This window comes from Lathyrus oleraceus, chromosome 6 (assembly GCF_024323335.1).
Source record: "Lathyrus oleraceus cultivar Zhongwan6 chromosome 6, CAAS_Psat_ZW6_1.0, whole genome shotgun sequence".
NCBI classification, from domain to species: Eukaryota; Viridiplantae; Streptophyta; class Magnoliopsida; order Fabales; family Fabaceae; genus Lathyrus; species Lathyrus oleraceus.
The window spans coordinates 119,546,888-119,618,976 of NC_066584.1; the positions used below are offsets into that span (position 1 = coordinate 119,546,888).

General features: G+C 36.8%; 1 protein-coding gene across 1 annotated transcript; it reads left to right on the forward strand.

Annotated features, from left to right (window-relative positions):
• The first annotated feature begins 4,795 nt into the window (after nt 1–4,795).
• LOC127091348 (increased DNA methylation 1) lies at nt 4,796–14,267 on the forward strand. The gene is made up of 20 exons (XM_051029965.1): nt 4,796–5,750; nt 6,481–6,558; nt 6,694–6,898; nt 7,081–7,189; nt 7,592–7,684; nt 7,798–7,890; nt 8,011–8,109; nt 8,220–8,301; nt 8,378–8,437; nt 8,531–8,583; nt 8,714–8,880; nt 9,736–9,946; nt 10,110–10,167; nt 10,830–10,886; nt 10,973–11,218; nt 11,854–11,918; nt 12,011–12,067; nt 12,153–12,246; nt 12,743–12,883; nt 13,847–14,267. The coding sequence occupies exons 1-20, from the start codon at nt 5,328–5,330 to the stop codon at nt 13,949–13,951; spliced, it is 2,496 nt and encodes an 831-aa protein (XP_050885922.1). The 5' UTR covers nt 4,796–5,327; the 3' UTR covers nt 13,952–14,267.
• The last annotated feature ends 57,822 nt before the right edge of the window (nt 14,268–72,089 follow it).

The window sequence follows — 72,089 nt, forward strand, 5'->3', positions numbered from 1 at the left end:
AAAAATAGATTTTATATGTGTTAGAGATAAGACACAAATATATGTAAAAATAACACTTTGATTCGAGTCAAAGGAAAAAAGGATGATTCAAATCTAGTGAAAGAATGGATTGAGTCAAGAGAAGAAAAATCAAATTTTAGCATGCTTGATTCGATTCATGTCTCTTCATGACTCAAGTCAAGTTATTCAAGTCAAATAGATGCTTGATTCGAGTTACACTTATATAAAGCAAATCAAAACTGAAAAACTAGTCCATGATTCGAGTCAAACATGTCATGATTTGAGTCAAACACCTTATGATTCAACTCGAAGAAGGGTGTGACAGAGTCATGCATCCATATCCAAAATCCAAATTTTAAAACTTGATCATGATTCGAGTCATGGCTTTTCTTGACTCGAGTTATGACTCAAAAATTAGATTTCTAGAAAGTAAAAACTTCATGATTCAAGTTATAGATTTTCACGATTCAAATCATGTTTGCATGAGTTTCTTGATTCAAATAAAAAACTTGTGATTCAATCCATTTGCATTGACTTTGGTCAAATATTCAATTTTAAATCATGATAAGAGATTTCAAGCTATGATAGAATGATTGAATGTGAGACTCAAAATATGATAAACTAAAATGCGCTAAAACATCAAAATAGTTGAGAGATTATTCTTGTCTATAGGAATGTGCTTTGAAGAGTTATTTTCAAGACTGTTTTGAGTTCAAGTCTGTAAATAACACTTTTAAGTCTTAATCTTTGGTACCTAAATTATTTTGGGTCCTCTAGTGTTAGTGTAAGACATGTTGTCTTTTGAAATCAATTTCCCCGTGACATTTGTTTCATGATCTTTTCTTATATATCATGAAGAAAGAAATATGTCCATATTTACCATAATAAAAACATTTAGGTGTGTTATGATTAGAGGTTCTATTTAGGCAACATAATTTTCTTAAATATTTAGCATTAGTTTTTGGTTGATATCCTAAATTGGCTTTATTATAAGTACCTTTTCGATGACTTAAAATGATGTTCAAGTTTTCTCTCCCTTTTGTAAATTTACCAAAAGCGTTATGCAAGTCTTCATTTTCATTTTATAAGACTTTGAATTCCTCACACTAGATAAGTTTTTCTTTAAAATTTTCTGAGAGTAGAATGACAGTCTTCACTTAATAAAGTTTATCTCACTCTAATAGGTTATATCTCTTTGATTAGATTTTCATTTTCTTTTAAGAGAGGAAATAGATTTGTTAGAGATTGAAACACAATTTCTTAATTTAATTTAGTCATCATATAAGTCTCTACAAAATGGAGAAAAACTCATTATAGATAAATTGAGTTTCAAAGTCATTTACGTCATTTCTTCATGGTTTGTCACAATATATAGATTGTCGTCTTCCTTTTTTTTAGATTCATCAAATGAGTCCTTGTTTATGTCATCCCATTCACTATGAGATTTTTATATTATGATCGTCACCATCTTAAGTTTCACTTTCTTTGGTATTTTATTTCATGACAAGTCATTTCTTTATATTCTCCTTTTCTTCAAGTCCCATGACATAATTCAGCTTAGGCTCATATTCCTGCAATTTACTAAACAAAGTAGACAAACTCATACAAGAAGAATCCTTAAATTTTTAAATTACAATTGTTTTAGGTAGTTTAACATCTAAGAACTTTGTTAGGTAAATAATTATTTTTTAATTTCGTGCAAAGAGTTCTAAGATGATTAATTTTATGGTCAAACTATCTTTGAGAGTTTCCTTTGGATTTCTTCCTAGGTAACTCAAACTCATGAATTAGCGTGTTCATCATAGCCTTTTTGATACCAATAATACCTTCATGAATCATTTTAAAATTGTCCCACATTTCTTTTGAAGTGATATAATTTGATACATGAAAGAACTTTTGTGTATTCAATGCAATTGTTATTAAGTTATTGACTATCAATTGTAATATTTGAGATTGTTGAGTTAATCATAAATAAAATATTGACAAAATTATACCGGAGGTCCTTTAAATTATTTTTTATAACATGTTGGTTCTTTAAGTTTTTTTGTTCCTTTAAGTTATCAAACATGTGCATAATTATCCTTTTTTAAAAATTTTATTTCAAAAATGAATATGTGGCACTAACATGAGTGAGATGTCAGTAACAGTGTAGGAATGTATTTTTTTACGTTTAAATAATTATCCCAAAACCCTTTCTTCTTCGTTTAAACAAATTTTATAAATTGAATATGAAAACCCTAAAACCGACCTTATTCTCCCTTCAAATCCTTCTTCTCCCTTCTCCATCAATGACTTCATACGACACCAATGAATCAAATCCACAAAGTCAAAACTTGCAATCATTCATTTCAAGTGTAACACATGATGAAATCGCACCAAGATGTACTTATGGAGTTAAAACAATGATAAGAACCGTTAAGAAGAAATGTCGAAGCTCTGGGAAGCTCTTTTGGGGCTGCAAATACTTTGTATTACATTTATTACTATATTTTTCTCTGTCTTTTATGGTTTCACAAAAATTAATTGATGGGTTGTGAACGTTATATGTTAATAGAGTAAAGGTGCTAATTATGGATGCAATTAGTTTGAGTGATATAAAAAAGAATACAATGATGAAGTGCAGTCAGAAATACATCAGTCACAAATTTCTAAATGTTTAAAATGTGAGGATAAGGATGTAGAAATCAACACACTTAAAATAGCCATTAAAAAGTGATGGGTCATCATGAGAGGGAAACATTCATATTACGTCAAACACTCACCTAAAGGTCAAAGACTCGCCCAAACAGGTGAGAGACACCACATATTCACCCAAAACCTTAAGGTGATAAGTGTATGAGTCCTCTTACTTATAAAGTGTTCAACCTCCACTTTTCTAAGAAATGTGGGACCTAGAACTCACACTTATTTCTCAAGATAACTCACATTTGTTTCCTAATAATCCCCCTCTCAAATGTGACTCCATCCACTATGCTCTCCCTCAAGCGAAAGCTCTTTTATCCACATGCTTGTACCGCCATTGACAAACACTCTTACCCGTCATGGACACTTCAACGAAACGCGCTGCCTGACCACCATGTCAGGAAGATTTTCGACACAAGGAGTCTGTCCGTTACTTGAACTGAGCTCTGATACCATTGGCGGGTCATCATGAGGAGGAAACATTCACATTGGGTCAAACACTTACCTAAAGGTCAAAGACTCACCCAAATAAATGAGAGATACACCACATATTCACCCAAACCTTAAGATGATAGTTGTATGAGTTCTTTCACTTATAAAGTGCTAAATCTCCACTTTTCTAAGTAATGTGAGACTTAGAACTCACACTTGTTTCTCAATACAACTCACACTTGTTTCCCAATAAAAAAGATCCATGATGACAACTACACTAATGAGATCATGAAGAACATGTTGAATATGCTAGTGTTTTTAGTTTTGATTTTTGTAGTGTTGATGTGTTATAGATGTTGAAGATGCTAGTCTTTGTCATACATAGTTATGCTAATCTTTTTCATTATGGTTAATGTTAGTGTTGTAAGACGTTTGGTCATGAATAATTAATTGTACTTCATTAAGTTTTATGTTCTTAATGTGTACTTTTGCCTTTCTTTAATGTTGATGTTAAAATTATGTCCAATTTTATATTGCAATAAGCACTTTAAAAAAAAATCATGTCAACACCGTTACTGACACCCCACTCGCGTTAATGCCATATATTCACTTTTGAAATAGAATTTTTAAAAAAGGGTAATGGTGCATACATCGGGTAATTTAAAAGACCAAGTTGTTACAAAAAAACTTATAGGACTAACATGTTACAAACAAATAACTTAAATGACATCTGGTGTAATTTTCCAGAAATGTTTAAACCTAGAACCACATTTTCAAGATCATATCAAAGCTTAATGTCCCACAAAAATGAACCTCTGAAATGGCACTAACCGAAAATCTTTTTCGATCTCTAGAGCATAAACAAAACACTACCTGATCAAAGCTTCTCCCATAATCACATAACTAGAAACACCCAATTCGTTTGTACAAGGAATATCACCAACTAAACACACTAACCCTTTGATTATTCAACGAGCAATGCTAGATATGCAAGAGCATACCACTACTCAAAGGGAGTCATAGAAGTTACACGATATTTTTCTCGAAAACTAAACCATCAAAGGGAGTGACCATTGCCAAACTTCAATAGAGAGAGACACTCGTCTACTTACTACCATTGAGGGCGACCACATTGAAAAGGCACTAGAACAAACCACAACCCAACTTCAACAACCTTGTATGAGGGGCTACCGTCCTAGTATGGCTTATGACCTAACCTGTTTGACTCCAACAAGCATACAATATCCAATAACGGGCGTGCTAAACGGGCCGTCAAATCCATCCAACAATCCTAGAAGATAGTCTGAAACATCCACATCTTAGAAATGTTCCAGACTTGGAATCCATAGAATGATCACATCATAGTATCACGTCACATCGATTTCGACCAAGTTTCCAAGGACAATCAAATGAGACAAAAGCAAGGTCCATTGACGTCACTCTATTATATCAATGACGTCACTCTATTACATCAATCCATCATATCATGTATTCACAAAAAGATTCTAATACCACAAAATTTTAAGATGAACTTGTCATACAAATTTATCTGTTTAGATGTACCGGACGGAAGACCTTTAGATAGTTCTTGAAGAGATATATTAACAAATTTCCTCATAATCCGAATAGAAAAGGTAGACTTCCTATCCGTCTCAAATACAAAATTCTATCCTAAACACCTCACTTTTTAGGCCTCAACGACTCGAGCCTCATAATATTTGTTGGTACATCCTACACGGTCGAAAAATAATAAAAGAACTTACTCAAGTTCGCCACTAGATCTCCATTCACCTCCCAAATAATAAAAGAACTATTAACAATTCCACCACATAATCAACCATCATCTTTTCCGTCACACTTCATCAACTCCAACTCTTGATCTAGATCCACACTTACTAATTCACGTGCACAGGTCGTGTATCCAAATTTAGAGCCCAACGTCACGGCACACTCCCAATCCGCGCCTCCTCATATTTTCTGAGCTAGTCAGTTACAAGTGACTCACTGAGTCAAACTCGTGGACCCACCGTCTTCCCCAATCCCAATCCTTACTCAATCCAAATCTCTGAAACTCACTCTCTCCTCCAAAACCCTACTCTCTCCATTTCAATGTCACTTTCCAATTCCTCAACAATTCACCTCCCAATCACTCTCTCACCATCGTAATCACTCTCACTTTCTCTCCTCCTTCAGATTCACCGTCTGATTCGTCCATGGAAACGGTAACTGAGTGTCACGATTCAGAAAACGAAAATTGCAAGCTGCAGCGGCGGCGGCGAGGCGAGTTGGTCGTGAACGGTTACTTCGTTTACACACGACGCAAGAGGATCGAGCATCATTCCGACAACGAGATAGTTAAAAGACTCAGAACCGAAGAAAACGAACAAGTTAAAGCGGAAATTGACTCCGGTGTGGCGGAGAAGAACGCTGTCGTTTTATGGACTTCTAAACGGCAGCGGCGACCTTCGTTTAAGCTTAAGGCTGATTCACAAGAAGATGCTTCTGCTGATAAGGCCACTGCTGTTCTTAATACGAAAAGCGTCGTGGCTAACGAGAAGCTGATGACTGTGAAGGAGCTCTTCGATACTGGTTTGCTCGATGGTGTTCCAGTTGTTTACGTTGGTTGCAAGAAGGAGGTTAGTGTCTTCTTCATTCATACATTTCCTTTACCAATCATTTTCTTTTATTGCGAATGAATGACTTGTTCTACGCATCAGAACCATATGTTTAATTTGTACTTATTGACTGAGAAATTGAGTAATTCATTTAGATGTGATATGCTTTAATTAAAGTGAATAATATATTAGTTATGATTTAACGAAATTGTTTACATTGTCAAAAGTTCTTTATATTATCATATAATCTCCTAATTTGGTAGGAGTATTGTTAAGATATAGAGTAATAATAGATATTAGAGTAGTTAAATTAGTTATTAGTTTTTAGAAAAGTTAGTTAGTTGGTTACTTGGATTAGTTAGAGAATATGTATGTAAATAGGAGAACACAAAGGTTAAGGAATATCTTTGGGATATTGCAATTGTGAATAGAGTATTCTCTATTGTGAAAGAAAACCCTTGAGGAGAGATTCTCTCCTATTTAGAAGTGTTATTTCTTGAAATCCAATTTTTGAATTCCTAACAACTACTAACTATAATTTATAACTTATACTCCTATAGATTAGATAATTAAATTGTCTCATATGGTGTCCAGATTGAATGTGTGTCCAACACCGACATATTTAGTTACATTCGATTATTATTATTTTTTTCAAATTATTATTGGTTGTGAGTGTCGTGTTTGATGTTGGAGTCTTATTCAGTTCTTCATAATGCCCACTAAGTTTAATATTGATGCGATTTGATTGTAGGCTTCAGATTCGGGGTTGCAGGGTGTAATTGCTGGTGGAGGAATATTATGCTCGTGCTGTCTGTGCAATGGACGCAGAGTGAGTTGTCATTATCATTTTTTGTCTTTGGGTCATGGTTGCTTACTTGCTTACCCAGTACCCACTACCTACCCCAGTGGTTTCTTATTCCTTTGTTCAAGACTGCTCTTACATTTGTTCCTTCTGCCTGTGTAGATTATTCCTCCTTCCAAATTTGAGATTCATGCCTGCAAAATATATAAGAGAGCCACGCAGTATATTTGCTTTGAAAATGGGAAGAGTCTGCTTGAACTGTTGGGAGTATGCAGGACTGCTCCCTTACATACTTTGGAGGCCACCATTCAAAATTTTCTTTGTATACCGCCTGAAGAGAAGTATTTTACTTGCAGAAGCTGCAGAGGTAAGAGCTTTGTTTTGGTTTTTTGGAGTCAATTGTGTTTTATGTTTTCAAGTTTGTCATCATGATCACAGTTTTTGTGGTAGAGCTAAGAATCAAATTTAATATTACGGAATCTTTATTTCTTTGTTGTTTACCTTGGATGCTTATTGTTGTTATTATCATTATTATTATTATTCCCATAGGTTGTTTCCCTGTTTCAACTGTGAAAAGAGTGGGGCTTATATGCCATTCTTGCGTGGAAACAAGCAAGTCTGAAGATGGCTCTATTCGTGCAGTTGGCAAAAGAGTCAGGTATTTATTTGTTCTGCCGTTGGGTTTAATATCTATCTGTTGGGAGTTGAGTGAGTTTGGAGTCCCAAAGGTTGAGTGCACTGAAGATGATAGTACAAGAGAATAAACCTATTTATTCAATGTTATTAGGTTTTGGGTACTGGTGAGGTGCAATATTATATTCATTCTCTGTGGTCTGTTGTTTTGGCTCATAGTCGTGTATTGAATTACTTTGTTTTACTGGTTATTAATGTATTGAATTACATTGTTTTATGGGAAAGATTATTGTAAAATTAACATTTTTCCTATCGTTGAAAATATATTCATTTTCTTCAAACCATGTCGAAATTGCAATGAAAAGTGTTTAAGCCTGTTCCCTATTTCTGACTTTCTTTATGGCAATAATGTCTTACAATATTTCAGGACTCCTCGACCATATCTGTTCTCTAGTCCATCTAGTATTTCTGAAACGAGTATTTCTTCACAAACTAAGAGACAACAGAAGAAGAAAACAAAGTGGGTTTTGTTATCTATTTCATTTATCTTGTATATTATTCAAATTTGTTAATTTTTTGCGTTTACCAAATTCTCAAGAAGAGTGCTTACATGTTTTCAACTATGTTATTAAGGTCATCAAAACGGGTTAGCATGACAAAATCTTCTAAGAAGAGTGCTTCTATGCCTATTATCCAGAAGAAAAGTTTGTGCAGCATGGAAACAAAGTTTGTGCCTTGCTTTATTTTTTAGCACCCTTATATAGTTAGAATAACATACTTGTTTGTTAAATTGTTTACAGCCATGCCTCTTTTCCCCTCTTTATTGTAATCAGTTCTTATCACTAGGTCATCAAAACTGTTAGTCAAGTTTAAGATTGCTCCAATTACTTCAAATTCAAAATGTTCATCTCCCCAAAATAAGAGTCAGTGGAGGATCAATAAAAAGTTAGTTCTCTTTCTGCCAATTCTTTTGTGTATGTATATCTGTCTCTATTTTCTTTATCACTTTTCGTTAGCGATAGTAACTATTTGTCACCCAACATGTTCTTCTTAAGGCATCAGCGATTGCATAAATTAATTTTTGAAGAAGATGGATTGCCTGATGGAGCTGAAGTAGCTTATTATGCACGTGGACAGGTTGTTTATTTGTGTATTTAATTTAAAAGTTATTATATGTGTTTTATTCTGTTAACTGTTCTGTTCTAATTGACAGAAATTGCTTGAGGGTATCAAAAAGAAATCCGGAATTATTTGTCGATGCTGCAACACTGAGGTATTTATAATTATTTCCCTTGTATGTGAGTGGGCACACCTCAGGATTTTTTAAGCAGTAGAGGTAATGCTTTGAATTTTTTAAATTATGCAGATCAGCCCCGCACAGTTTGAAATTCATGCAGGGTGGGCTTCTCGCAGGAAGCCGTGAGTTTTCTATTTGTTCCCATGCCCTGGGATTGGGGGGGTCATGGCTTTCTTGGAGGAACTGAGAAGCTTTTTGAAAATGTTAATTGCTTATCTACGAATTTTCATGACATGAAATGATTTTGAGCAGTTATGCATACATCTACACGTCGAACGGGGTGTCTCTCCATGAGTTGGCATTATTCCTCTCGAAAGATCGCAAATGCACTGCAAAGTATAATGATGATGCATGCATTGTTTGTTGGGACGGTGGAAATCTGTTGCTCTGTGATGGATGCCCAAGGGCATTTCATAAAGGTAAGATTTAATTGACAACATTTCATTGGCAAAGTGTCTAGTTTCTATTGTGTGTGGAACCATCCTTTTCCCTATTTATTTGTAAGTTATTTCACCTGTATTTAGTCAAAGATATAAGATATGAGATGCAACAGTTTCTCATTTCTGTATCCCCTGGGTAGCATATAGGAGAAAGCTACTTTATGAATGTACTTCAAATTAAGGAAACTGGAGAAGGAATGAGATAAAAATGCCTGCTTATCTATTCTCTGCCTTCTTCAACATTTTTTACCTTTTTTTTTGTTGATTTCCTTATTAATTGTTATGGTCTACTTCTATGTTTCTTATCTAAATGCATACAAGTTAATCTTATTTGTCTAAGTCTAATATAATTGATCGGTTGGGTAACTTTGGTTATTCATCAAATGGAACTTGTAGTCTAACCATGCGTTTTGGCTGTTTGAAGATGAACTTTCTATAACAGTGTTAGTAAACCTTTTGCTGTCTAAAGCTATTAAGCTCCGCTTTCAAATGGAAATAATAAATTTTAAGGCTTTGACGCAATGACGTTAAATAGCCTCTATAGTGGTGCTATACTGCTATAGCGTATCGGAATTTAGACAAACCGCTATTGCTCTGCCAAATGCTATTTAGTACAGCATGTTGTTAAATGACTGCTATAGTAGCGCTATGACACTATTGCGTAGAGGAATTTTAACAATCTGCTACTTTCTGCTTTATGCAATTGACAACACTTGATGTCTATAATTTTATTCAATTGGAAGCAGCTGCAGGAATAATACTTGCTTTGTATGATAAGTTACAATTAGTCATCTTCTAGATGAGCTTAACTGTCTTCTGTTTGAAAATGTACAGAATGTGCATCTGTATCAAGTACTCCACGTCGTGGTCGGTACTGTCCAATCTGTCAACACATGTTCCTTGGAGAAGGATCTGCGGCTCTCAATCCTGATGCTGTGGCAGCTGGAAGGGTTGAAGGAGTTGATCCTATAGAACAGATTGCCAAGAGATGCATTCGGATAGTGAAAGATATTGAAGCTGAAATTGGTGGATGTGCTTTATGCAGGTGATAATTACATTGTATAGATTAGAACTCAGAAGCCAATGCATAGACTTGGATTTTCTCTAAAATGTATTTCTTGAAATTGTTAAGTGTTGCCACACTTTACTTCAGTATTCACGATATTTTAAATTGTCATATATTTTAAATAGAAAATTTGTTATCGTAGGGGTTCTGACTTCAGCAAATCAGGATTTGGTCCACGCACAATAATAATATGTGATCAGGTAATCGTTCTTTTTCAGGTATTACTTAATACATAGAAAGGCCCCAATTACATTTAGAATTGAAAGCGTGTTTATTTTGTGAAAATATTCTGTTTTAATTTCCTAATCATTTTAACTTGCTAATAAGATGAAAGATTTTTGAAGTGAGCCATTGTGATAAATAGAAGATAAAATGCTTGTTAGGGGTGACACGTTTCCAGAAATACTGAAAATAGTTCTTGTCATTTTTGTTGTTTCCGGAAATGTAAAACAAATGTTTATTTCAAGTGTCTCTTTTCTCCTAGTGAACGATTAAAACTAACACATTTTAGGAAATGAAGTTAGGAAAGATTTTTGAAGTGAGCCATTGTGATAAATAGAAGATAAAATGCTTGTTAGGGATGACGCGTTTCCAGAAATACTGAAAATAGTTCTTGTCATTTTTGTTGTTTCCGGAAATGTAAAACAAATGTTTATTTCAAGTGTCTCTTTTCTCCTAGTGAACGATTAAAACTAACACATTTTAGGAAATGAAGTTAGGAAATGTTTTCCTGAAGGACTCATGTTTCCTTATTTAGAAAAGGGTATAATCAGATTGACAGTGATTTACGGGATTGGCTCAGTTATGCTAAACAAACTTCACACAATTTCTCTAACCCTCTCACCCTCCTTTTTCATTGTAGTGTGAAAAGGAATATCACGTGGGCTGTTTGAGGGATCATAAAATGGCATATTTGAAGGTATAACTATCGTCTTTCTTCATATATTGACACCTAAGTTTGGACACTGACCTCATATTTGTCTATTGGACGTAATTGTATAACAGGAATTGCCGGAAGGGGACTGGCTTTGTTGCAATGATTGCACAAGAATGCATTCTATTTTAGGGAACCTTCTAGTTAGGGTGGCTGAGAGACTCCCTGAATCTCTTTTGGATGTTATAAAGAAAAAGCAAGAGGAAATATATTTGGAACCCCTTAATGAGATTGATATAAGATGGAGGCTTGTTAATGGCAAAGTTGCTTCTCCTGAAACCAGGCCGTTGCTTTTAGAGGCCTTGTCAATATTTAACGTAAGTTCTGCCGGTCCTTATATTTCTTCATTATTTTCACGATCACAACTTCTTTATGTGGGGTGGTTGAAATTGATAATCCTTGTTTGTCCCCAACAAATGGTAGAGATGCTTTGTTTTTTTGTTATTAATGGTGTTCTTTTTCTGAATTGATTCTTTTTCATTGTATGCCTTTGTATGATTGTATCTTTTGATTATCAGTCATTTAGAAAAAAGTAAAAATATCCAATTTTAGGAGAATATTGAAAAGCTTCGCTCAACAGAAATGCATGTTAACACATAATTTTCTGATTTACTTGTTCCTGCTAAAGTTTCTCATAGCTCAGATAAACTTTTGGTTTTAATGCTTTTTTCGGTTGCACTATTTATCTTTCTATCTATGCATGTGCCCACCCAGGCACTTCATTTATGTACACTGCATTTATATGAAGTGTTTGTGTATACTTGTGTACATTTTATAGTATTGCATGGGGGCATTTATGATGTTTTACGCAACTTATTTATTTTAATAACACGTTACAAACTTTCAATGAATATCTTTGCATAGTGCATTTCTATTTTTCTTTAGGAGACCCTTTTTTAAGTTTCCACAAGATCACTTTAAAACAATTGTTGGACTTTGGTGTTTGTTTCAGGAATGTTTTGATCCTATAGTTGATGTAGCTACTGAACGGGACCTTATTCCTTCTATGGTTTATGGGTAAGAAATTTCTATTAGAACATTTGTATGCTTTCATCCTTCTTTTCAATTTATCTTTTCCTTGTTTCATCTGACTTATCACTCAAATACAGACGGAGTTTGCAGACTCAGGATTTTGGAGGAATGTATTGTGCATTATTAATTGTCAAGTAAGAAGTGATTTCTCCATTGAACTTTTACTTTTCATATTTCGACTTATGGTATTGTTCACATTTTATTTTCCTGGCATTGAAGTTCATCTGTGGTATCTGCGGGCATGCTTCGGATATTTGGGAGAGATATTGCAGAGCTTCCTTTAATTGCTACAAGACACAAAAACCGTGGAAAGGTGAGGCCTGAAAACTGTACTACTAACTTGATTGGCCTTTCAATGGGTACCCATATGACTCACCTCACCTGCCCCTAACCAATTTCCCCAAGAGTTTTTTTTCTCTTCCTTTTTATGGGAATATACATTGGCTATGGTAAGTCTGGGGAAGGTACAGCAGATATAATAAGTTACACGGTCTGCATATGTTTAATTAGCTAGACTGATATTTAATGTTTCACAAAGTGGGTTGTTCTGAAGAGTCCCCTTAGGATGTGTTTATCGATGATAGTTTCTAGTTCTTTGATCTCTACCACTGTATTTTTTGCAACTTATTTTCTGGGTGTCTTGCATCTTAATTTTTTTTTTCTCTTGCTGATGATTTTGTTTTTGGAATTTTGATACATGGCTTGGTTATAATAACTTGCTTGTGATAAACTAGGTTATTGTTAGTTTTTGATCACTTATGCGCATGTGTCGGTAGTGAACTATATCTTTGTAATGATTGATTGAACAGGGCTACTTCCAAACACTGTTCTCGTGCATTGAAAGGCTGCTGGCCTTCTTGAATGTGAAGAACCTTGTGCTACCAGCTGCTGAAGAAGCAGAATCCATATGGATAAATAAATTTGGGTTTAGCAGGATGAAACTTGAGCAGGTATATTTTTTCTTGACTAACAATTATTAGGCTATGTTAGGATATTATAAAATGAACGGAGCCGAATTGAGTGGAGCGGAGTGGAATTGAGTTGAGCGGAATGGAGCGGAGTGGAATTGAGCTGAGCGGAATGGAGCGGAGTGAAATGATTATACCATTCCATTGTTTGGAAATTTTAGAACGGAACAAGGCAAGTTGTTCATTCCGCCCAAATTAGAGGGAAAAGAATATGGTGGTAAGTGATGGAATGGAATGAAATCCATACCACTCTACTCCGCTTTGCTCCATCCAATTTTAAATGATCCAAACAATGGAATATCATTCCATCCCATTCTGTTCTGCTACATCCGATTTCATCAATCCAAACAATATCATTCCATCCCATTCTGTTCTACTACATCCGATTTCATCAATCCAAACAAAGTCTAAGGTCAACAGTTTTGCAACTTTATTCTAGCATTTAGTCTTACATTTCTGTGGCTTCAAATCAAACCATGCATCCCTGTCCATTTTTTATTATTCTTCATTTTCCGAGTTACTATAGTTACGAGAATATAAGCATGATAGAGTGACATTATGTGAGGTTCAAATATCCTCTGCACTCAAATAATTCCAAAACTTTAGACCCGATTATTTGGTAAAAGCATTTTCTATTTTCTTATGTAAAATTTGCGTTAATTTTACTTGAAAAAACAAAACTGAAATTTTGAAATGAACAACTGCATGCATTTTCAAAAGATTGTTTTCATAATTTTCAAAAATATATCATCTCTAACTAGGATTTCATCTTTTCTTCATCACAATTGTTGAGTCTCGCATCTTATTTGTATGTTAAAATGAACATATTTAAAAAAAAAATATAAATAGAAAACGTTCCAAATGTAAACGGCGCCTAGTAATCGAGAGGATTAATTTCCATGCATCCCAACTCTATAAGTAATCGAGTTTACTGTTGTGCTGCAGCTTACCAACTATAGAAAGAACTGCCAACAGATGATGGCATTCAAAGGAACAGTTATGCTTCATAAAACAGTACCTCAATGTCGGGTAATCAATCGTGAGAAATGAGAAACCTATGTAAAAAGGAGGTTAATCATAAAAGGGAAAACCCCTAGCTTTATTGTATTCTTTTCCCCGTCTGCTAATATTTTTTTTAATTTGAAGCCATTTGACCTAACATTTATGGTGTCATTTTCCTTTTTTTATCCCAATATTGACATTTCCCTATTTTATGCTTTCACAACCCTGGCAAGCATATTCCAGTATTGGTGCTGGACCTATGCATGCTTTGTAGTCTAATATAGTGCTTTGTGACAACATAAACACTTCCTTTAGATAACTTACATAGAAGTTGTTTGTATAAAGTTTATGTGAAATTTACCTATGATAAGCATGTGTTGAATGAATAATTAAACGAGCTATTTCCCAAATGCTTAATTGGAAATGTCATCTTACTAAGACACGGATGGAGGCAATCTTCTAACCATAAATGCTTAAATGGAAATGTCATGTTACTATGATATGGATGCATACGGATGAGATATGGAGGCAATCTTCTAACCATAAGTAATTGAGTTAGACTCCAGTTAAAATTCTAAATGTATAAGGAACATTCTTCATATCTTTATTTTTTTTCACTTAAAGGACATTATTCAAAATTCAATTGCAAGTGGAATACTCAGGTTTTGAATAGCTCATATTATTTCTCTCTTGTCAAAATGCTCAAGTTGATGTATCTATTCCTATTGACTTGTGTCAATTAATATTACTCTTTCCGTTTTTTTTTAAGTGTTATTTTTTAACTTTTTACACATATTAAGAAAGTTAATCATTATTCTTATTTTTTCAACAATTCTCCTTTTATCTATAATATCCTTAACTATTTATTATATTTTTTAATATTTTTTTTTTCTCTAAAATAATTATCTAGGGGTAATTTTGATAAAATATAATTATTACGACTTTGAACTTTATAAATGACAATTAAAAAGGAACAAGATACACTTAAAAAAGAATGGAGGGAGTAACTCTTACTCTCTCTGTTTATTTTTAAGTGTCATTATAATTTTTTGTTCCTTTTTAATTGTCATTTGCAAAGTTTAAGGTAATATTAATTGTATTTTTGTCAAAATTATCTTTAAGTATTTATTATAGAGAGAAAAAGTAAAATGAATGTAATAAATAATCAAAGATATTATAGGTAAATGAGAATTATTGTTTGAAAAATAAAAATATTGATAAGTTTTATTAGTATTGTTTAAGAAATAGAAAATGACACTTAAAAAAGAAACACGAGAATAGCATTTTTCCAATGTAATATTTAATTAACTTTTTTTCAAATAGAAATTTCAGACTAAAAGAAACTTTTCGCATGGAAGAAATGTGACATTTTTGTATCCTTCGACAATGTTTGCCATTATTTTTCGGCCATTACAACCATTTTCTATCAAAATGTCACGTTAGAGACTTGATAATCATCATCCCTTATATCCTAGGAGATTTAATTAAAACATAAATTAAGACAAAATCCTTTAATTCCATTTTTTCCCATCTTTTTCAATGACCCTTTAATGCTAACCCTTGACCCGAGTGCGCCATGTGTCCAAAATCATTTGGAGGGAAAGTTGAAATGTTTTCTTCCTTTGGCTATTTAACGCTTGAGTGATGGTTATGAATGGATTCTAGGTGGTTGGTTTGAGTTGAAATGCTTTAGAACTTAGAAATGGAATTTTTGTTTTTGAAGGTTCGAGATGGTCCTGCAGCAGGGTGTTTTTGACTGATCAAGCTTTTTTTTTCCAAAGTGGAACACCTTCCCCTATTTATAGGGAAGGTGATAGAGTGATTTGGAGAGAGAATGAGAGTGGTTTGCTTTAAAAAGGGTGAGGCTCGAAATGAGACAAAATGTGAAACTTAGTGGGCAAAGGTGGTTGAGCTTGGCATGCTAATTCCTCTCCACTCGGTTTGTTCTGCACATTGCATCAATTAGGTGAGACACAAGTGGTCTCAAAGCAAGCTGATGTGGTTTTTGGTTATTGCCACTTTTGAAAAAGTTATTTTTTTTTGACTTTGGGATCAGTTTATCCATATTTGACCTTGATTACACTCCAAATTATTTACAACTATGTCATGCAATGTTTTGAAATATATTTGGGATCAGAAGGGACCAAAACAAACAAGTTTGATGGCTTAATGCATCCATATGCAAATTCTGACTGATATAGGTCTGGTTTGTGCATCATGATGATTTCTAATTTTTAAACTAGGGCCAAATGAAATTGGCTCGTGCATTTTGCATGAAACTCGTGTCAAATACTCTTTGCCATGTCCTTGCTCCAATGCAAAAGGAACTAGGTCAAAAGGAGTTGTGGTTTGGAAATGACAATGTGGTAAAGTGGTGGTCTTGGTCATGATTATAGGTCATGCTAGGCACTTGGACCAGCTTGGCCAATGCAAAAGTTGAGGTCATCGCTCAATGAATTATGTCTTAGACCTTGAAACAAAGTCGAAGAGGGACTCAGTTAGGAAATTTGGCTCAAAGAAGAGCTTGGAAAGCTTGTAAGTTGAAAACGTTATGGGCTTTGGACCAAATCATAGGTCATTCTTGCCAAAATGTGACCAACCAACATGACCTAGAAATGCCACTTTGTGATTTCTTATTTTTTAAGATACAATGATGGATATTTGGACCTTATATGATCATATCATGATGTAAAATGAGGCTTGAAGCTTTGTGGGGGTGATTTTAGGTCATGTCCATAGGTGAATTCAATGCCTTGAAACTTCAAAAACCATGACCAAACCAAGTACTTGTAATATGAATGAAATGAATGTTTGATTTGTGAATTATGGTTGAAATTTACTTTAATTGATGGAAAATGAATGATGGTATGATAGGATGATCAAATGAGCCAAGGCCATGGATCAAGGGATGTACAAACTAGGGTTTCTTGGACCACAAGTTTCATCAAGAACCATGGTTAGTGTCATACCCTAATTTTTAACCCTAAGATCCCACATATCATTTTAATTTTTGCATACAAACAAGGTCACATTTTGGTCCATCCCTTTATCCATCTTTGGGTTTATTTTTGCAGGGATCACCAAACACCTCTTTGATGGTGTTTCACCTTTGTGTTTATTTGATTCAATGATTATCTAACCACTAATCAAATTCCAAAAATATGTCTTGTTTTCTTTAATTTTATTATGCAAAATAGGGCTCCTCAAATTAAGAGCATCTCAAAGTTTTGTGGCTTACTTCTCAAGAAAAGTCAAAATGTTCATGTGTTTATTTCCATGCCTTCTTCAACAAGCAACTTCAAGATTTAAGAAATTTAATCAGGAGGAAATCAAGGACACCTTATCTTGAGTTCATATGATCACACATGTGGTTTGGAATGCAAGAAAAGTCTAAGTACACAAGCTTGTTCCAAGAAGTTTGACCTAAAAGTCAACAATTTGAAGTCAAAGTTCCAAAGATCACAACTCTTTCAATTCTCAACATTTTTGAATTCCCCCTTTTGATATGACTCTTCTAAACATCCTATACAACTTCTCTTTACATGAAAAGAGCAAATTATACTTGGAGGATCATCAAAAGTTTGGATAGATTATAGGTTATTTGCGGACTTAATGAAATTTGACCTACTTTCAAGTGACTTTTTCCCAACTTTCAAGGATCATAACTTCTTCAATTTTCAACATATAAGGTTCATTCTTTTTGTACAATGTCATTCGTGACTCCATCTACATGTTTGCTTCAAGGACCAAGGTCAAAATATGCTTGGAAGGCCATGTAAGTTATTGGGACATTATAGGTCATTTTCAGCCATGAAGCACTCAAATTTTTCTAAGTTACATAACCAGTTTTTCATGCCAACTTCAACATGACATAACTTTATACTCAAACATCCAAATGCATCCTTTCTTGGCACATTGTAATATTGGCCATGATGTTAACACATTACAAATCACCATTGGAATTGGGATAAAAAAGCCTCTTGAGCAGGATGTCCCATTGAGTTGAACATGGTGACTTGGATCTGAAAAAATCACCATTGCCCAAAATTTGGTCATGACTAATCTCAATTCCAAACCAAATTAGCAAGTTTTTTGATCTTAAACATGTTTTAACAAGACTCCAGAAGTTAATTGACACTTAAAATGCATCATTTGGCTGAGTTTTGATGAGTTTCAAGTCACACTTTTCACACACTTGGATCAAATTGTTTTGCACGAATTCTGCATCATTCCACACGTATTTGGATCAAAACACATTCCCCATAAATAGAGGAAGCTATTGCCTTCATTTGCAAGCTTTGGAGAGCCAAGAAAGCCCTGTTGCAACTTGAAATTTTTCCAGAAAATTCAACCATCATGTTTTGAGTTTCAGTCTGTTTCAATCCAATTTCTTGATTCCATTAGCTCCATCTACATCCTCGGAAACTATTGCAACAATTCCCAAGATCTGAGACCTTATGAAGTGCTCTAACTAGACCGAGCTTCATCAACTTCTGATCACCATCTGGACAAGGTAGTTCTGAGTATCATTTGAACTCAAACAAGTCACCACAATGTAGTCCTTTAATCTCTAATACTTTCCCCTAACTTATCTGGTGTTGACTGACCATTTTCACAATTTTATTTTATTTTTCGTGGCTTGCTTGTTTATGAAACTTCTTTGAAATTCCCTTGCCCAGTTCACATAAATGAATTTGGAGTATGAGGTTGAATTTGGGATGAGAAGAGGATCACAGTGATGTTGGTCCCGTGTCTTGAATTTACCAAACAATGAAACTTCAGTGAGAGCTCACCGGAGAAGACGACCGGAGTTTTCCTCAGGTGGTCTGAGTTTGAACCAGACACATTGACATTTTGAAATGTTTTGATTGATTGGATTTAAACTGGATCCTGTGTTTGGCTTGCAGCGTGTTCCACCATGCATCCCAACCTTTGGAGTGTTGGATATGCCACGTCAATTAATGAGGTGTGATCCAACGCTTTGTATTTTTTTTTTCTGATTTTAATTCTTTTTCTTTTATTATTTTAAATTGATTTTTATTTAAAAATTCATAGTAATTTCATTTTTTATCCAAAAAATTCCAAAATAGTTTCTAAAATTCTTTTTTTTTTCTTCATCTGATTTTTATTTTTCCACATTTTATTTCATTGAATTCCTATTTTTCATGAGTTTTATCCTTTCTCCTTTGTTTTAATTGGTTTAAAAATACTTTTTTGCATTTAAAAATTCTGAAAATTTTATTATATGTTTCTTATTTTATTTTCAACATTCCATAATTTTCTTGGCCATTTATTTGGTGTTTTGAAGGACTTTAAGGATTTTCCATTTTATTTTTGTTTTAAAAATTATTTAAAAATACCTTTGATGCATTTTTATTTTATTTTAATTACATTTCATATTTGTGAACCCTTGTGAACTTTTGTTGGCCTTAGATCATGATGGTTTGGACTTCAAGTCTCATCAAACTCAATGGATCTTGGATGTTGATGGTGTGAAAACCCTAATGATGATGACTTGATCAAACTTTTGGTCGACTTCTCTTGTGTCTCTCTTCTTCATCTCTTTCTTTTTTCCCTTTGATCAATTGGATGACTTGTATCCATCTTGTTCATGATGTATGGATTGGTGCTTAATGAACTTTCATCATTTCAAATCTACCTCCTAATTGATCATGGATCATTTAAGGTGCTTTGGATTGATACATAAGTTCATCCTAGGTATCATGAAGTGTGGAATGAAGTAATTGACCATCCTCCTAGCCTGTGTGCTTGATCATCTCCCCCTTTTTCTTTTTGCTGTGGCATGAATTTAGGAGAATGATTTAAATATCATTTCTCTAGCATGTATTAACACAAACATTATTATTGACCGACCTCAGATAGTTGTAACTTCTACATAAGTCAAAGTACGATTGCTTAATATAGCGCTAAATTTGTCTCAAAGGAAATGACATTTTTATAAGTGAGATTGTAAGTCTCTTATTCCTCATGGTATTGTGTGAAAATGTTGCACATTTTCCATTTGTGAGAGCTAGTGGCATACTTATTGATTTTATCTAAGTTGAAGCCCTTCTCATAAATGATGTATAAGTTCATATTTTCATGCTTGTGAGTGAATAGTTGAGAGTTCTCTAAAAATTGAACAAAACATCTTTTAATCTTCACTAACATCTTTTACTAACTCTTCACTTGTATTAACTTTTATTCCCAAGTCATTTACTTGTACTTTATATTGAGCATTTCATATTATATTGTTTGTGATTTTGTAATTTGTCCTTTGTCCATTTGGACTTTACTCTCATATATTTGTAAAAAACATTAATAAGGAAAAAACCTAAAAAGAAACTTGTTTCTCCTAACTCATCGACTTCTGGTTACTATCCTTGGCATCATTGTGGAGTTATGGACTTAGAATTAGGATCTTGACCTTTGCTTTGGGACTTGAAACTTGAGACCTTGGAATCCATCCAATACCTTTAACTTGGGACTACCTTCGAAGACTTGGTTGAGTTACTTTGGTTTCATTTGGTACATGGGTTATTATTTGCTTATTTGACTTGCTTAGGGCTCAATCCAAAGAAGGGAATTCTTGCTTGACTTATATCATAAAGCTTGCTATTCCTTGGTTAGATCTTTCCTGCCTAGCTTTTACTTTATGCTCTAGGATAGTCTCCACTTCTCATCCCTTTCTTTAATTTTCAATATCTTCCCTCTTTTTCAAAACCTTCTTGTTTTAAACTTGAACCACTTTCTCAATAAACCTTGACCTTTGTCAAGTGATTTTCAAAACTTTTATTGATAAATGCCAATCTATCTTAAGCATATTTAGACCAATTTGAAAAGACTAAGAAATTCCTAACTCATTCAAACCATTTTGGGCCCTTTGTGCACTTTTCCTTTAAACTTTTTCTCAAAGTGTTAGACATGAGTTATTTCCATAGTTGAGATATAATTTTCCTATCTCCATAATATTGGTGATAATTCTTTTTCATTTGTGGGAGTTAGTGGCATACTTGTTGATCCTTATCCAAGTTGGAGCCATTCTCATGATGATGCAAAGTTCTCATACTTGTCGGTGACTAGTTAAGTATTCTCCTTAAAATGACAAAATGGCTTTTCAATAAAAAATAAATCAAAACCAACTCCCTTTGTTATTTTTACCATAAACTACGAGGTTTTGATCCTTAATTTCACTTTGTTGGTACGTAGGCATGAGACTTCAAAAGTCTTGGCAAACACAAAAATAAGAAAAATATACTTCTTTTCCCATCTCTCAAATCTTTTACAAACAACACACTTTTCAAACCAAAATGTACACATTTTCAAAGAGGTTTCCATGGAGTACCATGGATGTTTTGGGTGCTAATACATTCCCTTTGAATAACTAACCTCTGGACCCTTGTTCTTTTTTTATTAGTTTTGTTTTTAAAACTTCTTTCGGTTTTGTTAGTAATTTTTACCTTTTCCTTTGGAAACAATAAAAGCGCGGTGACAAATCTTGCTTTGTGAGTTAAGTTAATCAATAACTTAATCTAATTTTTTTTACCGCTACAATAAAGTGGCGACTCTGCTGGGGAGTAGTCCCTAGTGGGTTAAGCCCATCTTTATTTTATGTATATATTATGTTTGCTGTTGTTTGTTATTGCTTGTTCTGTCTGGTACTTGGTGATCTCTGTGTGGTGAGATAAGTTCTACACCCGGACTTAGAGAGCTCTTATGATAGGAGGGTGGTATAGTCATGTTTGGCTTACGTGGAGTTAATCCTTAATAAGTTGACTTGAGATCCCCCGTCAATGGAGGCCCCTTTGGGATTACTGATGTCACACGAGTAGTCGTAGTTGGCATTACTTTTTCCGACCTAGAAGGCCGAGAAGCTGATGACCTTAGAACCCTTAACCCATCTTGGCCTTTTTAGGATGTAGTGCGATGGATATTCAGGTGTAGACCTGAATTAGTTGTTACGCGATACTACACTTGGACGAGTTTCTCTTGAGAATATTATTGGTTGACGAGTAGTCGTTTATGCCGGTAATATCCAAAAGATGGAATTATGACTCTGGGAACTTTTTAGAACCTTGTTCTGCAGGTGATTATACCCTTAGTACATACATTGTGGGTTGCTTCTTACCCTTGGCTCCATGCTCGTGACTCAGAACCTTTGGACCTTGTTTATGTGCTTTGTGTGATCTTGTTTGTGGTTGTTGCATCATGCACTCATGACATTCATAAGAATTTTACTTAATTTTCAAGAAACTTAGAGTCTCTTCTTGCAAACATCGCAAATATTTTGATCATGGATATTGGAAGGAGGAACACTCGAAAATACAGTTTCAGATGTCCTGATCTCGTGGAATTAAGGAAGCTAGCATCTTTTGTGGATGATCATAAGGGTTTCAGAGACCGTTTTGGAAGACTTTTATCTGTACTTTCTACTGATGTTGAGGATGGGCTTCTATGTACTTATGTTCAGTTCTATGATCCTGTTCACCGGTGTTTCACTTTCCCTGATTATCAGCTGTTGCCTACCATAGAGGAGTATGATTATCTTTTGGGTATACGAGTTTCTGATAGAGTTCCTTTTAGTAGGGTGGAAGGAATTCTTGAATCTCGGGTTATTGCCGAAGCCATTCATCTGAGGAAGTCTGACATAAATGCCAATCTCACTATCAAAGGAGGTATCAGAGGGTTGACTTCAAAGTTTCTATTGGAAAATGCATTTTATTTTTCTAATGCTAATAACACAGTGGCATTCGAGACTTTTCTTGCCTTACTCATCTATGGTTTGGTCTTGTTTCCTAACATTGACAATTTCGTTGATGTTAATTTTATGAGGATCTTTTTGATCAGGAATCCGGTTCCAACTCTGCTCGGTAATAATTATTTCTACATTCATCATAGGACTTCAAAAGGGTGTTGAACTATTGTCTGTTGTGCGCCTTTACTGTACAAGTGATTTATTTATCACTTTCCGCAGTCTCCTATCTTCCAAGAAAACAAGGATTGTTTAAGGTGGCCTCAAAGACTCATGTATCTCACCAATGACGACATTACTTGGCACTCTTCTGTTTATGACGACGTCGAAATTATTGATAGTTATGGGGAGTTCTCTAATGCGCCTCTTCTTAGTACGCAAGGGGGAATCAACTACAATCCGGCTTTGGCAAGACATCAACTTGGGTCCGCTATGAAGAACAGACCTAATAACACTTTGTTAGAAGGTTTATTTTTCCAAGAAGGGAAAGACACTCAAGGATTGAAAGCTAGGATAGTGCGTGCTTGGCACAATATTCATAGGAAAGGGAAATGTGAGATTGGGTTGAGGTGTGTAGCTTTGGAGCCTTACATTAGTTGGGTGAAGAAGAGGGAAAAGAGTTCAAGATGACATATGCTTATGAAAGACCTATGTCCTTAGTAATGGTCAAATCTCCCACTATTAATGGCATAAAGGAGTTGCAAGAGGCTTTGGATAGGATGAAGCAAGAAAGGGACGATTGGGAAGACACACTTCACACCTCACACCTTGAGAAAGTAGAATTGCAGAAGCAACTAAAGGAAAAGGACGACTTGATAGAATTGCTGGAGCAACATGCTGTGAAGAGATCTAGAGGCCAAGAGGATTTATTTTCCTCTAATAGTTCATTATTTACTCATCTTCCTACTTTTGGCATTTGGAAAGGCATTGTAGACCAGCTCGTGATAGAGAAGGATGCTATGAAAGGCAGCTACGAAAGAGAGATCAAAAGACTTTGTAAGAAGAGTCAACTTGGAGTGGGGTCGTTATCAGACATGATTCCATAAATCTAGCTTCTTTCAGTTTATGATCATTTTAATTGTATTTCTGATTGTAATCCCTTATATTATTAATAAAATAAGATTTTTTTAATTGAAATGTGTTGTTACGATGTTTGCAATTTATGTCTTAAAGTTCCTTAGAAGATAATAATAAAAACATTCCCATTCGCATTTGCATATCATGCATCTTGGTCTTGCTTTGAGTAAGTTCACCAGGGGTCTTATTTATTTCTTGGTCTTCATCCAGACAAGCTGTCTCACCGGTATAATACTCGAGCTAATCGATTGAAGAAGATGGACCACCTAGAGCAAGAGAATCGTGAACTCCGTGAAGAGGTGACAACTTTGAGGGACAGTTATGAGAGGCTTAATGCTATGATGGAAGCTTTGGAGGATGATAAGAATCATCCTCCACCTCCTCATCTTCCGACTCTGCTTCAGAGGACCGTGATTTTCGAGATTGTCTCTACGCCCATCTTAGTGGCTCCTATCAGTGATCCGCAACACCACATGCCTTTTGGATTCCCTTGGGGCATGCCTCCCAACATTGTGCCTGAGGGGTACCAACTTGAAGTTCCAGTGGCTCAACCTGTCATGTCAGTACCACCTCCCGGTGGTTCATGCTGTTCCTTATATCGAAGAACCTATTTTTCACGTTGAACAAAGCAAGACTATTGGTGTTTATGAAAGAATGGACGAGTTCCAAGACCAATTCCAAGAAATGCAGAAAGAGATTCAGGCTTTGGGGGGGGGGGGGGGGGAAGATTTGTTTGGGAAGAATGCTCATGATTTGTGTTTGGTTTCCAATGAGAAGATTCCACACAAGTTCAAGGTTCCGGATTTTGAAAAGTACAAAGGTAACTCTTGTCCTCTGAGTCATCTGGCGATGTACGCTCGTAAAATGTCGACTCAGACTGACAATCATCAATTGCTAATCCATTACTTTCAAGATAGTTTGACTGATGCTGCTCTAAAATGGTATATGGGGCTCAACAGTACTCAGATCCGAACATTCAATGATCTAGGCGAGGCTTTTGTTCTCCAGTACAAATATAATATCGACATGGCACCAGACAGGGATCAACTCCGTGCTATGTCCCACAAGGAAAAAGAGACCTTCGAGGAATACACGCAGAGGTGGCCTCAAATCGCTGCACAAGTTAGTCCTCCGTTGGGGGAAAAGGAAATGACAAAGCTATTTTTGAAGACGTTGTGTCCATTCCATTACGACCAGATGGTCGCAAGTGCGCCTAGTGACTTTATTGAAATGGTGAATATGGGTTTGAGATTAGAAGAAGGTGTCCGAGAAGGACGACTAAGGGAATATAGTTCATCTGATGGCTCCATAAAATACAAGAGTGGTTTACCCAAGAAGAAAGAACACGATGCTAGCGCTATCTCGCAAGAGAATCATAGAAGGCTTGGAAGGAACAGTAAAGGTCATCAACATGTGGCGTCTGTAACTCCAGTAATTAATTCCGCTCCGGTTGTTCAAACAACACCGGGTTATCAACCGAGTTTCCAGCAACACACAAATCCACATAATCAACAAAATCATGCCCAAGGGCCTGTATAATTTGACCCAATTCCAATGACTTATACATAATTGTTTTCTGCTTTAGTTCAGAAGAATTTGGTGCAAACAAGAACTCCACCGGCTGTTCCAAAAGAGCTTCCATGGTGGTATAAAGCTGACCAACATTGTGCATTCCACCAAGAAGCACCTAACCATGATATTTAAAATTGTTTCGCTTTGAAGGCTGAGGTAGGAAGGTTTATACAAAGTGGTATCTTGTCATTTGAAGATTCTAATCCCAATGCATAAGCTAATCCGCTGCCCAAACATGGCAATGCAACTGTGAATATGGTCGAAGGATGTCCTAGGAAGTACCGGGTTTTTGACGTCAATCTAATCAGAAGGTCCTTGGTTGAAATGTATGCTACTTTACGTGAATTATGCTATTATCAGCACGACCATGCTTCTTGTCAAGTTTGTTCCGGAGATTCCCGAGGATGTGCTGTTGTGAAAAGAGACTTGTAAGAGATGTTGGATCAGAACCTTATTCAAGTTATGAGGGATAGAAATGAAGATGAGAATGAGGTGAACATCATAGTTCCCTGGTTTAATCTCCCAGAATCGGTTGTGATTGCATACGATGGTCAAAAGATTGCTATTTCTCCGTTGGTTATTCGTTTGGCGGGTCCTACGCCTTACGATTCTGATAAAGCTGTTCCTTACAAGTATAATGCCACTATGGTAGAAGACGGCAAAGAAGTGCATATTTTTGCTTTTCCATCAGTTTTGAATATTGCCGATGTAAGTCATGTGACCCGAAGTGGTCGGGTATTTGTTGCTGCAGCTCCTAAGAGGACTGAAGATGTGGTGATAGAGAAATGAAGCTCAGAGAAAACTACTGTTGTACAAACCGGCTAATCCAGTATTGTGAATCATAATGTTCATCAATATGAAGTGTTGAAATTGATCAAAAAGAGTGATTTCAATGTGGTGGACCAGTTGTTGCATACTCCGTCCAAGATATCAGTGTTATCCATACTGATGAGTTTGGAAGCACAAAGGGAAGCTTTGCAGAAGGTCCTAGAGCAAGCCTATGTGGACCATGACGTGACAATTGATCAATTTGATGGCATTATGGCCAATATTACCGCATGTAACAATTTGAGCTTCAATGATGAAGAGTTGTTCGAGCAGGGGATGAATCACAATTTGGCCCTGCATATCTCTATGAATTGTATGAAGATGCCCTGGCTAATGTATTGGTGGATACTGGATCATCTTTGAATGTTCTTCTTAAGTCTACACTGTGTAAACTTGCTTACCAAGGTGCTCTGATGAGATTCAGTGGAGTTGTTGTGAAGGCCTTCGATGACTCTAGGAAGACTGTAATTGAGGAGGTTGATCTCCCGATAAAGATAGGTCCGTGCTTATTTCAGATCACTTTTCAAGTGATGGATATTCATCCCGCCTACAGTTGTCTCTTAGGACATCCGTGGATTCATGAGGCTGTGGCAGTTACATAAACTCTACACCAGAAGTTGAAGTTTGTGAAGAATGGGAAGTTAGTGATCGTGGGTGGCGAGCATGCCATATTGGTGAGTTATCTCTCTTCATTTTCATACATTGATGCCGACGAAGATGAGGGGACGTTGTTTCAAGCCCTTTATGTTGATAATATTACTGTTGAGAAGAATGGTGAATCCATGTCATCCTTAAAAGATGCCCAATTTATGGTGGAGGATGGTCAATCTGCTAGAGGGGGACAAATTGTTGAGCTTGATGAGAAAAAGAACATAGCTGGTTTGGGTTTTTCACCTGGTGCAATCCGAAGAGATTTAAAGAGAATTGAAGAAGTATTTCACAGTGCTCGCTTTATTCATTCTAAGCATCAGTCTGCTACCGCAATTTTAGAAGACAATGAAGAGCCAGAAGTGCCAAACTTTGTGATACGTGGATCAATGTGGCATAATTGGATTGATGTTGATGTTCCTTCTGTTATTCACTTTTCGAAGTAATATGTTTGTTTTTGTTATTTTCAAAATCATTTTACTATGCCCAAGGTGAAATTGAATCTATGTGGGCTTTGTTTCAAATTTCATTATCATTAATAATATGTTATTTCATATTTCCATATTATGTTTTTCCTTTTTTGCTTATTCTGGAAAAATGGTAACATAAAAAACAAAATAATAATCACTTCCATATCTGCATCACAATGTACGTTTATTTGTTCATATTCTAAAATCAAGCATAAAATTATTGTGCGGATTAATTGTTAAACCCATTGAAAATAATGACCCTATGCCCTATCCCAAATTTGAATTTCATGTGTTTGAAATGGAAGAAGAGGATGATACAGAGATTCCTGATGAGATTTCTCGGTTGCTTGAGTATGAAGAGAAGGCCATTCAGCCTCATAAAGAGCCGTTGAAAGTGATTATTCTGGGTTCCGAAGGTAACGAGAAAGAGGTCAAGATTGGGGTACTGCTTTGTCTAGATGTTAAGAAGAGGATGGTAGGGCTTCTTAGAGAGTATGTGGATGTGTTTGCTTGGTCTTATCAAGATATTCTAGGTCTTGATACTGATATCATGGGGATTCGATTCCCGTTGAAGCTAGAGTGTCCGCCGGTTAAGCAGAAGTTGAGAAGAACTCACCATGATATGATTGCCAAGATTAAAGAAGAAGTGCAAAAGCAGATTGATGCTGGATTCCTTGTTACTGCTGAATACCCAATGGGTGGCCAACATTATGCATATTTCAAAGAAAGATGGAAAAGTTCAGATGTATATTGATTACAGAGACTTGAACAAAGCTAGTCCAAAAGATGGGTTTCCTCTGCCACACATTGACATGTTGGTAGATAATACATCTAAGTTCAATGTCTTATCCTTTATGAATGGATTCTCCGGTTATAATCATATCAAGATAGCGCCGAAGGACATGGGAAAGACAATATTTATTACACCCTAGGGAACATTCTGCTATAGAGTGATGCCTTTCGATTTAAAGAATGCTGGTGCAACGTACCAAAGAGCCATGACTACTCTTTTCCATGACATGATGCACAAAGAGATATAAGTCTATGTTGATGATATGATTGCTAAGTCGAAGACTGAAGAAGATCATGTTGAGTATTTTTTTAATTTGTTTCAACAATTGAGAAAATTTGAACTCCGATTGAATCCTAATAAGTGTACTTTTGGTGTCTGTTCAGGAAACCTGTTAGATTTCATTGTCAGCCAGAAAGGTATTAAAGTAGAACCTTATAAAGTCAGAGCTATTCAAGAAATACTTGCGCCGAAGACAGAAAAGCAAGTCAGTGGGTTCCTAGGGTGTCTGAATTACATATCCAGATTTATATCTCACATGACTTCCACGTGTGGGCCAATCTTCAAGCTTCTCCGAAAGATCAGAGTTGTGTTTGGACAGAGGACTGCCAAAAAGCTTTTGACATCATCAAGGAGTATCCGCTTGAACCTCCTATCTTATCTCCTCCAGTGGAAGAAGAACATTGATTATGTATTTGACTATGTTAAAAGAGTCCGTGTGCTGTGTTCTTGGATAACAAGATGAAACTGGTAGAAAGGAGCATGCAATCTATTATCCGAGTAAGAAGTTTACAGACTGTGAGTCTCAGTATTCCATGCTTGAAAAGACTTGTTGTGGTTTAGCCCGGGATGCCAAACGTTTACGCCATTATATGATCAATCATACCACTTAGTTGATATCCAAAATGGATCCAATCAAATATATCTTTGAAAATCCTACTTTAACTACAAGGATAGCTCGTTAGCAGATGCTTTTGTCTGAATATGATATTGAGTACCATACTCAGAAGGCGGTTAAAGGAAGTATTCTTGCAGATCTTTTGGCTCACTAGCCGATTCACGATTATCAATCCATCAGGTTTGACTTCCTTGATGAAGATGTTATGTACTTAAAAGCTAAAGATTATGATGATCTGTTTCCTAAAGAAGGGCCAGAGCCTGGATTCCGATGTGGTTTAGTGTTTGATAGAGCTGTTAATGCTTATGGTAATGGAATTGGGGCAATCATCATCACTCATAAGGGTTCTCATATCCCTTTTACCGCAAGATTGATGTTCGATTGTACGAATAACATGGCAGGATATGATGCTTGTATCATGGGTCTTGAAGAGGCCATTGATTTGAGAATTAAAATCCTTGATGTATACGGAGATTCAGCCTTGGTGGTCAAATAAATTAAAGGAGAATGGGAGACTCGTCACCCTGACTTGATTCCTTACAATGGTTATGTAAGGGGTTATCGACTTTCTTCAACAAAATTGAGTTTCACCATATACCCCGTGAAGAGAATCAGATGGAGGACGCTCTGGCCACTCTGTCTTATATGTATAAAGTGAACTGTTGGAATGACACACCCAATATCACGATTATGCGCCTTGGTAGACCTGCTCACGTATTTTTGACAGAAGAAGTTACATATGATAAGCCTTGGTATTATGATATTAAATGCTTCCTCCAAAGTCAGGAGTATCTGTAAGACCCCAATTTTGACCTAAAGATCCCTCATGCTATCTCATCATTTGCATTAGCGTTGAGATCACACCTTGGCATTCTCCTTACCCCTCATTCATTGGGTTTGCATTGGGAGAGATCACCAAGAACATTTGATTGTATAATACTTTATTTTTCATTGTTTACTAACCAAAAAACCAAAAATATGTCTATGTATAGCTTTGTTTCTTTTGTAGGTAGTGTGTGCATCCATCAGTGCCCTATCAAGCTCACATCTAGGGTTTGAGACCCTCAATGCAAAGAGATCAATCAAGAAAAGGTTAAAAATGGTTCTAACAATCATATATGGTTCCCCATGTTCATTATTTGTCATTTTGATCAAGAATTCATCAAGAATTTGAAGCTTGTTTGCCTTGGAAGCCCTAATTCATCTGGGTATCTTGTGTGACTTCCTCAACAATTTTCTTCATCAATTGATCAAATATTTCAAGGTATACTTCATTAGACATCATATAAATCATATATTATCCTCTATGAACCCCAAATATCAAGAGAACTTCAAGTTTGCAAGTTGGTTCAAAGAAGTGGACCTAAGAAAGTCAATTGTTCAAAACTGGGGTTCTCTAGACCATATCTCCTACAATATTTGTCATAAGAAAATGACTCCCATATAAACATTACTATTTATGACATTCCAAACAACTTTCATGTTGGCATCAAGAGCTAGGTTTGCTTGGAAATTCATTTTTTATGGTGAAATATTATAGGTCATTTTGTCTGTGCCCTAGTTAGGAGGTCAACTTCCAAGGACCATAACTTGCTTAATATTTATGATATAAAGGTAATACAAGTTTCATGATCAATTTCCAGATGTCATATCCAATTTTTATTCTTTGAGAAATGTAAAATTCAACTTGCAAGGGCATGTGCCAAGAGGAAATATTATAGGTCATTTTGGGCCATCACCATGGAACAAACAATTTTCCTCAAATTCTAAAATCAATAACTCCCTCATGCCAAATCCAAATGATGTCAAATTTATGACCAAATTTAATAGAAATGGAATAGGTACAACTTTGGTGAAGAAACCATTTTCATTTTAAGCTCATAGAAAAAGTTATTCAAGGTGGAAGAAGTGGTCATTTGACTTTGTATTTAGAAAATTTTCAACCATTTTTGATTTCTCCAACTTCCACCTCAAAATTCATCATGATCCAAGCTCCAAATGAAAAAGTGTTCATCATAGAAGTTGTTCCCCTTGATGCCGCCTTTCTAAATCATCCAATATCATTTCATTTGGACAAGAATTGAGGGACTTGCGTATGGTTCCTTTGTTTGGTTTATTTTGGCAACTCATGCACTCAAGTGATTATTTCCTTTTGCATGCTTCCATGTAATGACTTCAACATCAATTGCACACGAATTGGAAGTGGATTGCATCATTGGTTGGGCCTAATTCCATGCCCATGCACAACATTTCTATTTTTGGATTAATTTTCAAATGGTGCAAAACTGAATTCCATAGCCTATAAATATAAGGGCATTGCTTCAAAAATGATACACACACCTTGCCCAAGCCTTGCCAAGCCAACTCAGAGCCCTACACCATAGAATTTCTTGAGGATTTTATTAAAATCGAGTTCTTGATTCCACTTCTGTTTGGGGACAAGAACTCTAAGAATTCATATCCATTTCATCTCAATTGAATACTGCAAGCAAGAGGAGGAATAACCAATTGAAATTGCATCAAGATTTAGCCAAATTACTGCAACCTGAAGGTGATTTTTCCAAAACTTCAAGCCTTCGATTCTCTCTCAATTCTCCATTATTTTACTTGTTTATTGGTTGTCTGAATTCCTACCAATATAGACAACAAGATTGAGTTGCTTTTAGGTCAAATCGAAGCAACTCAGATCGTGTACCTCAAAATTCAATTCCTCATATCTCTCAATATATTTGGAATTAGATGAAAGTGAGGCTAGATTCAAGCTCCTGAGCTTTTTCTCTTTAAAATAGTATGCTCATTTTTTATTTTGGTGATGGTTGATGGTGGACCAGTCCGGTGAGGTACACCGGAGAGGACAACCGGAGCTAGGGCTCCAATGATGTGCTGACATGTATCATAACCATCTGATCCATTTGAAACGTTTTAATCTTAGCCTTCCATCTTGAATACCATTCCTGCGCGCGCGTTGACTAAGGCACATGATGGATGATACATGCTTGACCATCAGATCCGCCACCTCAATTAATGAGGGAGATCTGATGGTCCTCGTTTTTTCTATTTTCTTTTTTAATTCCGATTTTTCATTTAATCCATCTACTTTGTTTAATTCATATTAATTTCATTTTTAATCCAAAAAATATGTGACTTTCACCAAAAATATTTAAATGTTTTCCTCTCCGATATTTTGAATTAAAATCATTTTTTGGATTAATTTGATATTTTTTATGAATTAAATGATTTTTGAATTATTTTAAATATTTTTAAAATACTTCTGACTTTCCAAAAATTATGAATTTTTTTGTCTAAGATCCTTTGACCTTGTTTGACCTAGGATAAATCCCCTGACCATTTATTTGGTACTTTGAAGGGATTTGAGGTTTTGTCCACTTTAAAATGCATTTTAGTACATTTTTAATTTGATTTTTTAATTGAATAATTGTCTAAAAATTATGTTGAGCCATTTTTATGGTCTTGTGATGTTTGACTTTTTGTTGGCCTTGGTCATGATTGATTTGGCTTTTGTTTGATAAATACCATTGGATTTAGGGGATTGATGAAATGTACATTTCATTTCCCAAAATGAATGGATAATATTGATCAGATGAAATTCCTCCTATGATCAATTTGGATTTCTACTTTCCCTTTCCTCATCATCTTCTTACCTATTCTTTCCCAATCCATCATTGACCAATGATTTCTCTAATGTCTAAATGCTAGTTGATTCATCAATGACCCGGTGTCAGATGAATCAACATAAGTCTGACTGAGATAGGTCTTTTCCATTTCTTTTAGTGTGTGGTATGTTTTAGGAGTTTGGTTCTTTTATACCAAATCTGTAACATGCACTAAAACCTATATTTTTATTGCCCGACCTCAGATAGTTGTGACTTTTACATAAGTCCAATTACGATTGCTTAACATAGAGCTAAATTTGTCCCTTAAGGCATATCATTCTAGTAAGTGAGATTGTAAGTCTCCCATTCTTCATGGAATTGTGTGGAAACTTGACCTTTTTCCATTCATGAGAGCTAGTGGCATACTTGTTAATTTATCCAAGTTGGAGCCCTTCTCATGGATGATGTCTTGGTTCATGGATTCATACTTGTGAATGAATGTTTGAGTGTTCTCCAAAGAATGACTTAATCAATTAAAACTCATCAGTAACATTTGACTAACTTCTTGATTAATGTTGTTTTACTTTAGAGTAATTTACTTTATGTACTTTAAATTTCAAGTACCTATCATTCATTGCCATTTACATTTCATGCAACTTCTTTATGTTTCAAGTCCTTTTCACTTTGCTCATTTGAGCCATATCTTATGATTGAATATTGTTTGTTTGTTTTTGTTTTGTTTGCGGTCTTAGGATCTTAAAATACTTAATAACAACAAAACCCCTAAAAAATATCTTGGTGGGCTGTCGGGATTTGAGCTGAACTTTTGGACTTAGAATTAGGCAACATTCCCTATGCTAAAGGACTTGGCCAATGCCACTATTTTGGGATTGAGCTATCCTGGACTGTGCCTTTCATCTGATATAATACCTTAGGTGCCCTTGATTCATCTGTCACTCTGTCTCTGTACTTAATTGTTATATTATTATTATGGTTTATGTCTAATGATTGTTTTGAGTTGATCAAGGAATATTTTATCTGATACATTGAAGGCTGCTAGCTATTGGATTGCTTGCTTGAATATTATGGCTATCTTTATTTGTTGCCTTGGTCTTCATAAGGTTTGTTTGGATATGTCTTATGCTTGTTGCTTACTAAAGTCCAAAGGAAAATGGATTTCTATATGACATTCTTGTCTATTGGATTGCATCCCATTGGTCAGATCTTTCCAACTCTTAACTTTTAATTTTTGTCTAGGATAGTCCCTTCATCTCCCCCCACTTCTTTAATTTCAAAATATCCCCCTCTTTTCAAAAACCTTCTTTGCTTGTGATTTCAAACTTAGACATGTTTTAATGATTAGAAACTTTGGCCTTATGCCATTGAATTTCCAAACTTTTTTCTTAAATCAATCTTGTAAATGAACTTAACCATATTGACCTTAATTTCAATAAGACAAAAATAACTAACAACCCCCATTCAAATCTTTGGCCTTTTTGTGCCTTTTTTTCTTAAACCTTTGTTAAAATCAATTCATGAAATTCTTTGAAATTTTTACCACGAACTACGGGGTTTTGATCCTTCATTTTATGTTGGTACGTAGGCATAAGGCTGAAGGTCTAATCAAACACAAAAATATAATCAATGAATTCTTTCCTCATCCCCTCACTCTATATTTTATCAAACATCATTTAGACGAAAAAACATATGCACACAAAAAAGGGCTCCCTAGGAGTACCTAGGACACTTTGGGTGTTAACACATTCCCTCTGTATTACTAAACCCCTTACTTGTAATCTCTGACATTTTATTAGTTTTGATTTGAAAACTTCTTATTTTTGGGTTTTGTTCATACTTTTCCCTTTTCCCTTAGAAATAATAAGAGCGCGGTGGCGACTCTGGTTTAATTTATGTCTAGCTTATCCATAGTTTGATGGTTATGAATTTACCGCTATAGAAATTAAGTGGCGACTCTGCTGGGGAGTAGTCCTCAATGGGTTTATCCTTGTTTTTTATGTGTATATATTTGTATATTTGATGTTTGTTTGTATATATTATTTGTGTGATATGCTCTATTTGTTATGCTTGGTGATCTCTGTGTGGTGAGATAAGTTCTAAACCGAACTTGAATGAAATTTAATATATGAGGATGGTATAGTCATGTTTGACTCGTGTGGAGTAGTCCTTAACGAGTTGGCTAGAGACCCATTTACTCAGTGGAGACCCCCTTGGTATTATTGATGTCGCACGAGTAAATCGTGGATAGGCATCACTTTTTCCGACCTGAGAGTCCGTGAAGCTGAGGACCGTAGAACATTTAACCCAACTTGTCCTATTTAGGACGTAGTGCGGAGACTGTTCATGTGTAGACTTGATAACAGTTGTTACACGATACTAGACTCAGACGAGTTTCTATTGAGAATACCATGGGTTGATGAGTTAGTCATCCTAACCTATAGTATTTGATAGATGGGATCACGACTCTGGGAACTTTTTAGAACATGATCTATAGGTTTTTATCCTTAGTACAATCCTTTGGGATGGTTCTTAACCCGACTCCATGCTCGTGACTCACAACAAACCCTTTGATTCTTGGTTGATCCGATCAGTCTCATCAATATCAATGGAACTTGGGTGTTGATAGGGTGAAAACCATAATCCACCAAAATGGATGATTGATCTTGATGATGACTTGATCCATCCCTTGACCTTTGTTTGTGTTTGCCTTGTGTGCGATCCCTTGTGTGTGATTGTTGCATTCATGCATTCATGCGCATCATAATATTCATCACAGAAAATAAATTTCAAGGGAACTAAGGTCTTGTTTGCAAATATTTTCAGACCATGGATTATGGACGAAGGAACACTAAAAAGTATAGTTTCAGGTGTCCTGATTTGAAGGAACTAAGGAAGTTGTCATCCTTTATATTAGATCCCTTGGACTTCAAGAAACATCATGGAAAGATCTTATCTGTGATATCTACTGATGTGGTTGAAGGATTTCTGAGTGGTTTGGTGCAGTTTTATGACCCTCTCTATCACTGTTTCATTTTTCCCGACTATCAGCTTGTACCCATGTTAGAGAAGTATGCCCATATCTTGGGTATGCACATATCTAACAAAGTACCTTTCAGTGGACTGGAGGAGATCCCGAGATCTCATGTCATAGCTGAGGCTCTTCATCTGAAGAAATATGAGATTGATGCTCATTTGGTGAAGAAAGGAGGAATTCTAGGGTTGACTTCTGAGTTTCTCATTGGTAGAGCTATTGTTTTTGCTCAAGCTGGTAGCATGGACGCTTTCGAAGCTATCTTTGTCTTGCTCATCTATGGTTTAGCTTTGTTCCCTAACATTGACTATTTTGTTGATGTTAACGCCATTAGAATCTTCTTGATTGGGAATCCTGTTCCGACTCTGTTTGGTGACATGTACTTCTCTCTGCATTTAAGGAATTCTAAAGATGGCGAGACTATTGTGTGCTGTGTTCCTCTTCTGCTCAAGTGGTTTATTTCACACTTGCCTCAGACGATTGCTTTCTTGGAGAAACGACAATGTCTACGGTGGTCTCAGAGGCTTATGTCTCTCACTAATGATGATATTGTTTGGTATGATTCTGCATTGGGTATTTTGTACATTATTGATAATTGTGGTGAGTTCTCTGATGTACCCCCCATTAGTACGCAAGGAGGAGTCAACTACAACCCTGCATTGACCCGTCGTCAACTTGGGTTCCCCTTGAGAGATAAGCCTAATAACATTCAGTTAGAGGGTTTATTCTATCAGGAGGGTAAAGATCCCCAACTTTTAAAGAGTAAAATGGTACATGCTTGGTACAATGTGCATAGGAAAGGAAGATCCGAGCTTGGTACATGCAATTGTGTAGCTTTGGAAGCTTACACTATTTAGGTGAAGAAGAGAGCTTTGGAGTTCAAGATGCCGTACACTTGTGAAAGACCTATGTCTATGGTTGTGGCTGAGCCATCAATTCTCCCTAACCAAGATGTAGATGAGTTAGAAGACGCACTTACCAAGATGAAGCAAGATAAAGACATGTGGGAAAATCGGTTCCATACTTTGAGCCAAAAGTATGAGGAGTTGCAGCTTGATTCGAAAGACAAAGATGCACTTATTGAGATTCTTGAGGAGCGTGCAGTGAAGAGACAGAGAGAGCCAGAGGGTTTATTTTCCTCTAGTATGCCTCAGCCTTCCGGTGCTTGGAAGAAAATTGTTGATCAGTTTTTCCTCGAGAAGGCTCAAATGGAGACATCTTTTGAGTCATAGATTCGATACATTCGAAGGAAATACACTCCCTTGGCTAGATCATCTGATGCAATTGCTAAGGATCCTTAGGATGACATTTTCCTTTTCTATTGTATTTGTATTTTGGTTTCTGAAATTGTACTCAGTGTAATACTTCCAAATTTTATGAATAAAAAGAGATTTTATGGTCAATTGAATTATTATTATTGTTTATTATTATTATATTTGCAAATAAGGCTTCATATGTTCCTTGAAATTAAAAACAATAAAACAAAATATTGCATTTCATGCATCATTTGCATAACAGGTTTCTCCCGCCAGGTGTCTTATCAGCTCTTCTTCTGTGTATTAGCCAAGTTGACTCATCACTACAACACCCGAGCTAATCAACTGAAAAGAATGGAGCATCTAGAGTAAGAAAATAGAGAGCTGAAGGATGAGATCGCCAGACTCACGACATTGATGGAATCTGTAATAGTTGCTCAGAACCAACCGTCTCCGCCTCCTGCAACTCCTCCTCCTCAGAGGACTGTCATTCTAGAGACTGCTTCATCATTTGTGCCTGTCATTGCTAGCCAATCTGCGCCTACTATGCCTGCTGGGTTCCCTTAGAGGATGCCACCAAATTTTGTGTCTGAAGGGTACGTGTCGACATTCGCTTTACTGCCAGCATCTAGCCTAGTCCTATCAGTGCATCCTCCTATTGTTCATACTCTTCCTCGTGTCGAGGAAACCATTTACCACTCTGAGCCGTCTAAAGGTCCGGATGTTTATGAAAAGATGGATGAGATGGAGGATCAGTTTCTTGAGCTACACAAGGAATTGAAAACTCTAAGAGGGAAGGATTTATTTGGCAAGAGTGCTGCTGAGCTATGCTTAGTTCCCAATGTCAAAATTCCGATGAAATTCAAGGTCTCAGACTTTGAAAAATACAAAGGGAATACCTGTCAATTGAGTCATCTTGTCATGTATGCTAGAAAGATGTCTACTCAAACTCATAATGATAAGCTGCTTATTCACTACTTTTAGGATAGTCTGACAGGTGCTGCGCTTAGATGGTACATGGGATTGGACAGTGACAATGTCCGTACTTCTAATGACTTGGGTGAGGCCTTTGTAAAGCAGTATAAGTATAATGTTGATATGGCGCCAGATAAGGATCAATTGAGGTCGATGTCTCAGAAGGACAAGGAGACATTCATATAATATGCTCAAAGATGGAGGGAGTTAGCTGCCCAAATTAGTCCACCTTTGGAAAAAAAGGAGATGACCAAGATATTCTTGAAGACGCTGAGTTCATTTTATTATGAACATATGATCGCTAGTGCCCCCAATGATTTTACCGAGTTGGTAAACATGGGGATTATATTGGAAGAAGGAGTCTGTGAAGGACGTTTATTCAAAGATGAAGCGTCGACAAGCAAGAAGTATGGGGGTAGCTTCTCCAAAAAGAAGGAAGGAAAAACTAACGCAGTCTCGTCAACATCAACACCAGGTATCATTAGTAATTCAAGTTTTTACTTAAATTATGGTATCAGATATGAGATGTCGAAGGTAATGTCACGACACTAATATCTGAACAACAACTAAAATATAAACAGGATAAAAGACAAAGAAACAATTGAACATGTGACACAAGCAATTGTTAACCCAGTTCAGTGCAAACTCACCTACGTCTGGGGGCTACCAAGCCACGAAGGAAATCCACTAAACAAAATTAGTTCAAAGACTCTCAGTAAACAACTTCAAGTTACAGTATTTTCACATAATCTCTACCCGTGTGACTTCTATCTAAGAACTTTTAGATATGAGACCCTACTCACTCCCCCTCAATCACATCAGTGATATAAAAACAAATATTACAAAGAAAGAAGACACTCTTCAAGGACACATACTTGATCTTGCTTAAAAGCTTCAACCAAGTAAACACACACTCGTTCTTTAAAGCTTGGAGTGGACAAATTACAACACAAAAGTCAGTCCAATTCAAACATCAATAAGATGAATGAATGGCCTACAATACATAAGCTCACACAAGACTAAAACCCTAAAACTCTCTCACTCTTTCGTTCGTTTGCTTGTGTGTTTAAACCAGGTTTTACATGGCATTTATATAGAAGATTTTGAATGGGCCTGGGCATCATAAAACCCTAAATCTATTTTCCTTGCGTATCTTCTTATTAACGACAACTAATCATCCCTTATTGAAAAATAGATCATTCTGGTTTTAAATCAAATTACTCCTTGAATAGTGCATTCAATCTCCACATAATCACACACAGATTTGCGTGAAAAGCGCAACATTAAGATACATAACATTCAGACTGAATGTTCTGTATACACATGTCTTAACATCGGGTCTGACATCTTAGCTAAATCCTGCACAACCATATTTAAACATCCCGCAGGAAGCTGATATCACATGTCAAGATAACACGCGTGACAACTTGTGATAACTCTAAGTTTTACCAAAATTGATGCCAACACATAGAACCAACAGACTCCCCCTTTGGAAAATTTTGGCTAAAACATACATCAGATCATACGTTTCACAAGATAACAATCACAGTATCAGTTCAGCAGCAGAAGTAAACATACACACATTACTAGCAAAAATAGCAGCTAGTAAGCACACACGCGCTTGTGCTCACACAGACAAAACACTTCCCCCTCTTCTCCCTCTTTGTATCAAACATCCAACATTATCTCCAACGTCATCTATAGCTATAGTAGCTATAGCTACTTCTCCCCCTTTTTAGCCAAAAGAGACCAAAGAGACAAAATAAATGTTCATTCAGTCAAAAACCAGGATGTCAGAAGTTAAGGGTTACAGAACCAAGTACATAAACAACTTTAAGCAAGCTGAGATACAAACCAACAAGGTAAACATCAAAACAACAGATCATAACTGCCAAAATCAAGAAAATCCATCAAAACAGCAACAAAAAATCATCACATCAATTGGGGCCAAATTTAAAGGAGCTAATCGGAGGAGCTTGAGCTTGCAGCTTCATCAGCATCAGAAACAAAATTGCCACTTGTCTCATCATTAGTTGCAGACCTCTCACTAGAGGTGTGGGCTTCAGCTTCCTTAACAGGTTCAATATTCTCACCTTCAACTCGCTCCAAGCTTGCAATCAGGGCTTCCAATGATTCTTTCCTATTTGTTGCTACCCTTATCCCTTCACCCAACTCTTTACACGTCTCCTTCAGCTCAACAATAGTTTCAACTTTTGAGGCTGGCTTATTTATAGCAGATGTCATGACAATGTCTTCGACATGACTGCCTTCAAATAGTTTATAGTGCATTGACATAGCAGGTTTTCTTCTACTTGGCAGGTCACTAGAACTCAGAATCCCAGGGTGTTAACTCAGGATAATCCCACAAATCATAGAGGGAAAGGCTATAGGTAGCTTCACTGCATTAGTAGATGCATGCTTGACAATTTGTTCAAACATAAATCTACCATAGTCAAATTTTAGTTTGGTTCCAACAGCAAAGATAAATCTTCCAAGGGTATTAGAAATTATGGAAATGTGGTTGGTAGGCACCCAATTTGCAGATCCTATTTTATGCAATATAGCATACTTCACAGTTAGCTTCCCAGCAGGAAGATGCTTTTTAATAGGCCACCCTTTCACCTGCCTTGCTGTAATTTCTCTACAGACCTCATTGTCTGTAACTTCCAATTCACTTGCACCCTTAACTATTCTTCCCAGAAAATTGTTGATGACAATGGGAGAGAATGTGAAACACTTACCTATTACAAATACTTTTCAAAATTCGTTGCTGTTCTTATCAGCAATATCCTCAGGAATGTTGACAATGAATTCCTTAACCAAACCGTCATAGCACTGAGATAACCTAGCCACAGTCTTCATCAACCCAACAGTCTTTATTAGGTCCATGACCTCTTTGACTTCAACAACATCCTTTCCTAACTCTCTCTCTACAACCACCCTTCTTTGAATCATAAATTTCCATTTGGCAGCTCCATCTTTAAGATGGAAAGAGATATTATCCAAATGCATAATAACAACTTTCACAGGGGACTTCCTCACAGTGGTCCTCTTCACAGGGGAGATGTCAGGGACATCTTCCTCAACATCTTCTTCAGACTCAGAAACTTCTCTAACCTTCCTCTTCTTCACATCAACCTTGCTCCAAGATTTTGAAGGACCAACACCAGCAGTCTTCTTAGCTGTTTTAACTGACATCATTTCAGCCACATATCTTCCTTTTCTAGTCTTCATATGCTTAGCCACACTAGGCTTTAAGTGATGAAGTAATCTATCCTCTTGATCATCAGACCTATCATCCTCTAGGTCAATCACATTGTTTGCAGCATCATGCTTCTCAGAATGGGAAGCATTGGCAGTTGTAGATGCCACATATTTTCCTTTACCAAACATAATTTGCCCTAAAGAGCATAGACCTTCAGCATCCATGTCCTTCTTAGATCTAGAGGAATCGTCATCCTTCTCACTATGATGTTCAACCTCAGGAGAGGGGTACATTTTAGACAGGGGAATAGAGACTCCCTTCACAGAATGTCCTTCATTAAGGATTCTAGTGACTAGGTTTCTTATGACACGATCAGTGTGGTGCATATCTTCCTTAGAACTAGTGGCATGAGTTGATCTAGAAGGGATATTAGAGATGTTACCTTGATTGGGGCATGCAGAAGTTGATGCATCCATGGGATGGTTTAAATCAAGGGCTTCGTCGGGAATACCAGACAGAGGAACCACATCCAAAATCTCATCCTCGTGAATGTCCATGGAAGGAGTGCTAACCTTGGTTGTGACATCTTGACGTTTTAGTGGAAAAATTTCAATTGCCCTAGCAGAGGAGTGTGAGGAAGAAGCAAGGAGTTGGAAGAGTTGGAGTAGGTAGTGAGGTTGCGTGTGAAAAGGTAATAGATGGTATTTCCAAGACTATGTGATGATTTACCATAAAAGGGGCGCTTTATTTTAAGAAAGTAGACAATAATTTGATTACTTTGTCCACTCCATATTAATTGCTACAAATTTTCATAAATGCAAATCCCTAATTTCCCTCTCAGGAATTCAAATTTGTTTGCATCCAAGGCCTTTGTAAAAATATCAGCTAACTGCATCTCAGTAGCAACATGCTCTAGGGCTACAATTTTATCCTCCACGAGTTCTCTAATAAATGGTGACGGATATCAATATGTTTTGTCCTGCTGTGCTGAATAGGATTCTTAGGAATGTTTATAGCACTTAGGTTGTCACAGTACAATGTCATGACATCTTGCGTGACATTGTATTCAGTCAGCATTTGTTTCATCCACACCAATTGAGAGCAACTACTTCCAGCTGCTATGTATTCAGCTTCAGCAGTAGACAAAGACACACAATTTTGTTTCTTATAAACCATGATATTAAGTTGTTCCTCAAGAAGAAGCATCCTTCTGATGTGTTTTTCCTATCATCAGCACTTCCAGCCCAATCAGCATCACAATATCCAGACAACACAGATTCAAATCCATGAGTGTATAACATCCCATAGTCACTAGTGCCATTGACATATTTCAGGATCCTTTTCACTTGGTTTATGTGACTCACCTTTGGTTCAGCTTGATATCTAGCACATACACCTACAGCAAAAGCAATGTCAAGTCTGCTTGCTATGAGATATATCAAACTCCCTATCATGCTTCTGTAGAGACTTTGATCCACACTGACACCATTTTCATCTTTAGACACTTTCAGATGAGTAGGAGCAGGTGTCCTTTTGTGGCTTGCATTTTCCATGCCAAGCTTCTTAATAATATTTTTGGTATATTTACTTTGAGATAGAAATATAGAGTCTTCCATCTGCTTGACTTGTAGCCCAAGAAAATAGGTTAGTTCTCCAACAAGGCTCATTTCAAATTCAGACTGCATTTGTTCAACAAAATGTTGAACCATCTTACTTGACATCCCACCAAACACAATATCATATACATATATCTGAGCCACCATGAGCTTTCCTCCTTCATTTTTGACAAATAAAGTTTCATCAATGCCTCCCTTCTTGTATCCATTATCAATGAGAAACACTGTGAGTCTCTCATACCAAGCTCTAGGAGCTTGTTTCAGCCCATAAAGGGCTTTCCTCAACTTATACACATGCTTTGGAAGTTTTGGGCCTGTGAACCCTTTAGGTTGTTTAACATACACTTCCTCATTTAAGTAGCCATTTAGGAAGGCACTTTTCATATCCATTTGGAACAGTTTAAACTTTAGAATACACGCCACTCCTAGCAGTAATCTAATGGACTCCATGCGAGCTACAAGAGCAAATGTTTCATCAAAGTCAACTCCTTCAACTTGAGTGTATCCTTGTGCTACTAATCTTGCTTTATTTTTAGTAACCACACCTTTTTCATAAGATTTATTCTTGTAAACCCACTTTGTTCCAATAACATTTATTCCTTCAGGTCTTGGAACCAATTCCGACACTTCATTTCTCTTGAATTGGCCTAACTCTTCCTGCACGGCATTGATCCATAATTCATCAATTAAGGCTTCTTTGACATTCTTAGGCTCAATCTTGGACACAAAACAGGCATGTGAGATCACTTACATTGATCTAGTGGTGACCCCTTTATTTGGGTCTCCTATAATGAGATCTTTAGGATGATCCTTCTGAATTCTGATAGAGGGTCCCTTATTAATTTTATCAGCTTCAGGTTCAGTTTGAGTGGACTCACTCTCATTACTTTTGTCCAAGAGATCAGCTGGGGCATCATTCAGAAATGTTTCAACATCGTCTGTGACATCAGTCTCTTGATCATCAACAACAACTTTGATAGATTCCATCATAACTTTTGTTCTGGAATTAAAAACTCTAAACGCTCTGCTGTTTGTTGAGTAGCCCAGAAATATTCCTTCATCACTCTTGGGGTCCATTTTCCTTCTTTGTTCACGATCAGCCAGGATATAACATTTACTACCAAACACATGAAAGTATTTGACAATAGGTCTTCTTCCCTTCCAGACTTCATATAAAGTGGTTGGGGTCCCTTTCTTCAAGGTTACTCTGTTGTGAACATAGCAAGCCGTGTTCATAGCTTCAGCCTAGAAGTGGTAAGACAACTTCTTAGCATGAATCATAGCTCTAGCAGATTCTTGGAGAGTTCTATTTTTCCTTTCTAACACACCATTTTGCTGAGGGGTAATGGGAGAGGAGAACTCATGACCAATTCCTTCAGATGAATAGAATTCAACAAATTTACTGTTCTCAAATTCTTTTCCATGATCACTTCTGATTCTGATAACATGACTCTCTCTTTCTCGTTGAAGTCTTTGGCAAAGATCTTTGAATACATCAAACACATCATATTTTTCCGTTATAAAATTTACCCAGGTATATCTGGAGAAGTCGTCCACCACAACATAAGCATACCTTTTCCCACCAAGACTTTCCACCTGCATAGGTCCCATCAAGTCCATGTGGAGAAGTTCCAACACTCTATATGTGGTGTCATGTTTTATCTTTTGATGTGACATCTTTGTCTACTTTCCAATCTGACAATCACCATAAACTCTTCCTTCATCAAACTTTAATATTGGGATTCCTCTAACAGCTTCAACAAATATAATCCTCTTCATTCCTTTAAGATACAGATGACCCAGTTTTTGATGCCATAGTTTCACTTCTTCTTCTTTAGCTAGAGAACACATTGATGAATAACTAGTTTCTTGAGAATTCCACATATAACAGTTGTCCTTAGACCTGGCTCCTTTCATGATCACCTCATTTTTTCATTAGTAATCAAGGTTTCAGTTTTTGTGAAGTTCACATTTAGACCTTGGTCGCATAGTTGACTGGTACTGATCAGGTTTGCAGTCAATCCTTTAACAAGCAGCACATTATCAAGGTTAGGGACTCCAGGACAGTTCAACTTTCCAATCCCCTTGATTTCACCCTTTGCTCCATCACAAAAAAGTTACATAGCTGGTGGCATGAGGTTGGAGGTCAATTAGCAGGTTTTTGCTTCCAATCATGTGTCTGGAGCATCCACTGTCAAAATACCAGTCTTCTTTGGCTGAAACTCTGAAGGAAGTGTGAGCTATCAAGTTAGTTGCACCAGCCCTAGGAACCCACTATTTTCTGTTAACATGGATGTGTTGTTTGGGTCTAGGTTAATGATGAGTAGGACCAGGATAACCATACAACTTAAAGCAGAATGGTTTTATATGGCCAAATTTCCCACAGTAATGACATCTCCATATTTGGTGTTTTCCTTTATGTTGTCTTTCCTTGTGATGTTGAGACACTTGATGTGACATCTTTGGTTTGCTACCAGTGGGACTACACTCAGGAGAGGATTCATTGAACCCAATGCCAATCATGTATCCTGCCATCTTTCCAGTTTGGAGGATTTTGTCTAAGGTGTCAGATCCACTGTTTAGCATTCTGACATACTTCGTCATCTCATCCAGTTTGGAGTTCAGGAACACGACTTCAATCTTTAACTTAGAAATGGTTTCTAAGTGTTCTGTCTTCTCATCCTCTAGTTGGGTTATCAATTTCTTCTGATTCTCCACTTGTTGACACACTTCTTCACTTCTGTAACGCAACTTCCTGTAGGTAGTAGCTAATTCATCAAAGGTTACTTCATCATCACTTGAGTCTTCATCAGAATCCCATCTTCCAGTCAAGGCAGTCACAAGATTGGCAAACTCTCCTTCTGTTTCACTTTCATCAGACCAAGTAGCAGCAAGACTCTTCTTCTGTTTCTTGAGATAGGTCCCACATTCAGCTCTAATGTGTCCATACCCTTCACATTCATGGCACTGAATTCCTTTGCCCTGTTTGGATTTTGCTTCAGATTTTGTTCTTCTTCCAGCATCATTGGACCTACTGATGTCAAATGAGTTATTCTTGACATTAGACTTTGACCTTACATCCATCCTCTTTAGGAGTTTGTTGAATTGTCTCCCAAGTAATACTACATCATTTGCCAGATCTTCATCAGTATCCTGATTACTGTCTTCCTCTTTCTCTTCAGTGTTTGACATAAATGCTATGCTTTTGACTTTCTTTTCAGATCCATCACTCATTCCCAACTCGAATGTTTGGAGGGATCCAATTAGCTCATCCACTCTCATATTACAGATATCTTGAGATTCTTCTATGGCTGTCACTTTCATGGCAAATCTCTTGGGAAGTGACCTGAGAATTTTCCTCACAAGCTTTTCATCTGACATCTTCTTACCCAGGGCTCCTGAGGCATTAGCAATTTCAAGGATATTCATATGGAAGTCATGAATACTTTCATCTTCTTTCATCCTCAAACTCTCAAACTTAGTAGTAAGCAACTGCAATCTAGACATCTTCACTATAGAAGTACCTTCATGAGTGGTTTTGAGAATATTCCAAGCATCTTTAGCCACCTCACAATTGTTCACCAGTCTGAAGATGTTCTTATTAACCTCATTGAATATAACATTCAATGCTTTAGAGTTTCCAAGAGCTAGTTCATCCTCCTCCTTGGTCCATTCTTCCTCAGCCTTCTTATCAGTTGTAACTTCTCATTCCTTAGTAATGAAGGGATGTTCCCAACTTGTTAGGACAACCTTCCAAGCCTTATTATCCAAATATTTCAAGAAGGCTACCTTTCGAGGTTTCCAGTAGTCATAGTTAGATCCATCCAGAATTGGTGGTCTGTGTACAGATCCTCCATCTCTATCCATAATACCAGAAAGTAACGTCCCAAGATCTCACCCAAAACCAGAGCAGGATGCCTGCTTTAATACCAATTGAAATTCTGGTATCAGATATGAGATGTCAAAGGTAATGTCACGACACTAATATCTGAACAACAACTAAAATATAAACAGGATAAAAGACAAAGAAACAATTGAATAAGTGACACAAGCAATTGTTAACCCAATTCGGTGCAAACTCACCTACGTCTGGGGGCTACCAAGCCAGGAAGGAAATCCACTAAACAGAATTAGTTCAAAGACTATCAGTAAACAACTTCAAGTTACAATCTTTTCACCTAATCTCTAACTGTGTGACTTCTATCTAAGAACTCTTAGATATGAGACCCTACTCACTCCCCCTCAATCACATCAGTGATATAAAAACAAATATTAAAAAGAAAGAAGACACTCTTCAAGGACACATACTTGATCTTACTTAAAAGCTTCAACCAAGTAAACACACACTCATGCTTCAAAGCTTGGAGTGGAAAATTACAACACAAAAGTCAGTCCAATTCAAACATCAATAAGATGAATGAATGGATCACAATACACAAGCTCACACAAGACTAAAACCCTAAAACTCTCTCACTCTTTCGTTCGTTTTCTTGTGTGTTTAAACCAGGTTTTACATGACCTTTAAATATAACCTTTTGAATGGGCTTGGGCATCATAAAACCCTAAATCTATTTTCCTTGCGTGTCTTCTTATTAACGACAGCTAATCATCCCTTATTGAAAAATAGAACATTCTGGTTTTAAATCAAATTACTCCTTGAATAGCGCATTCAATCTTCACATAATCACACACAGACTTGCATGAAAAGCGCAACATTAAGATACATAACATTTAGACTGAATATTCTGTATACACATGTCTTAACATCCGACTTGACATCTTAGCTAAATCCTGCACAACCATATTTAAACATCCTGCAGGAAGCTGATATCACATGTCAAGACAACATCCGTGACAACTTGTGATAACTCTAGGTTTTTCCAAAATTGATGCCAACACATAGAACTAACTTTTACCAACAACTCAACTAATCAATCAGTTCCAATTCAAGAACAACATCAACAACATCAACAAAAACCTCAACAATGAACCAACTACAACAACATCAACAATCATCATCAGAACTATGAGATGAAGAAGGTCTCTTTTGACCCTATTCATATGCCATATGCAGAGACATATTCGTCCTTGGTAGTCAAGAATCTTATCCAGCCGAGGAACCCTCCACAAATTCATGAGCCAATGCCATGGTGGTTCAAACCTGATCTTCATTGTGCTTTTCACCAGGGAGCCCCTGGTCATGACATAGAAAATTGTTATCCCCTGAAATATGAAGTTCAGAAGCTGGTTAAAAGTGGTATGGTGTCCTTTGAGGACAGAGCGCCGAATGTCAAAGCCAATCCGTTGCCTCATCATGGTAACGCCTCTATAAATATGGTGGACGGTTGTCCCAGTGAATTCAAGGTTTATGAAGTCCGTCACATCCGAGGGCCGTTGGTGGCAATTCATAAGGATATATGCTTGGTCAGTGAATATGAACATGACCATGACGATTGTGTAATTTGTAGTGTGAATCCTCGAGGGTGCATAATTGTCAAGAGAGATATTCAAAGGCTGATAGATGAAAGTCTTATTCAAATCAATCAGTACCGAAATTGGGGCAATGATGTTGTATCGATAAATTCATGACCATTAAGCTATGGATAAACTTAACGTCAATAAAACCAGAGTCGTCACCGCATTTTTATTGTTTCCAAAGGAAAAGGGAAAAGTATGAACAAAACCCAAAGATAAGAAGTTTTCAAATCAAAACTAATAAAATGCCAGAGATTACAGGTAAGGGGGTTGGTTACATAGAGGGAAGGTGTTAGCACACAAAGTTTTCTAGGTACTCCTAGGGAGTCCTTTTTTATGTGTGTATGTGTTTTGGTATAAAGGATGTTTGCAATAAATAGAGTGTGTGGATGAGAAAAGAATTCATTAATTATATTTTTGTGTTTGACAAGACCTTCAGACTTGTGCCTATGTACCAACATAAAAATGAGGGATTAAAATCTCGTAGTTTGTGGTATCAATTTCAAAGTGAGTGAATTTGCTTTTAACAAAGATTTAAATTTAAACAAGGCACAAAGGGGCCTAAAAAAGTTTGAATGAGTGTTAGTTCTTTTTGTCTTTTGAAATTTTAAGTCAATATGATTAGATTCATTTACAAGTTTGATTTAAGAAAAAGGTTTAAAATGCAATGGCATAAGGCCAAAGTTTCTAATTTGCAATAAGGTCTAAGTTTATAAATCACAAGCAAAGAAGATTTTGAAAAGTGGGGGGGGGGGGGGGGGATTTGAAATTTAAGAAATGGGAGGAGATGAAGAGACTAATCCTAAACAAAAATTTAAAATTTAAAAGTTGAAAAGATCTGACCAATGGGATGCAATCCAATAGACAAGAATGTCATATAGAAACCCACTTTTCCTTTGGACTTTAAATCAAGCAATATCAATAAGCAAGTAGAAAAATAAAGAGCAAGGCATCAACTAAAGATAGCCACATCGAAGCAGAAACTTCATAGTCTTCTTCTATAATCCTCCTAGGTATCAGATGACATACTCCTTGAATGGCTTAGAATAAGGCATTAGACACAGGTTCAAAGTAACATTTACATCAAGACCATGTAGCAGATGTATTCATGTGGATCCTAATACTTGCATCAGATGGAAGCTCAAATCACAATAACTTGGTTTCAGAAATGTTGGCATTGGCCAAGTCCTTTTGCATAGGGAATGTTGCCTAATTCTAAGTCCAAAGCTCATATCAAATCCAACAGTCCACACAAACATTTTTTAGGGTTTTTGTTGTTTATTAGGTATTTTAAGGTCCTAAGACCACAAACACAAACAAGATACACAAACAAATATGTACAATCATAATATATGGCTCAAGTGAGCAAAGTGAAAATGGCATAAACATAAACAAGTTAAATGATATGTAAAATGGCAAATGGAATGGTAAATGACTTGAATTTAAATTGCATAAAGTAAATGACTTGAAATTAAAAGCAATAATAATAAAAGTTAGTCAAATGTTAGTTGATTAGATGTTAGTGAAGTTTTGCTTTTCAATTAATTAAGTCATTCTTTGGAGAACACTCAACCCTCTATTCACAAGAATGGATCCTTGAACCAAGGCTTCTTCCAAAGTAAGGAAAAAAGACCAAGTTTCCACACAATACCATGAAAGGGGAGAGACTTACAATCTCACTTACTAGAATGCTATGCCTTTAGGGTCAAAATTTAGCGCTATATTAAGCAATCGTAATTGGACTTATGTAGAAGTCACAACTATCTGAGGTCAGGCAATAGAAATCTTGGTGTTAAAGCATGTTAGAGATATGGTATAATGAACCATACTCCTAAAACATACCACACACAAAAAGAAAATGATCAAAGGACGAACCTAATCTCATCCATACTTGTATTGGTTCATCTAACCTGAAGTTATTGATGAACCAATTAGCCTTAGGATATTGAGACTTAATTGGTCAATGAAAGGGATGTGATAGAATGGGATTGAAGATTTAGAGGAAGGGGAGATGAGACAAACACAAATTGGTCATGGGAGGAATTTTATCAAATTAAAGTCATTCATTCATTTTGGGAGATGAAATGTACATTTCATCAATCCCCTAAATCCAATGATTTTAATCCAACAAAAGTCGTATCAACATTGACCAAGGCCCAAACACATAGTAAAACTTCACAAGTCAATAAAAATGGCTCAACATAATTTCTACATAATTAATCAATTAAAAATAAAATTAAAATGCATTTAAATTAAATTATGTTTGATCAAAAACCTAAAACCTCTTCAAAAAACAAAATAAATGGCCAAGAGATTTATCCTAGGTCAAACAAGGTCAAAGGACCTTAGACAAAAAAATTCATTATTTTTGTAAAGTCAGAAGTATTTTTAAACAATTAAAAATATGCATAAAAACAATTAATTCATGAAAAATATCAAAATTAATCCAAAAAGTAATTTTAATTCAGAAAAAGAAAGAGGAAAATATTTGATTTTTTTTGGTGAAAGTCCCTTATTTTTTGGATTAAAAATGAAGTTGATATGAATTAAATAAAAATAATGGATTAAATGAAATAATCTGATATTCAAAAAAAGGAGAGTCATCTGATCTCCCTCATTAATTGAGGCGGCAGATCAGATGGTTGAAAACGCACGTTCCACCGATGCTTCAGTCAACTGTCCCATACGCGTGGTAATCAATTTGGATGGATGAGATTAATAACTATGGACCAGATCAGATGGTTGGAACTTTGCCAACACACCACCGGAGCCCTAGCTCCGGTCATCTTCTCCGGTGAGGACCACCAGACTGGTCCAAGCTCAACTCAATGGAAAATGAAAAGTGAGTACACTAATTTGAAGGAAAAATGCTCATGAGCACGAATCTGGCCTCAATTTTGTCCAATTCCAAGTATATAAAAAGATACAGAGATTTGAATTTTGAGGATCATGAACTGAGTTGCTTCGATTTGACCTCAAAATAACTCAATCTTCTTGCCTACATTGATAGGACTTCAGACAACCAAAAATCACAAAGAATGATGGAGAATTGAGAGAGAATCGAAGAGATGAAGTTTCTGAAAAATCACCTTCGAGTTGATCCAATTCCACTTGATCTTGATCTAGATTTGATTACTTTCTCTTCCTCTTGCTTGCAGAAACCAATTGAGATGAAAAGGGAAGTGAATTTCTGGAGTTTGAACTTCCAAAAAGAAGATGAAGTTCAAGCTCGATTTGAAGAGAAATCTTCAGAAATTCTATGGCAGTGGGGTTTGAATCAGTCTAGTAAAGCTTGGGCAAGGTGTTGATGTTGATTCTGAAGCCTTGAGCTTTTTTAAATAGGCAATGCATTTGATTTTTGCACCAACTGAATTTTGGCCAAATTTGGAAAACTTCTTGCATGGGTGCATGGGCGATGGTTTGGGCCTAAGGGGTGATGTAATCCACTTCCAAATCGTGTGCAAAGAGTACTGAATTCATTATGTGCAAGCATGAAAAGAAGAATGATCATTTTTGTTCAAAACTTGCCAAAACACTTCCCACAATGGAACCATGCGCAAGTCCGTCATACTTTGGCCAAATGAGATGATCTTTGACTTTTCGGAAAGGTGAGATTAAGGGGAAGAACTTTCATGTTGAACACTTTTTCATTTGAATCTTGTATCATGATTAATTTTGAGGTGGAAGTTTGGAAAATCAAACATATTTGAAAATTTTCTAAGTCCCAAGTCAAATGTCCACTTCTTCCACCTTGAATAACTTTTTCTATGGACTTAAAATGAGAAAAGTTACTTCATCAAAGTTGTAGCTATTTCAAACCTATTCAATTAGGTCACACATATGACCTCATTTGGTTTTGGCATGAAGGAGTTATGCATTTTAGAAGTTGAGGAAAATCACTTGTTCAATGGTATTGGCCTAAAATGACCTATAATGTTTCCTCTTGGCACATGCATTTGCAAGTTGAATTTGAACTTGTTCCAAACATCAAAGTTGAATTAGACATATTTAATTGGATAATGAAATTTCAGTGGCTTCAATGTCATAAAAAATGAGCAAGTTATGGTCTTGGTAAGTTGACCTCCAAACTAGGCTTCAGACAAAATGACCTATAATCTTTCACCATACAAAATTTCTTTCCAAGAAAAAATAGCTCTTTACCTCAACATGAAAGTTGTTTGGAATGTCGTTTTGAGTAACTTTGCTCTTGGAATCATTTTCATATGACAAAAAGTGTAGGAGACAGGGTCTAGGGAACCCCAGTTTTGACTAGTTGACTTCCTCTGATCAACCACCATGAACCATCTTGCTAGCTTGTTATTATATTGACTTTTGGGAGTCATGGAGGATCATATATGCATAATATGATGTAATGTGAAGTATCCCTTGAAATATTTGATCAATTGTTGAAGAAACTTGTTGAAGAAGTCACACAAGACCCCAGATGAATTAGGGTTTCCAAGATAAATCAACTCCAAACTCTTGATGATTTCTTGATCAAAATAAAATTTGAAGATCATGGGGATCCATATAGGATGCTTAGATCCAATGTAAATAATTTCTTGATTGTGCTCCTTGCATTGAGGGTCTAAAACCCTAGATATGAACTTGATAGAGCATCTGTGAGCATACACATTACCTACAAAAGCAACAAACTATACATTGACATATTTTTGGTATTTTGGTTAGTGAAATAATGAAAAACAGAGTATGATACAATCAAAAGTGCTTGGTGACCTCTCCCAATGAAACCCAATGAATGAGGGGTAAGGAGGATGCCAAGGTGTGATCCCAATGCCAATGCATATGATGAGGGACACGAGGGATTCCATGAAAGTAAATCAATGGAAAGACTCAACCGGGGATAAAGGGGAAAATTTGAAGGGGAAACAGGTAAATCAGGGAGAAACTGAAATACTCGACCCAAACATGAAACGACAATTTCCTTGAGGAGAAACATTCAAACTCAACTGGGGAAGAAAGAACTTCAACATAGGAGTGACATAAGTATATTATCCATTACCGGTTACCGAATAAGGAAATAACATAATCTGACAGAGTGGACATCCGTTATCGGTTAGGGTAAACATATAAAGGATGACTCACCGAGGGCAACATAAGGTGTATTCATTACCAGTTACCGGGTAAGCATAACCAACTGGGGAAAAGCTAAATAGGATTTACAACTACAGGTTACTGGGCAGAAGACCGTAAAGAAAGAGAATATCCGTCACTGGTTAAAGTGAACATATCAAGGATAGACTCAAAGGGGAGAATATCCGTCATCATTTAAGATGAACATATCAAGGATAGACTGTCGGGAAAAATTAGGAATTACATCTATCAGTTACTGGATAGAATACCGAAAAGAGAATATCCGTCACCGGTTAGGATGAACATATCAAGGATAGACTCCGAGGGGAGAAATAGGAATTACATCTATCGATTACTGGATAGAAAACCATAAATAGAATATCCGTCACCGGTTAAGATGAACATATCAAGGATAGACTCTACAGGGAGAAGTAGGATTTACAACTACCGGTTACAGGGCAGAAAACTACAAAGAGGAGGAAACCCGTCATCGGTTAGGATGAACATATCAAGGATTAATCCTCTGGGGAATGAAATAGGGATTACAACTACCTTTTACTGGGTAGGATACCAAAATGAGAATATCCGTCATCGGTTAAGATGAACATATCAAGGATAGACTCAAAGGGAAGAATACCCGTCATCGGTTAAGATGAACATATCAAGGATAGACTTCATGGGAAACATGAAAACGGATCCGCTGGGGATGATAAAGGAAGTATATTACTTTTACCGGGTATTAGGCAAAAGTAAAGTACTTACAAATTGAGAAGAATATTACCATTTACTGGGTAACAGACTCTTGGGGGATCAAGGGTATCTATCTAGGCAAGATCTAGAAAGAAAAAGTCAATCAAAGACTCAACCCAATGAGGATATAACTCAGGGGGAGTGGTTCCATCTAGATAATCAACTGGGGAGGAAGCTGAAATAATGATCATCCACGAGGAAATAACTCAGTGGGGGAATGGGAAAGGTTAAATTCTTTCTGCTTAAGGGGGTTGACACTCTACAATTGAAAGAGGACATACACACCAAATCTGCATGGGGGAGAGGATACCACCATAGCAGAGGATCAGAAAAAGAATGAATCCCAAAATGAAATAATAATGTAATAATGAAATCTATGAATGTATATGTATATGTATATATGATGATTATGCTGACAAAACAATCACAAGGATATAAATGTCAATAGTCTGAATCATCATTACAACACTCAGCCGATCTCAGCAGGATGGAGGCATCCACTGGAGAAAGAGATGTTGGGGATGGACATAAACTATCCATCTCAAAGGCTTGACCATGGTTGGGGAAAGCAAGAGGATCTGCTGAGGATTTGAATCATCAACCCTACGGGGGATTTTTAGGTCAACACCATATCAAATGGGAGACAACCTTCAGAGGACAAAAAATATTTCTCAAGAATCAGTGCTAACAGGGATCATGTATAAACTCTGCTGATGACTCGAGCGGGGTAACAATCTGGGCTGTGTCTATGCAAACCGCTGAGACGATGCGCCTACAACTCAAAGATAGGGAGGCAACTACAACTTGGGATGTTGAGTTGCCAATCAGAAAAGATGACGGAACCAACTGCTTGGGGAAGACCAACAATGCTTCACATTTTGGGACTTACCTGTTCTCAGACTGCTGTTGATGCTCCTTTAATGGAATCGATTGCTCTTAAAAAGTAATTGCTTTTATTATTTTAGAAAAACATGATTTTGATTTGTTGGTTCTATGTGTTGGCATCAATTTTGGTAAAACCTAGAGTGTTCACAAGTTGTCACAAGTGTTGTCTTGACATGAGATAACATGTTCCTGCAGGGTGTTTAAAATGTGGTTGTGCAGGATTTTACTGAGATGTCAGACCTGATGTCATGACACCTGTATACAGAACATTCAGTCTGAATGTTATGTATTGTGTGATTGCACTTTTTGTGCTAATCTCTGTGTGATTTTTGTGATGATTGAACGCGCCATTCAATCAGTAATTAAAACCAGATTGACTTATTTTCCAACAAGATATAATCAGCTGTCATGAGAAGATATGAATGGAAAATAGTTTTAGGGTTTTATGATGTCCAAGCCCAGCCAAACGCTTCTATAAAAAGGGCATGGAAAACCTGGTTTTAACACACAAGAAATAACGAACGAAATATTGAGAGAGAATAAGGGTTTTAGTCTTGTGTGGTCGTGTGTATTATGAGTCATTCATTCATCCATAGATGATTGAATTGAACTGACTTTTGAGTTGTAATTTGTCCACTCTAAGCTTTGAAGCATGAATGTGTGTTTACTTGGTTGAAGCTTTTAAGCAAGATCAAGTATGTGTTCTTAAAGAGTGTCTTCTTTCATTGTAATATTTGTTTTTACATCACTGCTGTGATTGAGGGGGAGTGAGTAGGATCTCATATCTAAGAGTTCTTAGATAGAAGTCACACGGGTAGAGATTAGGTGAAAAGATTGTAACTTGAAGTTGTTTACTGAGAGTCTTTGAACTAATTCTGTTTAGTGGATTTCCTTCCTGGCTTGGTATCCCCCAGACGTATGTGAGTTTGCACCGAACTGGGTTAACAATTACTTGTGTCACTTGTATTACTGTTCTTTATCTTTTATCCTGTTTATATTGTTCAGATATTAGTGTCGTGACATTACCTTCGACATCTCATATCTGATACCAGAACTTCATGATTTTTAAATTCGATTTCAAAATGATCATCATAAAATTTAATTCTATTTAGCTGAATAAATAAGAGTAGAAACAATTGGATAAAAAACTCAACTTTATTTAATAGAATGGTAGTCTGTAAATGATAAGACTCCATAGATCCTTACAAAAGTTGAAAAATGGTAATTTACATGGAAGGGGGCTACATTGAATACAATGATGACTACACCTTCTACCAACTTTGATATCCACTGTGCTCTTGGCTTTGGTTGAAGATGACTCAAAACCAAATGACATGCTCAAGAATGTCTTTAAAATCGAAGGTCGGCCGAATGCAGTTACTTGCCATGATCCCTATTTTTTTGCATAAATTTCCCCAAGGCGGGGTACTCAATTTATCGAGATAAATCTTTCTCTTTTATGTCTCTAACTTTTGCTTGGATCGCCCTTTCGGGTTTTCAATCCACCGAGACACTCATTTTTTCCCAAGCCGTCCTTTCGGGTTTTCAACTTAGCGAGTTGTTCTTTTCTTTTTAGAAGAAGTATTTTTTGACTGCATCGACGTTCACAGGACGCGCGAAATCTTCACCATCCATAGTTGTAAGAATCAAAGCACCACCTGAAAAGGCTCTCTTAACAACATATGTGCCTTCATAATTAGGAGTCAAATTGCCCCTAGAATCCGGTTTGAGCACAAGGTCACCTTCTCTGAGCATACGAGGCCTGACCTTCTTATCAAATGCTTTCTTCATTCTTTGCTGATATAACTGACCGTGACACATGGCAGTTAACCTCTTCTCTTCAATTAAATTTAGCTGGTCATATCTGGTCTGGCACCATTTAGCTTCTGTCAACTTGGCTTCCATCAGCACACACAGTGATGGGATCTCAACCTCTACCGAGAACACAACTTCCATGCTATAAACAAGTGAGAAAGGAGTTGCCCCCGTTGAAGTGCGGATGGATGTACGATACCCGTGCAAAGCAAATAGGAGCATCTCAAGCCAATCCTTGTACGTCACAACCATTTTCTGAATGATCTTCTTGATGTTACTCTTTGCAGCTTCAACAACCCCATTCATCTTGGGTCTGTAGGGAGAATAATTATGATGTGAAATCTTGAAGTCTTTGCAAAGAGATTCCACCATATTATTATTCAAGTTTGATCCATTATCAGTAATGATCTTACTTGGCACACTTTACCGGCATATAATATGATTCTTGATAAACCTTACAACAACTTGCTTGGTTACATTTGCATACAATGCCGCTTCAACCCATTGTGAAGTAGTCAATATCCACCAGAATGAAATGATGCCCGTTCGAAGCTTTGGGCTCAATCATGCCAATCATATAAATTCCCCACATGGAGAAGGGCCATGAGGAGGAAATGACGTTCAACAGTGTCGGTGGAACATGAATCTTATCTACATATATTTGACAGTTGTGGCATTTCTTCACAAACTTGCAACAGTCAGATTCCATTATCAGTCAATAGTAACATGTTCTCAACATCTTCTTAGACATAGCATGTCCATTGGACTGAGTACCAAAGGAACCTTCACGGACTTCAGTCATCAACAGGTCTACTTCGTGTCTATCCACACTTCTGAGCAGAACCATATCGAAGTTTCTCTTGTACAACACATCACCATTCAGGTAGAAATTGCCAGCTAACCTCCTCAAAGTCTTCTTATCTTTCAGAGATTCCCCAGGCGGGTAAATTAGACCTTGGAGAAAACACTTGATATCAAAATACCACGGCTTTTCATATTTGATCTCTTTAACAACAAACACATGAGCTGGCCTATCAAGACGCATCACAGTCAAAATGGGAATTTCATTCCAGAATTTTACCATAATCATTGAAGTCAACGTTGCAAGAGCATCTGCCATCCAATTTTCATCTCGAGGGATATGATTGTAACGGTAAACTCATGATCATCAAGCTATGGATAAGCTAAAGATCAAATAACAAGAGTCGCCACCACACTTTTATTGTTTCCAAGGGAAAAGGGAAAAAGTACGAACAAAACCCAAAAAGTAAGAAGTTTTCAAATCAAAACTAATAAAATGTCAGAGATTACAGGTAAGGGGGTTGGTTACATAGAGGGAAGGTGTTAGCACCCAAAGTGTCCTAGGTACTCCTAGGGAGCCCTTTTTGTGTGCATACGTATTTTGTAAAAAGTGATGTTTACAAACAAATAGAATGGGGGGATGAGAAAAGAATTCATTAATTATATTTTTGTGTTTGGCAAGACCTTTGGTCTTGTGCCTACGTACCAACATAAAAATGAGGGATCAAAACCTCGTAGTTCGTGATACAAATTTCAAAATGGATGCATTGCTTTTAACAAAATTTAAGTTTGAAAGGCACAAAGGCCTAAAAATGGTTTGAATGAGTTAGTTCTTTTTGGCTTTTTTGAAAGTTTAAGTCAAGTATAGTTAAGTTTATTTACAAGTTTGATTTAAGAAAAGAAGTTAAAAATGCAATGGCATAAGGCCAAAAATTCTATCTTTTTTACAAAGTGGTCAAAGTTTAGAACAAAAAAAGTTCAATCAAAGAAGGTTTTGAAAAAGGAGGGAGATGTTTTGAAATTAAAGAAATTGGGAGAACTTAGAGAGATCTTCACAATGATCATGTTGCAGATGAACTTAGAGAGATCTAAAATGATGTATCAGATGAAGTTTCAAATTGCAAGCACTTGGTTTCTCAATAAGTTGGCATTAGCCAAGTCCTTTAGCATAAGAATGTTGCCTAAGTTCTAAGTCCATTTGTCCAAGATCAAGCCAACAGTCCACACAAAAGTTTTTTGTAGGGTTTTTGTTGTTATTATGTACATTAATGGTCAAAGTACAAACAAAGTATATCACATAATATGGTCTAAGTGGACAAAGTGAAAATTGCATTAACATAAACAATTAGAATGATATAAATAATGGCAAATGTGTAAAAGCTAAAATTAAATGACATTAAAGTAAAGGGCTTGAAATTAAAAGTTAGTAGTTAATAGGTTAGAAGTTAGTGTTGTTTTGTTTTTGCTTTTCATTTTTTTAGACATTCTTTGGAGAACACTCAACCCACTTATCACAAGCATGGAATCTTGAACCAAGACATCTTCCAAAGGAAGGAAAAAAGGCCAAGTTTCCACACAATACCATGAAAGAGGGGAGACTTACAATCTCACTAACTAGAATGCCATGACTTTTATGTCGCAAATTTAGCGCTATGTTAAGCAATCGTAATTAGACTTATGTAGAAGTCACAACTATTTGAGGTTGGGCAATAGAATTTTGGTGTTAATGCATGTTAGAGACATAGTATTATGAACTATGCTCATGAAACATACCATACACAAAAAGAATATGCAAAAAGTGTGGCCTAATCTCATCCATACTCATGTTACTTTTTCAATCAACTAGCTTTAGGACTTTGAGATATCATAGGCCAAATGGGATGAATGTATAAAGAAGGGGAATAAGATGAAGAGGGAGGGGAATAGATGAAATCTCAAATTGATCAAAGGAGGACTTTTACCAAATTAATATCATTCATTCATTTTGGGAGATGGAATGTACATTCTATCAATCCCCTATATCCAATGATATTAATTTGACAAAGTCAAATCAACATTGATCAAGGACTAACAATAAGAATAAAACACCAACAAGTCATCACAATTGGTCAACAATTATTTGGCATTTATTCCAATTAAAAATACTAAAATAATGCATTTAAATTAAATATGGTTGGTCAAATTCCTAAAACCTCATCAAAACACCAAATAAATGGCCATGAAATTTATCATAGGTCAAGCAAGGTCAAAGGACCTTGGAGAATTTTTTAAAGTTTTTTTAAAGACTTGAAAGTATTTTTAAACAATTAAAAACAAATGAAAAATCAATTAAATCATGAAAAATATTAATAATGATCCAAAAAATAATTTTAGTTCAGAATATGAAAGAGGAAAATATTTGAATTTTTTTAGTGAAACTCATGTTTTTTGGATCAATATTAAAATTAATATGAATTAATAAAAATAAAGCAATTAAAATGAAATTCAAATAATCAGAAAAAAATATGGACCACTTGATCTCCTTCATTAATTGAGGTGGCAGATCAAGTGACCACCAACGCGCGTTCCATGGTGTGCCTGAGTCAAAGTCCACACGCTTGGTAATTAAAACGTATGCTCATGATTAAAACAAATTGAACTCATCTAATGGCTCAGGACCATGCCACATCATTGCCGGAGCAAAGCGTCGGTCGTCTTCTCAGGAGACCTTGGCCGGACTAGTCCATTCATCACCACATCATAAATGAAAAAGGAGGACATGATCTGAAAGGAAAAATGTTGTAGATCACGGATATCACCTCAATTTTAACTAACTTCTCACATATAGAAAGATATGAGGAGTTGAAATTGGAGATATGTCAACTGAGTTGCTTCGATTTGACCTATAAGCAACTCAATCTTCTTGCCTACATTGGTAGGACTTCAGACAACCAAAGAATCAAGAGAATTGAGCAAGATTGAGAGAGAATCGAAGATATGAAATTTTTTGGAAAATTCCTTTAATGCAGGTCTGGATTCAACTGTTCTTGCCTTGGCTCGTGCTTGATCTCACTCAGAATGCTTGTAGGAGTAGAATGAAATGCACAAAAGGTCTTGGATCCCTGGAGTTTTGAATCTCAAAATAGTGAGATTCAAACTCAATTTCAAGATGAAATTTTCAGGTTTATCCTCTCAAATTGAAGGGTTAGGGGTATAGGATCGAAGCTGGTGCGAATGTCTGTTTAATTCTGATGCTAGAGGGCTCTATTTATAGCTGCAGCTCATGATATTTGCACCTTCAAATTCACTTTCCAAAATTGGCAAATGATGATGCATGGGTGCATGGGCGTGTACAGGCCCATGAGATCATTGCCTTAGGTCCAAAATGAGTGTAAGAGAGTCTGAAATCAACTTGGATTGCAAGGCAAGTGTGTGTGAAGACTTGAAGTTTGATCTTTGCCAAATGATGATACCATGTTCATGCCATGCGCAACCCTAGTAATTCTTGTCCAAAATGGATGAACTTGGACTTTTTGGAAAGTTTAGATCAAGAGGAACAACTTTCATGTTCAACACTTTTCCATTTGGAGCTTGTATCATGATGAATTTTAAGGTGGAAGCTTGGAAATTTCAACATGTTAAAATTTTTTCTAAGTGTCAAGCCATATATCTCAATATTCCACCTTGCTTCACTTTTTATATGAGGTTCAAATGAGAAAAGTGTCTTTATCAATGTTGTAGATCTTTAAAATACCTTCAAAATGGTCACCAATTTCATGTCATTTGGATTTGAAGTGATAGAGTTATGTATTTTTGAAGTTTGGAAAAATCACTTGTTCAATGGTATAGGTCAAAAGTGACCTATAATGTAGCGTCATATCACATGCTCATAAAAGTTTAATTATCTCTCACTCCAAATATCAAAGTTGAAGTAGACATCTTGAATTTAATTGTTCAACTTGGAAATATTTCATCTCATAAAAATTGAGCAAGTTATGGCCTTGGGAAGTTGACTTTCAAATTAGGGTTTAGACAAAATGACCTATAATGTTTCAACATAGAAAATGATTTTCCAAGAAAAAATAGCTCTAGGTATCAACATGAAAGTTGTTTGGAATGTCATTTAGAGTAAGTTTTATCTTGAAATAATTTTCATATGGTGAAAATTGTAGGAGATAGGGTGTAGGGAGACCCAGTTTTGATCAGATGAATTCATCTGGCCAACCACCATCAACCAACTTGCTAACCTTCAATTCTCTTGACTTTATAGGCTCATGGTAGATCATATATGCATAATATTATGAAATTTGAAGTGTCCCTTGAGAAATTTGATCAATTGGTGAGATAGCTTCTTGGAGAAGTTACTCAAGATACCTAGTCAAACTAGGGTTTCCAAGGCAAATCACCTTCAAACTCTTGAAGAAAACTTGATCAATATAACATGTAGAAATCATTGGGAGTCATATATGATTCTCATAACCATTCTTGTATCAATTCATGGTTGTGCTCTTTGTTCAGGAGGGTCTCAAACCCTAGATAGAGTTAGGCAAATGCCCTACCTACAAAAGAGTTAGGCAAATGCAGTCATATTTTTGGTATTTTGGTTAGTAAAATGATAATATAAAAGTATGATACAATCACATGGTGCTCTGTGATCTCTCCCCAAAACAAACCCAATGAAAGAGGGGTAAGGAGAATGCCAAGGTATGATCCCAATGCTAATGCTCATGATGAAATTGCATGAGGGATCTTAGGATCAAAATTAGGGTCTTACAGCTGCCCCTATTTAAGGACATTCTAACTGAGGAGGCGAAGGTTAAAATTTTCATGTCGACTCAGTAGAATGGGCTTAAATAACAACACAAAAACAAATTTTGGTCCCTAAGAGACCTCATGATGCAAATGATATGAATGTAAAAGTAAATTCTCTGTGGGGAAATATTGCCACAAAGGAAAAGAAATCGGAGAGACCGAAAGTCCACAGGAGTATAATATGTTCCGTAAGGAAAGCTCACCGGGGAGACAGAGACTCTGGGGGATAAAGGAGTTATGCGTAGGCCAGGCTACGACTTAAAACTACCGGGGGACTTGAGGAATTCCATACAAACACGGAAAAGACTCAGCCGGGGAAACAAAAACATCTGCAGGGGATACGACTAAGTCAGGATAAAACTGAAGTACTTGAATCATGCAGGAAAAAGCGATTTCACTAAGGAAATGCACACTCAACTCGACTGGGGAAGAAATAAACTTCGGCACAGGAGGAGTAAAAATCTATTATCTACTACCTGTTACTGGGTAAGGAGATAAAAAATATGACAGAGAGGATATCCGTCACCGGTTAGGATGAACATATCAAGGATGACTCGCTGGGGAACAACAGAAGGGAATATTCATTACCGGTTACTGGGTAAGAATATCCTTGTTGGGGAAAACTGCAGAAAATAGGATTTACGACTACCAGTTACTGGGCAGAAAACCAAGAGTGAGAGTATCTGTCATCGGTTAGGATGAACATATCAAGGATAAACTCAATAGGGAAGGAAATCCGTCATCGGTTAGGATGAACATATCAAGGATAGACTTTCCTGGGAAATGTCGAGGAGGATACCCGTCATTGGTTAAGATGAGCATATCAAGGATAAACCAACTGAATAAAAAGTAGGAATTACATCTACCGAATGCTGGATAGAAGACCATCAAAGAGAAAATCCGTCACCGGTTAAGATGAACATATCAAGGATAGACTTTGCGAGGAGATAAAATAGGAATTACATCTATCAGTTACTGGATAAAATACCAAGAGAGAGAATCCGTCACTGGTTAAAGTGAACATATCAAGGATCAACTTTGCGGGGGGAATAAAGGCAGGGTTTACAACTATCGATTACTGAGTAGAAGACCGCAAAGAGAAGGAAACTCGTCATCGGTTAGGATGAACATATCAAGGATTAACTCTCTGGGAAACAAGAATAGGGGTTACAACTACCTTTTTACTGGGTAGAATACCAAAAAGAGAATATCCGTCATCGGTTAGGATGAACATATCAAGGATAGAATCAAGCAGGGGAGGGAAAGATATCCGTCACCGGTTAAGATGATCATATCAAGGATATACTTGCTAGGGAATCAGATCCACTAGGGACTCTACTGGTGGGACACTTTTGCCAGGTATTAGGCAAGAAGTAACAAACTGCAAACTAAGAAGAATATTACTAGTTACTGGGTAATAGACTCTTAGGGAGCTCAAAGTATCTATCTAGGTAGGAGCTAGAAAGAAACAGTCAATCAAGACTCAACCCAATGAGGACATAACTCAAGGGGAGTGGTTCCATCCAGATAAACAACTGGGGAGGAAACTGAAGTAATAATCATCCACAGGGAAACAACTCAGTGGGGAAGAGGAGAAAGGTTAAAGTCTTATTGCCTGAGGGGCTGACACTCTATAATTGAGGAGGACAAACACCGAAGTTTGTATGGGGATAAAGTACCGCCATACAGGGAATGAGAATCTCAAACCACCAATTTAATCAGATATGCGAATATGAAAATATGAAATTATATGAATGTATATGTATATGATGATTATGTTGACAAGGACAATCACAAAGGATACAAAGGTGTCGCAATGAAATTGAATCATCGGTACAATCCCTGGTCAATCCACAAAATATGGAGACAACTGCTGGAGAACAGAGAGATCAACAATCCGAAAAGGCTCAACCCTAACTGGGTAAGGAGGAGATCTGCTGAGGAGAGAGAAATATCACCGAACCTGTGGGGAATTTTAGGTCAACACCATAAACATGGGAGACAACCCTACAGGGAAATAAACTGCTAAGGAGGAAACTCTAACTGGGGAGCAAGTCGATTGGCGATTGGAGGGGAAACCAATGCGATCTACTAGGGAGATCAACCATTTTTGCTGAAGGAAACCAAACTCTACCGGGGAAGGTAGAAACTCTGTCGAGGGAGACAAGTCGCAGGGTACCTGAATCAACCAACTCAACTAAGAAAAAGGAACGAAGCTCTACTAGGGAATCAAAAATTCCGCTGACAAACTGAATCAACACAATCGTCTAGGGATACTCGAAGAGTTAACTGCTTGGGGAACCTCTGATGTTTCGCACTCAAAGACTTATTATCCATCGAAATGCTGTTGATATTTCTTTTAATTGCTTTGGAAAATTCTTGCTTTTATATGTTTTTTAAGAAAAAAACTTTTTTTAAAATTTTAAATTTTCAAAAATGATCATAATAAAATTTAAACTATTGGCTGAAATAAATAAGAGTAGAAACAATTGGATAAAAGCTTAACTTTTTTTTGATAGAATGGTAGTCTACAAATGACAAGACTTCATAGATTTTTACAAAGATGAAAATGGTAATTTACATGGAAAAGGGTTACATTGAATACAAATGATCCTTAATCCTTCTACCATCTCTTGATATTCATAGTGCTCTCGATCGCTGCCGGGGTGATGAATTGATGTCAACCCTTGTGCTCAATCAAATTTTCAAAACACTGAAGATCAGCAGAATGCAGTTACTTTCCATAATCCCTAATTTTTGCATAAGTTTCCCCAGGGTGGGGTACTCAACTTATCGGGAAATTCTTTCTGTTTTTATGTCTCTAATTTTTCCCTGGATTGCCCTTTCGGGTTTTCAATCCACCGAGACGCTCATTTTTGCCTAAGCCTCCCTTTCGGGTTTTCAACTTAGCGAGCTGTTATTTTTTTTAGGAGAAGTATTTCTTGACTGCATCTGCATTCACAGGACGAGTGAACTCTTCACCATCCATAGTTGTAAGTATTAATGCACCGCTTAAAAAGGCTCTCTTAACAACATACGAGCCTTCATAATTAGGAGTCCACTTTCCTCTAGAATCTGGTTTGAACGATAAAATCTTCTTGAGCACAAGGTCACCTTCTCTGAATACACGAGGTCTGACCTTCTTATCAAAATCTTTCTTCATCCTTTGCTGATACAACTGGCTATGACACATGGCAGTTCATCTCTTCTCTTCAATCAAATTCAACTAGTCAAACCTAGTCTGACACCATTCAACCTTAGTCAACTTGGCTTCCATAAGCACACGTAATGAAGGAATCTCAACCTCTACGGGGAGCACTGCTTCCATACCATACACAAGAGAGAAAGGGGTTTCCCCTGTTGAAGTGCGGATGGATGTACGATACCCATGCAAAGCAAATGGGAACATCTCATGCCAATCCTTGTACGTGACAACCATCTTCTGAATGATCTTCTTGATGTTCTTGTTCGCAGCTTCAACAACCCCATTCATCTTGGGTCTGTAGGGAGAAGAATTATGATGTGCAATCTTGAAGTCTTTGCAAAAAGCTTCCACCATATTATTATTCAATTTTGATCCATTGTCAGTAATGATCTTACTTGGCACACCATAACGACATATAATCTGATTCTTGATAAACCTCATAACAACTTGCTTGGTTACATTTGCTTGATGTGTGAGTCATTGTTGGTCTTCCCATAGCAGTTGGTTTAGTGACTTTGTCCTCCCCAACAGTTCGTCGTTCATCCCCAGTTGAGCTGATGATTTGTCCCCTTTGCAATTCATCTTTCCCCAGTTGAGGCAATCATGTTTTTTCATTCCCCAGTTTGTAATTTGATGAACGAACCCTGGATATCTTGGAACCTTTATTTGGTCTCCCGATCCCTAACACATTTATTTGTGTTGCATAGCCATGACAATATCTCCCCTCCTCGAGTCTTGATCCAATTGATATTTTGATACCTTGTAATTAGTTTATTTCTCAATCTCCAAGAAGAATCTGATGATTATTGAAGAAGTTTGGTGGTGTTTGATTTGATCTGGCAGGCCACGGTATCCCTAGTGGAACGTCTAGTTCTCCTCACTCAGATTTTTTTGTGACTGAGACCCCAACAGATTTACATTTGCTGATGGAAGCTCTTCTCTAATTCCCAACAGTGCTTGGTTCTGAGCAGTATTGACTGTGTCCCCTGCAAGGTTGTCTCCCATTTGATATGGTATTGACTTAAAATTCCCCGCAACATTGACTCATTAGGATCCTCAACAGACCTCTCTTTATCCTCAGCATGTTTGGTTGATACTTTCAGCAGTGCTTTCTTCCCCCCACGAAGTTTTCCATGTTTGGCTGGATACATGTTCTTCATGTCTTTCCCCAGTGTCGCAATGCGAAAAACAACCGGCGGAAAATACACAAAGCCGCCACTGATGCTATTCATCCTATGACGGAAAGGGAGCGCAGGACTAACCTAAGAAAGGGAAAGGAACGGTCTTACGACCATAGATTACAAGGTACGGGAGTCGGTTACGCAAGGGGAAGGTATTAGCACCCCTCACGTCCGCCGTACTCGACGGGATCCACGCTCAAAAGATAGCTCAAAGGAAAGAAAGGGTTGCTGCTAATAAACTACTCAAAAAACTGCACAAACTGAGATGATAAACAGGTAGGGAAGAGAAAGAAAACGGAGGAAGGGGACTCAGCAGGATGTCGCATCCTGGGCCTACATAGTTTGTCAGAAACAAACATCAGAGTCAACGTAGTTCGGGGAAAAGGGGACATGCTCGCTAGGACATCGCATCCTATGCCTACGTATCTTTTCTATCCAGAGAAGAATCAGAGCACTCGTAGCTCGGCTAACGCACGCCGAAAACAAGACACTAAAAAGAGACGCTGAGACGTCAAAAGAAACACTCAAAAGGAAACAGAATGCCAATACATGGACTTACGCCTGACTCCTAACAACAACAAAACAAAAGGAAATAGAATGCTAATACATGGACTTATATCCGACTCCTAACAATAATTAACGCTAACCAGCGAATACCAAAGAAAAGGTTATCAGAATGAACCCCAAATGAGTAACCCAATATCCAAAGATGAACCCCAAGTGAATAATCACCACAAACGTCGCAAATGAACCCCAAGTGAGTGACAACCGTCACAAATGAACCCCAAGTGAGTGACAACCGTCACAAATGAACCCTAGTGTGAACCCCAAATGAATATCAATCATCACAAATGAACCCCAAAGATGATAACCATCATCATAAATGAACCCCGATATGAACCCCGAATGGTAACGGAAGAAATCCCCAAGGTATAAACATACCACACATGTCCATGCTGAACAAACAAGTACTCACTGTCATACCCCGATTTTGGCCCTGAATTTTTTTCCCATCAATCGGTCATTTACATTTCCACAATGCTTCTCTTTCTCTTCCTACCAACCTCATCATCCATGTAGCTCCACAAGCAGACTCAGAGCTTCTATGTCAATTCCTGATCAAACTCATTTCGAAGACCATGACGCTGTTCGTTTGTTTTGTTCCAACGCCCTCAAAATCTCAGCCAAAAAAGGGGTTATTCTTCCTGAAGGAAAACAATTACATGCTCATTTAATAAAGTTTGGATTTTGTCATGTTCTTTCCTTGCAAAATCATATTTTGAGTGTTTATCTTAAATGTAAAGAAACTGAAGATGCAGAGAAGCTGTTTGATGGATTGCCTGTGAGAAATGTTGTGTCATGGAATATTATGATATAATGAAAATGAATTGGATCGTAAGCAGCTGTGTTTTTCTTATTTTAAAAGGATGTTGTTGGAGATGGTGGTTCCTGATTATATAACTCTAAATGGTTTGATTTGTTCTTGTGCTCGGTTTTATGATGCTGAGATGGGAATTCAGTTGCACTATTTTACAGTGAAAGTTGGATTTGATTTGGATTGTTTTGTTGGCTGTGCTCTTGTTGATTTATATGCGAAATGTGTTTTGTTGAAAATGCTAGGAGGGTGTTTTGCGTTGCTCCTTTTAGAGGTTTGGTTACGTGGAATGTGATGATTTCTTGCTACACCTTAAATTGTTTACCAGAGGAGGCTTTTAGCATGTTCAATTTGATGTGGTTGGATGTTGCGAACGGGGACGAGTTCACTTGTAGTAGCATGTTGAGTGTACTAAGTGATGATGCTTTGGAATATTATGATTTTGGAAAACAGATTCACAACTAGACTTATTTAATCCTGCACATACAAACACTGTTTTTGAAAATATTGAACATGTCTCCGAACAAAATGGCCACAAGCAAGGAGGGGATATCAGGTTACATGCTAAACATTTCAAGGAAAATACATCAGCCAAGCATACATCTGAAGTTATTAATGTAATCCGTTTCATTTGCACATATGAAGAAAACCAGGGTATGATATTTGAAATACTGTGGGAAACGGTTTTTTTTTTTAGCTCTAACTTAAACATGAAAGTAACCGCTGGCAAACTTCTAAAAGTTCTTATGCCACATATTGACGCAAAGACTGTCTCTACTCATGCTTTGCCTGCATTAGTTACTCTCGGATCTGAACAAGACCTTGATGTGAAGTGTGCTAGCATTGATGCATTTGGTGCCGTTGCTCAACATTTCAAGAATGAAATGATAGTTGACAAGATACGTGTTCAAATGGGTGCTTTTATTGAAGATGGATCCCATGAAGCTACTATTGCTGTCATTCATGCGTTAGTAGTTGCAGTACCTCATACAACAGAATCACTTAGAGATTATCTTTTGTCCAAGATTGCTCAACTTACAACCGCGCCAGTTACTGCTTCAACTAATTTGAAGTGCAGGCAAGAAAGAGCCAACATAATTTTACGGTTTCTAACTTGCACCAGATGCCAATACTAGCGCAAAACACTCCATTGAACCATGCCAGGAACCCTGCTGCACCACACCACAGAAGCAAACCACACAGTAACAGTACTGAGAGTTTTGCTCAGTAGCCATTCCCAGTCACAACCAAAATGCAACATCACATACATCTTCAGTGGCTTAACCAATGAAATGATTCATTCACCTTTTCCATTTAGGTTGGAAGCAATATAATTGCGGACAACTTCCATGGCCAATTGATGAGCATTTTTGTTTTGAAGCTTTGCTAACCCATCCATTGCTTCGTATGTATCTTTATCGGTAAAAAGCTTCAGGTTGTGGCGTGTTGGCGGAACTGCTGGACCCTCCCATTTCTCAATAAATTCTTTAAGTTTCTCAAATCCCAGTCGAACTGTGAAGTCGCCAAATGATTCTTTAGATTGACGCTTTTGCTTCCAATGATAAAACAATGACCCCATTGGATAGAAGTGTCGGTAATTATGCCTTGCAGAAGACTGCTTTACCCAGGGTGCCTGAAACTGAATCTTCAGATGGATTTGCTGCACATCCTCAGAGAAATCAAAGTTCTTCGACTCAGGGCTTTGGATTACAATTGGCTCCACCTACTCAGGGGCCTCCCATGGTATTTTCTCATGGCTCATCAGATTCAGGTCTTACTGCACTTCACATGTCTGAGACAGGGGATAAGGGACATACATGGTTGGCTACTAACCAGACTTTTCCTTCTCAAGAGTCATCTCCTAGGGAGAATAGGGATAATATTTCTAGTACCACAGGGCAAGTTTTTGATAAGGCTTCTCAGTGCAATGTGCCAGGGAACATTCCACCGGCTTTTACACCTGGCTTTCCATTCTCCAAGAACCATAATCAGAATCAGAATATAGCTCATCTTGGTGGACAAGTAACAAATAATCAGCCGGCTTCCTCGAATCAGATAGATGAATACGGTGAAAGAGCTCAAGCTAGTAAACTTGAAATTGCATCTGCTCAGGACATGTCCCAGCCGAGTGGTACAGATCAAATTCGTGGCAGTCAGCCTTCTGGTATATATGGTGCATCCCTGCATGGCACTCCTTTGAACGTTATGCAGAATTTATGGACCAGTGTTTCTAGCAGGCAACAACGCCCAGCATCACCAGTCCAATTCACTACAGTAAAAAGGCAAGGTTAATCAGCCAACAGTAAATTCAAAACATAAGAAATTTCCCAAATTGGATTAGAAACAAAATTCAGGGAAGAAAGTGAAAGTTAAGATTACCATTTTTCGAACCATACACCAAAGAGGACCACTCTTTTTTCTGAGCACCAAAAGGCCTTGGCTGGGATACTTCTTGGATCCACCATACCAGATGAAACCCTAATCAAGAAACATAAATAGGGAGGAAGAGAAAATCAGAAGGGAGAGGCGGAAGAATAGAGGCTATAAACCCTAATCCAAAAATACAGAAGAAATCAGTGAGACGAAAATCGGTGGCTACAATTCAAAAAAAACCTAAAAGATCAAGAAGAAGAGAAGGTAGAACAAGAAATAACAAAGCAGAACGAAGATACTTACTCTGGATACACTTTTTCGTCGGCATATCACCGAAATCGTAAGGCAGTGGTAAAATCTTCTCTCTTTCATTTCTTCCTTCAAACCTCCAAGAAGGTCGAAAATCCATTTTTGCTTTATTGATTTCTTGGTTTTTTGGATTTGTTTGCGTTGTCGGTACCCTGTTTGCCGATTCAAGCGAATTTTTTGAGTTATAGCTCGCCCCCTTTTAGACCCTAAAGGTTGTTGTCTGTGTTGAAAACTGTTTTTAGCTCTCAATACCGGTTTTTGCATTGGTTGTGTGCATAGTTGGTTTCCTCAACAATCCCTGTTTTAAGCCTTTGAGTATTGGGAGAAGAAAGTGTGTTTTGGAATTGGCACCATATCACTAATGCTATTGATGATCGTTCTTTTCCCTTGCTACCCCTCCATTTACCCGAGTTTGGAACTTAAGATTCGTGGGCTTAGTCAATCCCAGTCCAGTGGCCCATGCTTGGACCTTTTGCTTGTTTCTTTTTCTCTTTGAGGGGTTTCGGTTAGTTTAGGGGTGCTTGTTGGTCATAGTTTCATAACTGGTAGCTTGTGGCCGGGTGGAGATGAAGTTAGTTCATCTCCCCTTATGTAGTGGGTTCGATACCCATATATAACATTTCTTTTCTGCATTCATTTTTTTCATGTTTATGTTGTATTATAATTATAGTTTCATTTGTTAATAATGCAAACTTGTTTTCTTTTAACTTCATCATTCATTCAAAACCATTTTAAAATTATAAAAATCATATTCTCTCGAATTAATATCGAGCCCGTTTTCACACCCTTGTAAGTCGATTGTTTTTTTAAGCATCGCCATCAACCTCACATAGCTTACTCTTGGGCTTCCTTACAATGAGCCAGTTCCTTTGCACTTACACTCATACATTATTTAATGCTAATTCATTTCATTCTTTGATTATTTGATTTGATTATATACTTGTTTATATCTTATTTGTGTGATTAACTGTGGCCCACTTGTATGGTGTATGGGGCATATACTTATATTGCTTGATTGCCATGTCAACCCCCATTCATAAAAAATGTATCCCTCTCCCATGAAATGTATAATATTCTTTCATTCTTTATTCACCTGTTAATACAAGAATTAAAATGAACACCCGATCACCATTTCAAAACAAGACCAAAACCTCGATCCAACGTCGAGTAATCATTTTTCAAAACCTAACAGAACCAGCACGTATTCATCCACCCTTTTGTAAGTCGATTGCTTTATGCATCGCCATCAACCTTGTAAGTCGATTGCTTCATGCATCGCCATCTACCCTTATCCCTAACCCTTCTCCTTGCTCCTTGCTCCACTCGTCGATTCTTGTTCCGATTAGGTAGCACCCATTAGATAGAACCCTTTGTATGATAAC

Bases quoted from the DNA above. Each gene is read 5' to 3' on its own strand.
- LOC127091348 (XM_051029965.1), top strand. From the start codon at position 5,328: ATGGAAACGGTAACTGAGTGTCACGATTCAGAAAACGAAAATTGCAAG. The intron at 8,438-8,530 runs GTATTTATAATT...TAAATTATGCAG, and splicing joins GTCGATGCTGCAACACTGAG to ATCAGCCCCGCACAGTTTGA. The intron at 10,887-10,972 runs GTATAACTATCG...ATTGTATAACAG, and splicing joins ATAAAATGGCATATTTGAAG to GAATTGCCGGAAGGGGACTG.